Below are 72089 nucleotides of genomic sequence, written 5' to 3' on the forward strand. Positions count from 1 at the left end.
GATGACAAATAATAGTCTACGTCTCAGATCTGTAGAAAAAGAAGGAATTTATGGCCAAAGAAGAAGTAGAGAACAATATGAAATGCAAAATGAATAATTTTGATTATATTAAATTTAAAAGTTTTTGAATAAGCAAAACCAACACATCCAACATTAGAAGGGAAGCAGAAAACTGGGGAAAATTTTTACATCCAAAGTTTCTGCTAAAGACATCATGTCTAAAATATATAGAAAATTTACTCATTTTTATAAGAACATAAGCCATTCTCCAATTGATAAATGGTCAAAAGAAACGAACAGTTTTCAGATGAAAAAAGTAAATACATTTCTAGTCATAAGAAAAATGCTCTAAATCACTATTGATTAGAGAAATGCAAATTAAGAAAACCCTGATGTATTACCTCATACCTTTCAGATTGGCTAAAATGACAGGGAAAGATAATTATAAATACTGAAGGAGATATGGGAAAACTGAAACACTATTACATTGTTGGTAGAGTTGTGAATTGATCCAACTAGTCTGAAGAACAACTCGGAACTATGCCTAAAAATCTATCAAAGTGTGTATACCTTTCCATCCAGCAGTGTCTCTCCTGCATCTGTATTCCAAAGAGATCATAAAAGAGCGAAAAGGATCCATATGTGCAAAAATGTTTATAGCAGCCATTTTTGTCATGGCAAGGAACTGGAAACTGAGTGGATACCCATCAATTGGAGAATGGTTAAATAAATTATGGCATATGAATGTAATGGAATATTATTTTTCTATAAGAAACGATCACCAGATGATTTCAGAAAGTCCTGGAGAGACGTATGTGAACTGATGGTAAGTGAAGTAAGTAAAACAAAAAGAACTTTGTACACAACAACAACAAGATTATGTGATGATCAATTTTGATGGACTTGGCTCTTTTCAACAATAAGGTGAATCAGGTCAGTGCCAACAGAAGTGATGGAGAGAGCCATCTGCATTCAGAGAGAGTATTGGGAGACTGAATGTAGATCATAAATCTTTGATCCAGGAATATCACTACTGGGTCTGTAGCCTAAAAAGATTATAAAAGAGGGAAAAGAACTCGTGTACAAAACTGTTTGTAGCAGCTCTATTTGTAATGGCAAGGAATTGGAAATTGAGTGGATGCCCATCAGCTGGGAAATGCTGAATTAGTTATGGTATATTAATGTAAGAGAATATTGTTTGTCTATAAGAAATTAAGGGCAGGTTGATTTTCAAAAAGCATGGAAAGACTTACATGAACTGACGCCAAGTGAAGTGAGCATAATCAGGAGAATACTGTACATAGTCACAGCAAGATTATGTGATGATCAAATAGGATAAACTATGATAGACTAAACTCTTCTTAGCAATACTTTAATCCAAGACAATTCCAATATATTTGGAATGGAAAAATGCCATCTGCATCCAAAGAAAGAACTATGGGGACTTACTGAGGATTGAAGCATACTATTTTCTTTTTTTAAAAATGTATTTATTTTAATACATAAATTTAATACATAAATACATAAAACAATCTTTTTTTGTTTTTTTTTTCATTTTCTAATTATTTTTTTATTATATATATTTTTATAACATTATCCCTTGTATTCATTTTTCCAAATTATCCCCCCCCCTACTCCCTCCCCCCGATGACAGGCAATCCCATACATTTTACATGTGTTACAATATAACCTAGATACAATATATGTGTGTAAATACCATTTTCTTGTTGCACAATAAGCATTAGATTCCGAAGGTACATGTAACCTGGGCAGACAGACAGTAGTGCTAACAATTTACATTCACTTCCCAGTGTTCCTTCTCTGGGTGTAGTTATTTCTGTCCATCATTGATCAACTGGAAGTGAGTTGGATCTTCTTTATGTTGAAGATTTCCACTTCTCTCAGAATACATCCTCATACAGTATTGTTGTTGAAGTGTATAGTGATCTTCTGGTTCTGCTCATTTCACTCAGCATCAGTCAATGTAAGTCTCTCCAAGCCTCTCTGTATTCCTCCTGCTGGTCATTTCTTACAGAGCAATAATATTCCATAACCTGCATATACCATAATTTACCCAACTATTTTCCAATTGGTGGACATCTATTCATCCTCCAGTTCCTAGCCACAACAAAAAGAGCTGCCACAAACATTTTGGCACATACAGGTCTCTTTCCACTCTTTAGTATTTCTTTGGGATATAAGCCCAGTAGTAGTACTGCTGGGTCAAAGGGTATGCACAGTTTGATAACTTCATAAAGCAATCTTTATGAGGACCATACTATTTTTTACTTCTTGTGGTTTTCCTTTTTGTTCTGATTTTTCTTTCACAAAATGACTAATATGGAAATATGTTTAAAGCGATTGTACATATTTAACTTATATCAGATTGCTTGCTGTCTTGGAGAAAGGGAAGGAGGGAAAAAATTGGAGCTCAATATATTACAGAAATGAACATTGAAAACTATCTTTACATATAATTGGAAAAATAAAATACTATTTGATTTCTAAAAATGGAAAAAAAATCACAGATCCCAAGCTAAATATCATTCAATTAGGTGGCCTCCAAGGTTCCTATCTATTCTCAGATTGCAAGAGTCTTTGATTTGTCATGGACTCTCACCCTGATCTCATACCAAAATTCACAGTTTCTATATATGAACCAGTTTTATTTTCACCACCTTACAGCATATGCCAACAGTATACTTCACTTCCTGATGCTCTCAAATAATCTTGAAAAAAGGTAAAATTAGTTGCTTCTCTCCTTAGTTGCATCATAGCAGTGCACAGTTACACAAACAACTTTCAGAGAGAATGACACCACTTGTACCTCTTTATACCCCAATCCTCCCTGCAGCATCCTAATCTCCTGATACTGTACCTTTAAGAGATTCCAGATGAGCTCTCTCCATCCAAGACCCAATCTGTGTCAACAATGATCATGGCTCTTCATTCTGATATGTGCCCACTTGTGGATTGATTAGCTTAGTTGATTACAGCATGGCACTAATGAGTCCAAGGGCATGGATTCAATTTTCACATTGGCCAGTTAGCAGCCCTTTCTGTAAACAGTGCCAGGCACAGACTACCTTGCCATTAAGTAGCTTCCTAGTTCAATGCCATGGTGAGGGAACATGCCTTTACCTTTAATTGTCTTTCAAATCCATTCTGTTTAAAATCTGGTGCCTGTTGAGTTCTAGGTACGGGATACAAATGAAATAAGATAGTGTCTATCTCCAATGATTATAAAAATGGTTTGGTTCTAAGGAATTCCAGAAACCTTTTAGAAGATGTCCATCAAAAATATCCCATCAGAAAGATGCAAAGGGAAGAGAAAAAATAAGTCAACGGGAGGATCATTTTATGAAGGATAGAGGCAGACCTGTGTTAACATTTAGGGATGTCCTTTTAAAATTTTCCCAATTTCCTGTATTGCTTATCTTCTCAATGGGTAGGGAAGGGTTAGAGGAAAGGAATTTGGAATTATTTTTGAAATGATTGTTAAATATTCTTTTCTCATTTCTCTGTTTTTCCTAGTATTCTATTAGCACCAGCCCCATAGTCCTGCAGGACTTATGTGGTAATATATAGAAAAGCTGATGCTTTACAGGAAGTTAATTTAGGGCCTGCAACTTTGCTATAGTTCTTAATTATTTCAACTATTTTTGATTCTCTTTTATTCTCTAAATATACTGTCCTATCGTCTGCAAAGAGTGATAATTTTATTTCCTCATTGTCCATTCAAATTCCTTCAATTTATTTTTCTTCTTTTATTGCTTTAAATAACATTTCTAATACTGTATTAAATAATGGTGGTGAAAATGAGAATCCTGTTTAATCCCTGATCTAATTGGGAAGGTTTCTAGTTTATCCCCATTATAGATAATGCTTACTGGTTATTACTTATCATTTTAAGGAAAATTTTGTTTATTATGTCAAAAGTATTATGCAACTGTTGAGATAATCATATGATTTTTGTGGATTATGTGCCATATATAGGTGAGAAAAAGGCATGATCCTTTTTATTTCTATTCATTTTTCTACAGAGGTTTATAATTTCTCATTTTTCCAAAATTGTATTCATCTCCTTTATTTATTTTATGATTATATCTATCTAGTTCTGAGATATTAAATTTGAGGTTTCTCACTAGTATGATTTTATTCTTTATTTCCTCCTATACCTCATTTACCTTTTCCTTTAAGAATTTGGATCCTATGCTATTTGATAAATATGTGTTTAGTATTGTTATTACTTCATTGTCTATGATGCCTTTTAGCAAAATGTAGCTTTCGTACTCATTTCTTTTAATTAGATCTTTTTTGCTTTTATTTTATTTGAAATAATGATTCCTATCCCTGACTTTTTTTTGGATTTACATTCAGTCCCCTTAGTTCTTCTCTGAATGCAGGTGGCATTTTCTGTCCAAAACCTACCTATTGGGATTGCTTTGGATTGCTGAACTAATGAGAAGAACCAAGCCTTTCACAGTTGATCATCACACATTTTTTGCTGTTATTATGTACAATATATTCCTAGTTCTGCTTCAGCATCAGTTCATGTAAATCATTTCAGGCCTTTCTAAAGTCTACTTGTTCATCATTTTTTTTTGTAGAACAATAATATTCCATTATCTTCATATACCACAACTTATTCAGTTATTCCCCAATTGATGGACATCCACTCTTATTCCAATTCTTTGCTACCACAAAAAGAACTGCCATAAACATTTTTCCTTTTTCCTCCTTTATGAGTTCCTAGGGAGATAGATCCAGTAATGGCACTACTGGGTCAAAGGATATGCATAGTTCCAGATTGGTCTCCAGAATGGTTGGATCTTTTCACAACTCCACCAACAATGTATCAGCATCCCAGTTTTCCCATATCCCCTCCAACATTTATCATTACCTTTTCCTATCATCTTAGCCAATCTGAGAGGTATGAGGTGGTACATCAGAACTGTTTTAATTTGTATTTCTCTAATTAATAGTTATTTAGATCATTTTTTCATGTAACTCTAAATGGCTTTAATTTCACCATCTGAAAATTATCTATTCATATCCTTTGACCATTTATCAATTGGGGAATGAGTTATATCTGACTTTTTTAAACCTCAAATGAAGCATAATAGATTCTGCTCCAATTTCTTGTTTTAATTTTGTGCATGTGTTTTTCTGTTTCAAGTTTGTGTCTTTTAAACAGCATATTGTCAGATTATGGGTTATAATCAATTTTCTGTGTGGATATCCAGGATTCTATGAGTTTGCTGTTAAGGTGACAATATAGGGAAGGAGCAAGGCAGAGCATGGTGGGAAGCAGCTTACTTGAGGGTGCAATTACAGCAGTGTAATCTGAAGTTATCTTACTCTGGTGCAAGACTAATTTCCCCCATCATAGTGGTGGGTTTGAGGAAGTCAGATCTCTCAAAAGGTGCTGGTATCCTAGGAGAAAAGCCCAAATTAGTGGAATATATTAAAGAGAAACTAGGACTGTTTTAGTCAACATGCTAAGCCTAGACAGGCTATAAGTAGATCTCAACTGTGGTCTGAGACTTTCAACTAACTGAAATAGAAAAGGCATTGAACATAGAATCAAGAGAGACATTAGTTCAAATATTGGTTCTGATAGGCATTCATAGTGTGATCCAGGACTGATTGTTTAATCTCTCTGAGTCATCTTCTAGTCTACAAAATGGAGACAATTATATTTGTACTATATTCAGGCTATTGTGAAGAAAGTGCCTTATAAACTTGAAAATGCTATATTGAATGTGAGCTGTCTGTAGTGCTGCTATTACTACTAGTATTACCACCACCAATGTGGCAATTCCCTCTCCCTTCTGGGCTTCCATTTACCCAACTGCAAAATGAGGAGATTCAAGCTATAGATATTTAAATTCCCTTCTGCCTTAGACATTTCTCCATCTCTCTGATTCTAAAACTGGACCTGATGGTTGTTGATATTTCCAAAAATGAATATTCCTTGAAATACCACCTCAAGAAATTCTTTACTGGGTCCCTGTTCTCCTGATTGATGAATGTCTCTAGTTTGACCAGTACACCTTCTCATAGATTACCTTGCTCCTGAATTCACCCCATCTTCTATTATGTTTCCCCCCTTACCCCTTTCAATTCAGTAACTATAAGCATATCAACGTCATTATTGCTATTATAAAGTATGTGTCAATCTATTACCATATGGTCCCATTCATCAAACCAAAATATTTCTTCCTGGCCACCTCTCTATATGTCATCTCTTATTAGGATGTAAACTCTTTGAAAGCAGGAATGCTTTGATTTTTGTCTGAATATCTCTAACATCTTAGAGACTTAGCACTACTTACTATCCATGTGACATGATGAAAGTCATTTCTCCCTTCTAAGTTTCAGTGTACTAGATATTTTGGAAATATCGACAATTATCAGGTCCAGTTTTAGAATCAGAGGGCTTTTCTTGTTCTATAGAAAATCGTCCTAAAACCTTACAATCTGGTAGGAAGAATAAGAGAGGGGCAGCAGCAATAGCAATAGTAGTAGTAGTAGTAGTAGTAGTAGTAGTAGTAGTAGTAGTAGTAGTAGTAGCAGTAGTAGTAGTAGTAGTAGTAGTAGTAGTAGTAGTAGTAGTAGTAGTAGTGGTAGTAGTAGTAGTAGTAGTAGTAGTAGTGGTAGTAGTAGTAGTAGTAGAAGTAGTAGTAGTAGTAGTAGTAGTGACAACTAGCAAATAATAGAGCTTTTTGCTTGCAAAGTACTCTACAAATAATCATTGTCATTTATTTTCTCAACAACTGGGGGAGGTAGGTATTATTCTCACCCCCATTTTATAGATGAGGAAACTGAGACAAAAAGAGTTGTGACTTGACCAAAATCATATACCTAATAAGTGAGTAAAGCCATATTCAAACTTAGGAATTCCTGATTCTAGGTCCAGCATGTATCCACTGTGCTATCCAGATGTTATATGCATAAAAAATAAATATAATGCAGATCAGTATGCCAGTAGCAAAGGGAAGATTCATAAAAATATTCTAAGAAAGTTTGAGATGATTAGATTTACTTTTAGTCAGGAAGATAAAGTGAAGTCTCATGAGAGATGGGGTCTCTGACTAGGCCTTGAATGAACAGAAGGATTGCAATAGTCAAAGACAAGTGTACTGAGTCTCAACAGGGAAGAGCAGATTTGAGAAGTAGCTCCTCATTTATATTGGCTGGAATGAAACATCTATGAAGGTGACTATAATAAAATAAAGCTAGAACATTCAGTTGAATCCAGTTTGTGAAGAGCTTGCCTTAATTACTAAGTTGATGTATTTGCATTTTTCCCTGTAGGCATAGGGGAGCACCAGAAGTCTTCTAAACTAGAAATTGACATTCTATCACAACACTAACAAATGTTATAATTCTCAAGGGTACTAATGAAGAATATGGATAATAACAATAGGAGTAGTTCTATAATGCTTCACAATTTTAAAACGTGCCTTTTGACATATGAAGAAAAATGCATCCAGAGAAAAAACTGATAAATAGAAGTATATAGAGAATATACATGTGCATATACACAATGTATGTCTAATATACCTTTGTGTCATATGTGTATACATATACATGTGTGTATATGTATCTGTGTGTGTGTGTGTGTGTGTGTTGTTCAAATGCCAAATGTATGCTTGCCAAAAAGATTATTTTATGGAGAATGCATACAGGACAAGCACTAACAAGGTTGTCAGAAAAAGCAATACAAGAATCCTCTCAAGGTCTCTCTTAAGAATTTTAGAATTGATTGTATGACATGGGAGTCACTGGCCAGGACTGCCTAGAATGGCATTCTCTCATCAGAGAAAGTGCTGTGCTGTATGAGAAAAGCAGAATTGAATTAGCCGACAAGAATGTCTCTAGATTGATCAGTACACCTTCTCATGGATCCACCTTACTCCTGAGTTCACCCCCTCTTCTACTCTGGTTCCCACTCCTTCCCCTTTTAATTCTGTAAAGATAAGCAGATCAATGTCATTATTGCTACTATAAAGTATGTGTCAATTGTGACATGGGCAAAGTTAGAGAAGCCATCCCAATTCTTATAGAGTCTATATCTATCCAACCTGGGGCAGAGCATTCTGAGATTATGTACGTCTAATCAGCCATAGTCAGATATACTGTAACTCAACCCTAACATAGTGATGTCATTTTGTTCCTCTTTAAGAACCAACCTGCTTTAAGGAGAGCAACCAACTACATATATATATATATATATATATATATATATATATATATATATATATATATATATATAAAAATATATAGTGTTCGTGTGTGTGTATGTGTATAAGTAATGGTGCTAACCAACTCTAGGGTGGGGGAGGAGGAAAAAATTAAAAATTGCATGATAATTTTGTTGTATATTTGAAAAGAATAGCAAGTTGTACATAGTAAATTTGCAATTTCATGTACAATTATCTTTTATTGTGCAATGTCATGAAAATGTTTGATTTATTACATAAATTTTATTAAATTAAAATATAGTTTAAAGAATGTGTCTTTTATTCAAAAAAGAAAGGTAAAAAGGTAGATATTGTTGATTCAATTTTATAAATAAGAAACTGAAGTTCCAAGGGCTAAATTATTTATATAAGGTGACATGGGTAAGTAAGAAGAAGAGCTGGAACCCAAGCCCAAGACTTATGTCTAGCACTCTTTACTATTTCTCAGGGCAGCCACCCTCATTAGTAGAGCTACCACAACCCCAACACATCCCCTCCTCATGGTGGATATAAGGACCTTTTCCTAAAATTTAGAGCCATCTGACAGTGGAGCCAGCTGCCTGGAGAGTTCTGGCCTCCCTGACTCTGGTTGGTGGGGGAATGGAGTGTCTTGAAGCAGAAACTAAATGATCACTTGTCAAGGATTTCATTGAGAAGATTCTTTTGTGGGTGAGAGGTCAAACTAGACGACCTCTAAAATTCAATGCTTCTATGAGTACAAGACACATGCACATATCATTAAATACAGTGTATATTTAGAAAATTATCAGAGTTCATTGAGATGAGAAGATGAGCCAAAAAGTGTCAGGAATTCCCTATGGAATTATTCTGGGATGAGCAGGGAAAAGAACTGGGAGAGACAAATCCAGATCAGCCTAATGCTAGAACTCTGAAGGTCATCTTTCAAAGATGATCCAAAGAGAAACGTTGTCCCTAGGACAACTTCGACTTCACAAGAAGGAAGATAACAGAATATTGCTAGTGGAACTCACCTGCCTCCCAAATTCAAGCTCTCTGTAAAGGCACCTATGGATAGATTTCAGGTAACCATGTATGGAATTGGGAAAATCTTCTATAGAAAGATGGAATTTTAATTGGGACTTTAAAAAAATAAGGGAAGCCAGCAGGCAGAGTTGTGGAGGAAGAACATTCCTAGCATATGAGATAGCTAGAGAAAATAGGTGGACCTGAAAGATGAAGTTTCTTTTTTTTTTCTTTTTTTTTTTTGGGGGAGCAGCAGGAAGCCCAGTGCCATTGAATCAAAGAGAACATGGAAGGTGATGGTAGTAGTAGAAAGTATAAAAAGACTGGAAAGCTGGGGCAGGGAGCTACGTCATGAAGAGTATCGTATATAGTTCAGAAGATTTTGAAATTTGATCCTGAAAATGAAAGTGAGCTCCTGGGATTTAGTGAGAAAGAATGGCGGTTGACCTGGTTGGACTGTACTTTAGGAAAATCACTTTGGTAACTGAATGGTAGATGGATTGATGTGGGGAGAGACTTGAGGCAGGCAGACTCAGCAGCAGATTACTGAAATAGTCCAGGCGTTAGGTGATGAATGCCTGTCCAAAACTAGGGACAGTATCACAAGAGAGAAGGAGGTGGGATCACTTACTGGAGATGAATGGCAAAGATGAGATTGACAGACCCTGGCAACAGATTGAACATGAGGCAACAAACTGAATAAGAGAGAGTGAGGATTCTATAATGACTCATGGGTTGGAAACTGATTGACTGGGAGGATGGTGTTACCCTCAACAGTAATAAGGAAGTTGAAAACAGGGATAGTGTAGTTGGTTTAAAGTAAAAAGTTAATGAGTTCTGCTGGAAATTGAGTAGATGCCCATCAGTTGGGGAATGGTTGAATAAGTTATGAAATGTAAATATAATGGAATATTATTGTTCTATAAGAAATGATGAGCAAGTTGATTTCAGAAAAACCTGAAGAGACTTACATGAAGTAATGTCAAGTGAAGTGAGCAGATCAAGGAAGACATTGTACATAGTAACAATAAATTTATTTGACAATCAAATGACATGGACTTGGCTCTTCTCAATAATGCAGTGATTTAAGGCAATTCCAATAGACTTGGGATGGAATATGTCATCCACTTCTAGAGAGAAAATTATGGAGACTGAATGTGGATTGAAGGATAGCATTTTCATTTTTTTTTGTTGTTTGTTTATTTGATTTTTTTCCCTTTCTTGTGTTTTCCTCCCACTTTGTTCTGATTTTTCTTACACAATATTACAAATATGGAAATATGTTTAAAAGGATTGCACATATTTAATCTATATCTGAGTGTTTATTGTCTTGGAGAGGGATGGAGGTAAAAGAGGGAGGGAGAAAAATTTGGAACACAAAGTGTTATGAATGTTGAAAATTATCTTTACATGTATTTGGAAAAATAAAATACCACTGAGAGAAAAAAAAAAGATATAATGAGTTCTATTTTAGGTATGTCCAGATTAAGACGTCTACTGGACATACAGTTCAAAACTTCTGAATGGCATTTGGAGATGTGAGAGGAGGTGAGAGCAAGGCATAATTAGTGGAAGGAAAGCTGTGTGTTATATTTAGATTTCTGTGAATTCCTTTTTAACCCAGCAGAAGAAAGGCAGCTCTGTACAAATAGGGAAGGTAGCTGGGTGAAAACTTGTGAAAAGATAGACAGGCTCAGCGGTAGTCCTTGAATCCAATCTGAATCACAGTTCATTTTGAGGGAGTTAGTTATAGGCCAGGCCAAGAATAAGGGGAGGCTGGTATCTCTCAATGATGAATGATTGGGTTGTGATGATTTACTTTACACATCAGCTGAGAAGGCTATAGTTGTAGCAGAATTAATGCCATCAATCCACTAGGAAATTGAGATAGTATCTGTGAGCATATCTGGCTGGAAGTTAGGGCTCCATCATTCTGGCTCATCTCAGCATCGTCTGACTCTCCTTTCAAAATCTGTGAAGCCAGCAATGGGAGATAGAGATCACCAGGGTGACTCCTGGAGTGGATGTGCAATCTTTCATTGGGATGGAGGGAGACTGGCTGCAGCCAATGCAAGCTGCAATTGAAGATATCAGGCTGGAACTGCATGGCATTGAATGCTAGGCTAGAAAGAAATGACCTCTATGTAAAACTATCTTAGCCCCAGAACAGATAATGGTCTGGGAAAGCTTATCATTGTATTCAGGAAAGAATACTTTTTCTGAAGATAACAGAACTGTCCCCCTAACCCAGACCAATCACTCCTCTAGTTCAAGACTCTGATTCCAATGAAGACACCAATGCTTCTTTGCAGGAGGGGCAATAGTCTTGTACATGGTGGACAATAACAAAAAAGTCGACAATGGACCCTAAATTTCCTAGCTCCTCTTAGTGTCCCATTATAGGTTTGTCACCCATAAATTTATCTAAGTCCTTCTTCAGAGTATTTATATTTTCATTTGGTGCCAGTCTGGGAATTAATGAGGACCACTGGTGAAAAACAGCAGAATATATTGAAAATAGGACTGATTTGAGAGTCAGAAAACCTGGGCTCTGTTCCAGCTCAGCTGCTAATTCCACTCTGCTCTGCATCAGTTGCTGGTTTCAGCTCTACAGAGCAAGATACCCCTCCCATGATAAGCTCTTCCACTCTAATCTCATCACCATGCTGGGTAATTCAAACTTTAAATGGCATCACCTCCTTCAGACTCTGCTTGCTTTGGTTTAGGGGGACTGGAGAATGGAACACCAAACTCCTCCCAATGCCTTCCTTTTATAGAGGGTAGAAAGTGGACCTTTTGACTCCCTCCATTTTGCAATTGCTACTTTGCCCATTTTCAATGCCACTGAACAAGAGGACGCCACCAATTTTACCCTGTTCTCCCCTCACATTTCTGCGTACTTTTGAATGTTGACACTTCCTCCACATCAGACCATGTGAGGGCAGGGATTGTTTTTCTTTTAATTAATTGTATCTACAATGCTTAGCACAGTGGCTGGTACATAGAAGGCATTTCATATATATTTATTGTAAGTATTAGTTGGATGAGCTTGGGCAAGTTGTATTAAAGTCATATAAGCTTCCTGAGCCTCAGTTTGCTCATTTGTAAAATGGATGAGTTAAGCTTGTTTATGACTTCTTTTAGCTCAAAAGTCCTGTTCTTTCTTTCTGCAAAGTAAGACTTCCTTTATTCTAAAACTATATCACCACTTCCATCCCAAGCTCTTAAGAGACATCCTTTTTTTACAGTTCCAGGATTTGATCAGCAATCCCATCTCTACCTCATTCATCATCTTCATAGTTTTATATAGCTTGATCATATATCTTTCTCAGGCTTTATCCTTTCAGACTGAAGAAGCCTAATCTTGAATTACATTTGCCTAAAGTAGCTCCTCACTCCAAAATCATTTTAGAACCTCTTCTCTAAGGTTTAGCAAATTCCATCCTGTTTTAATTGAAGTATGGCAATTAATCAATATGTTTTTATTAAGTCCCTGTGCTAGGCATTGTTCTAAGTGGGGAAGGGGGAAAGAAACAGGGGAGAGGATACAAAAAGGTTCAAATTAGTTCCCGCCTTCAAGAAACTTATAATCTAATGGAAGAGAGAATATGAAAATAAATATTTGCAAAGGAGCTATATATAGGATATTTTAAAAAAATCAACAGAGGGAAAGCACTAAAATTAAGCAAGACTAGGAAAGACTACCTTTAAAAACAAAGTGTTACACAGAAGAAATACCTTTGAAGTATAGCCAGAGCCAGATTAAAATGTAATTGGGAAATATTTATCAAAATAAATAAAAATTCATTAGCACATAAATAATGCTAATATGTGGTTCTCTAATTTAATATGCAGTCTTCAGGGATGCTTACATAGAGTTTAGTGTTTCCATTTCTAAGTCTGATATCACTGCTCTAGAGGTGAAATGTTGGGACTTGAAGGAAGTAAGGAAAACTGGAAGGTAAAGAGGAGGAAGAGCCAGGGAAAATATGCAATTGAAGAATAAAATCAAATCAATAAACACATTTCCAACAAGGAGAGCAATGAAAAGAATATTGGATTTGAATGAGTATAGTCCAAAAGAGGAGGCAGCTAGATGGCACAGTGCATAGCCAGGTTTGAAGTCAAAAAGTCTTATTTTATGAGTTTAAATTCAGCCTCAGACACTTCCTAGCTGTATGACTTTGGACAAGTCATTTAACCCTATTTGCCTTAGTTTCTTTATTTGAAAAAGAGATGGAAAAGGAAATGGTAAACTAGTCCAGGATCTTTGTCAAGAAAATGCCAAATGGGGTCATGAAGAGTCCGAAATGGCTGAACAAAAGTTCAATGGAAAGAATGGGGGAATTAGAAGACTGGAGGAAGATCTGGATTTTAATCCTTCCTCGCCTGTTTGCTAAGGTTATCACCTTGGCAAAGTATTTTAGCTTTTGGTATTTCAGTCTCTTCATGTATATTATATGAGAGGGTTAGTTAGATTCTGAGACTTTTTCCTGATGGTTGGCAGCATCTATGGTTAACAAATCACTTAAGACCATTTTCCCAACTGTGGGAAGGAAATGTTTAGATGAACTACAAATTTATTAATGGAAAGAACCCGTGATGAATAAATTGCCTTGACCAATCCAGATGAGCACCTTTTCTGAAACAGCATTCCTGACACAGTTGTCTGAGGTGCTGAAAACAGTTGCTCAAAGTCACACAGTAGAAATAAGTGACTTAAATTCTGGTCTTCTTGACTCCAGTGCTGCTCCTCTGTCCACACTTCTGCTCTGACTCTTCAGTCCTATCCAAATTTGCTTAATAATAGTTCCCTCACTCTCCTCTCCCCAGAACACACATGTACATAACCCTCTTCATCTTTTGCCTAGTGCTGGACTAGGAGGCAGAGAACCAGGACTTGAAAATAACTTGACCTCTCTGTATTTCAGTTTCTTCTTCTATAAAAGTGGGGAGAGTGAAAAGAGGGGCTGATCATCTAGATTCCTCTGGCTGCAAAGCAGAGATCAGGTGATAGAATAATAGCATACATGATAATAAGGAAGTTCACATTTATGTATCAACTTAAGGTTTGCAAAATGTTTTATATATATTATCTCATTTCATCTTCATAATGTGGTGAAATAGGCTCTATCACCATCTCTATTTTATAGATGAAGAAGCTAATATTTAGGGAAGTTGGGTCACTAAGCCAGAATCATGCAGCTAGCAAAGGACTGAAGCAAGATTTGAATTCAAGTGTTCCTGGCTGTACATGTGCACATGTGTAAACATGTGCATATACACACATTGCATTGACATATACATGCATGTGTAAGAATACATGTGGGTAGATGTGCATGTACGTAAATGCATGTGTGTATAAGTGTGTGTGTGTGTGTGTGTGTGTGTGTGTGTGTGTGTGTGTTTGTGGTCTACAGCCTCCCACCTCAGATACAGAGACATCCGCCCCTATGGAAACCTAAAAGTGAAAAGGGAGGGCAGCACAGAAACATGGAGCCTACTTTGTAGCTCTCAAGCCATCTGCCCAATTTCCTTTAGGCCCGACCTGATTTCTTTTCAACCCTCACCTAAGAGGCAGACACTTGCTCCCTGCTGTTAGCAACCTTCTGAGCTGGGTTGTGAAGAAACCCTGGCTTCCTCTGCATCTTGGCTCCTCGGCTGAGTGTCAGCTGTGATTTCCAGGGGGAATTGATGCCTCCCTCCCTATCATGCTCTCCTCTTCTCTCCCCTTCCCCCCTCCATCAGTAGCTTCCTCAAAGAGCCCAGATAAATGAAAAAGGCTCCACATTCTCAGCACTGTAATTAATGAAAAACTGCTGGATAGATGTGTGGCAATTACAGCCATCTCAGGGACATGGTATTTAATGAAACAATCCAAAGTACATCCAAGGCATTTAATCCCTTGGAAGCCATATTACATCTGCTTCATTAGGGGAAGGAGAGGGAAAGGTTTGAGCTCCGGTCCTGCTTTCATTGTTCAGGAAATAGAGCTTATAATTATAACCCATAAAATAAGGGAAGGATTTTTAATATTTTTCTTTAGTTACTCCGCTCTTGCCATAGTAGAGCTCCAAACATAAATAATATTCATAGTGAGGAGATATGGAGGGTTTATGAGGGAAAGCCTCTAGATTTGGCAACTGCCCCTAGCTACAGAATGTGCAGTTTAAAAAGTAGACCAAAAAAATGTGCTTTTCCTGTAAGAATGCATAACCCCATTGCCTCCTGTCCCACAGTTTCAGGAAGACCCAAAGTCCTTGCCAGAAGAATAAATCAGATAGGAGGAGGCTGAGAAAGTGTCCTACCTAGGAATGGCATTTCACTTTTTTTTTTAATTTAGAGCAATGATTTCATCCTTATAAGAGTGCTCTGATGAAGAAACTTTTTCTAACAAAGCAGATGGGCAACTGTTCTTCAATTTCTATGTTAGAGAGTTGCTAAGGCTACTGAGAAGTGGTGTCTTATGCATGGGCAATATTGGGGGCAGGACTAAAACCAATAGCATCTTGATGTAGAGACCTCTGACACCTCTCCTGGATATACTGCCATGTTACCTCATCAAGGATAAAAGATCAGGGAGTTCAAATAGTTTGTTCATCCCTCTTGTCCTCCATTATAATAAATACTAAATAATAAATTATTTCATGTCAAAGGGCTTAAATTAAAATACTTGATCTGAATCAGAATAATTGAGTCCAATCAGCAAACAATCTGGCATGATTTCTGAAGAGAAGGTCTTTTGGGAGATAGGAAAGGTGAAGAGAAAGAAGGTTTATTCTTTTGAAGTTCTCTTAGTATACAAAGAAAACAACTAAGTGGCCATAGTGGATAAAATGCTGGCTGTAGAATCAGAAGAACTTGAGTTCAAATCCAGACTTGGTCACTTCACTTAATTCTGTTTGCCTCAGTTTCCTCATCTGTAAAATGAAAGAATTAGAATAGATGAACTCAAAATTTCCTTTTTTTCCTTCCCTATTTTAGAACCTTATTATTATGTAAACTTAAGCAAAAACATTTTCAAGGGATATCTTTATCCTTATTTCCTTTAAACTCCTACAGATCTTGCATATCTTTACTGCTCTAATCATGTCATTTTCCTGCCCTCACATGCTCAGGTTTCTTCCAGCTATAAATTCTGGGACTTGAATCTTTCATATATATAGCCTATGCTGTGATGCTTTCCCTGATTCCCCCCAATCAAAAATGGTCTCTTTGTTCTCAGATCTATACTAGAAAGTTCTCGCTGGTCATTCAGGATCCAATTCAGGATTCATGAGTCTCAGTGGTTGAGAATAAAATTACAAATCAGAAGCCTTGGCCCGGAGCTTTGCTCTTTGAACATCACCCACAATCCTTCAGCAGACTAACAAAAGTCCTTTTCTCCCAGAGAAGGACATTTTTTTTTTCATCAGAAATAAATTAATTCTAAACCATCACAGTGAGAAACAGTTGTTGTATTTGCCGTGACATCTGCCACATGTAACATTCATCTTAGAAACCCATTTTAACACACCCACAATGAAAAAATGTTAGAGGAGAAAAAAAGCACTTGGCGTGCTTTCTTATTGAAGACTCACAAGTAGCCAATGTCCAGAGATAGACAGCTTGATAGCAGGGGTCAGCATCCTGGATCCAGAGCAGAACTCATATAATATAATCCTTATATTTTGCAGAATGAAGGAAGTTAAAGCCTATAGTGGCAGCTAGGTACTTCAACAGATAAAACCTTGGATCTGGAATCAGAAAGACTTGCATTCACTTTGCTTCACACTCTTATTAGCTATGTGACTCTGTTCAAATACTTTCTATTTGCCTCAGTTGTGTTATCTGTAAAATGAGAATACTAATGTCACCTACACCCCCAAGACTATTATGAGGGTTAAAATGAGATGGTATTTATAAAATGTTTTATAAACCTTAAAGGTATTATTGTTAGCTATTAGAGACTTAGTATAAGAAAACACAGGTAGTAAGTAGCAAAGCTTAGATTTGAACCTGTTCAAAAGCCTTTTCCTAATCTTTTGTGATTTCGATTGTACCTTCCTGACTTCATATAAACACTTTTAGAAGAACATAGTGTGTTGACTTAAGTAGAACAATGCCTTCCGGGATAGATGATCTAAATCCTACTTCTCTCTACATCCTTCATCAGGAACTCCTAAAATCAGATAGATAGATATATACTCCTGTGTATCCTATTTGAATGTAAGTTCCTTAAGGGAAGGAACTATTTAATTTCTGTAATTGCTCTAGAGCCTTGTGCAGTCCCTGGAACATAGTAGGTGTTAATAAATGTTATTATTGTTTTTTTTTTTTTTCATTTACTATTTTCACCTTCATCACCACAATAGCTTACATGTCTAGAAGCTATAAATTTGATAAATAAATGTTAGTCACATGACATTTGTCAACTGGTATAATGTCAAAGGAGTGATATGCACAGTAAGGGAAGAATGCTCTTCTTTATTTAAAAAATAGAACAAGATATAGACTGGACAGAGTACTGAAATTGAAGTCAGATTTCTGTTCAACTTCTACCTCAGACCATTCCTATCTCATCTAGCCCCTTGGGGCTTCAGTTTTCTCATATGTCAAATAAGGTGGTTGTATTTGATAGCCACTAACAATTCTCCCAGCTCTAAATCCCTAATCTCATGATTCAAAGTTATAATAGTATAGTAATGAGTGAAATTCAGGAAAGAAATTTTAGAATGGGAAATGTAGCATGGTCACTAAGTTATCATAATTACCATTTATATAGCACCTATTATATGGTAAGCATTTTACAACAATCTCATTTTTTTCTTCACAACAAACCTATGTAGTAGGTGCTAAAATTATCCTTATTGTACAATTGAGGAAACTGTAAGAAAGAAGATAATATCTTGCCTCAGGATCACAAAGTTAGATTAAAGGGCTGAGATTGAGCTTGAATTAAAGTTTTCCTGATTCAGGGTTCTGAGGTCTATCCATTGAGCCACCTAGCCATTACACAATCATTATCATCATTTCCGACTATATCTAGATGGTCCTGGAGCTTGCTTCATATTTCATCCAACTATAAAACCAGGAACTAACCGGGCATCTTGCCATCTGTCTCTCTCAAAACAATGAGTGACTCTCCCCATCGGGCTTTCAACACTTCCTCTCAATAGGAGAGTTCATGTACTCAGATTTCCAGGCTACTCTGGGGCTGAGACATTCTGAGCAGTGGGTGGATGGGTGATTGGAGTAATGTAAGTGCACCTAACCCCCTAGAGCTAGCTGACCTTGGGCCACGCCTCATATTATAAAAGCAACTATTCCCAGGGAAATAGGGCCTTACCATCTGCCCTGCAATGTCCCTTCTCCCAAACCTATCACCCACTTCTTGCTCTCATTGGTGTTCACTAATGGCTGACTCGACATGACATCATTCCTGGATTTTCCTGGGCTAAGATACTGGAGGGTTGTGCCTTTTGCCTTTTTTGCAGAGGAAGAACTGAGACAAATGGGGCTTAAGTGACTCACCCAGAGTCAAAGAGTTACCAAGTGTTTGAGGCTGGATTTGAACTCAAATATTCCTGACTCTAAGCCTGGTATTCTCTCCACATCACCAGCTAGGTGCTCCTTCATCTTGGGACAGAAACCAAATAATTACACACACATACACATGCATACGTACACAAATGCATGCACACACACAAGTTATGTGTGTACATACACGTATGCATATACACACTCACAACATACACACAGACATGCACACACATGTATGCATACACATATACACATGCATACAATAGATATTATACACTTACATATGTGTACACATATACAGACACACATATATGCATGCATATACAATACACATGCATACATACCTATATATACTTACACCATACATAATATATACATACATATGCAATACAGCTATACACACATATATACACAGACACATAATATATGCACACATATTTACATATGTGCACATATATACACATATGTGCACACATACAGATCACACTATATATATACATATACATTGATGTATATGGAATATTGCATATATACATACATGCAAACATGAACATATACACAAAACACACACATATAGACATACACATTCACACATACAATCTAGATAGATAGAGCTGGGTAGTGCAGTAGATAGAGCACCAGATCTGAGTTCAAATCTAGCCTCAGCTTATTAGCTGTGTGAGCCTGGGCAAGTCACTTAACCCTGTTTGTCTCAGTTTCCTCAACTGCAAAACAAACTGGAGAAGGAAATGGCAAACCATTCCAGTATTTCTGCCAAGAAAACCCCAAATAGAGTTATGAGGTATAAGATATAACTGAACAACAAAAAGAAAATTCCTCTTTTAGAATATAAATTCCCCAAGATATGGGACTATCATATTTTTGTATTTGTTCAGTATAATTTCTGGCATGTAATGGGTGCTTTTTTCATTTTTCTGTGTTTTCATTGCTATAACTCACATGAATATAGAGCTGTAAATTTTATATATAAATGTTAGGCTGATGCAAAATGCTTTCCTTATAAGAGACAGGTAATCTATATTTCTATAATCTTATGAATCATGGATTTGGAATCTAGCCATTTCAATTTGGATAGGTCATTCAGTTTCTTTGGGCCTCAGTTGTTTTTTCTTAGTAGATAAATGAAAAATCTGGATTATATGGCTTTAAGGGCCCTTCCATTTTTTAGATCTATGAATCTTCATTTTACAAATGGAAAAATTGAGGGTAGTAGCAGTAGAGTGACTTGCCAAATAGATTGTCAGATAGATATTGTTAGAAGAACTGGAATTTGAACTCATGTCCTCTGAATCAAAACCAGTGTTTTTTTGTTTTTGTTTTTTTTTCCCTAAGGATGAGGTGACATTTAATTAGCTTTTTAGTCAGGAGTTTGCTGTTGTTTGTCCCTTGTTCTCGAAGAGGACCATGACATCAGGGAGGTAATACCATGACATACAAGTAAACTGGATTTAACTGAGGGAAGGCTGTGCAAAGCCACCTGCCTCACCTTCCCCTCCAGAGCCATCTGGCCAGATACCCATAAGAATGACTGAAGATGGCCCTGGATACAATGGGAGACCTTGACCTTTCTAAGCTAATGAATCAGTAGAAATATAAACTTACTGAAATTCCCAGAATAAGCTTAAAGAAAAAGCACCGAAAGAATTTATAAAGGTCTATAAATGGCAGGTGTTTTCAAAATAAAAAAAAATTCAAGTTAAGAATGTTCTTCACTGTTCTCTACATTTTGTCTTCATTGCCTTTTGCACAATTGATGCATGTCTATAATGATCATGCTCTCTAATTTTTCTGTTAGGAATGTTCAGTTTGTATACACTATTAGGATTAAAAATGAAAGCATTCATTGGAGACCTGAATTGCTCCACCAAACTCTTCTGAATAGTCATATGCATATATACATACAAGAGACATAGGATGATGGATCCCCTTTAAAGATGGTATTAGAATAACTATTTTAACATATATGTACTTAAGCAGAAGACAACCTTAATTTTGTCAGTTTTCCTTATTATTTTGAACTGTGTTTACATAACACTAGAAATACTAGGATGAAAAATGAAAAAATTCGGTAAGATAACTAGATGTTGTCATTGCATAGACACAACTTTCCCACTAGCTAGCACAGAAGAATATGGTCTCAGTTGAGAACAGCTACAGAAGGTGAAAATATTCTTTCATTTCTTATAACCATCATTTTTTTTGCTTGATAGCAAAATTTCTCTATTCACTTAAAGGCTACCCATCCTTATTTATCTCTTATAAAAGTAACCAGAAAAGAGACACATACCAAGAACATTTAGCATGAAGATTTTGACCTCCTTTACATATTTTTCTCCTCCCTTCTATGACTATTCTCTAATACACACAACAGGTCTTTAGCTACTACCATTAATGCATTATTCAATTGTAGTTGTTAAAAAGATATCCATACACCATCACAAAGTTACAAAAGTAACTATTTAGGGAAGACAAGACATTCTTCAGGTGTGACTTCACCACCAAAATAATCACACTAAGGCAAGTTCATTTCAATTATTCTGCCCATCTTATCAACAAAATTCAACATTTATTCAACAAATGTTTATTAAGCACCTACCTGTTTTCATTCATTCATTTATTTTTAATTTATGGAATAAAACAAGCATTTCCACAACTTAGTAGAATAAAAAAAGGTGATTGCATATGAAGTTGAAAATCTATTATGTATAACTTGTTTTTAAAAAATATATATAATAAAATTATCACGTAATTTTTTTTCCTTTCTTATATCCTCCCACATCCTAGCCTTAATGATGGCTACCATTAGATACAAATAGATGTGTGTGTATACATGTGTACCTATGTGTATACATATATATACATATATATATGTGTATATATATATGTATACATATATATTTGAAATTATTCTACACGTACTCTATTACTTTTTTCTCTGGATGCAGACAGCATCTTTCCTTGTATGTCCTTTATAATTAATTTGGGTATTTTTAATAATCAAAATGACTTATTTGCTCAATCTTAAAACAAAAGAGCTAGCTGTGTGATTCTGCTGGTCACATAACTCCAATTTCCTTGTCAAGAAAAATATATTGCTATTACTATATACAATGTTCTATTGGTTTTGCTTTCATGCAAGTCTTTCATTGTTTTTCTAAGATCACTGAGCTCATCTTTTCTTATACCATAATGTTATACTATGACTCGTTTAGCCATTCTCCAATTTATGGGCATCCCTACAATTTCCAATTCTTTGCTACCACAAAGAGAACTAATGTAAACATTTTAGAACATATAGCCCCTTTTTCCTTTTTTCCTAATTATCTTTGTAAATAGATACAGTAGTGTAGAGAGCTCTATGAGGTTACAAGGTTTAGATAAGACACAATCTTAATTAGATCAGTGCATGGTTGAGTCAAGGAATCATAGTACCATTAGTTCAAAATATAGTATTAGATCAATCTGACTATATTCTAGAGGATCATAATGTAGATATGTTTGTATAATGCCAGAAATAGAGATCATCCAGGCCAGTGGATTATGTCAACAGCTAGAATAAATGATTTTCATTACAATGTGATTGCCTATCATACTTTTATATCAAACTAGAAGATAGTATGGCAAAGGAGGAGTCAGTCAAAAAACATTTATTAAGCTCCAATTGTGTGCTGGGAGTTGTGGTAAGGGCTGAAAATACAAAGAAAAGCAAAATCAAGTTTCTTCCTTCAAAGAGCTCCCAGGCTTAATGAGGAGAAACATGCAAATAACTGTGTGCAAAAATGCTGCATACAAAATAAATTGGAGATTATCAACATAGGAAAGGTACTCTCATTAAGGGCATTGGGAAATGATTCTTGCAGAGGATGGGAAATCAGCTGGCATTGGAAAGACTGGAGAATCTATAGTATAAAGATCTAATTTCAAATCCTAGTTCTGCTTCTTATTCTATTTGAAAAGAGATCTTGAACAAGTTTCAACCTCTTTGGGCCTCAGGTTTCTTCAATCTAAAAATGGAGATATTAGACTAAATGTTTTCTACTGTTTCTATCAATTCTAAATCCTTAAATTCCATCTCACCTTCAAATGAAATGAATAATGAGTGACACAGCCCCTGTTTCAGTGAGATCCATAAGTTGAGTAGGTAAAACAAACATGCTCCCTGGAATTTTGGGTCTATTGTTGAACTCTTTCTAATCCTATCTTTATCTCCTTTATTCCTCTCATATTATTCCATTTGTTAGAAAGTTCTTTTGATTTAGAGTCAGAAGAAGTGGCTTTGAATTCCAACCCTGTATAAATAACTTTACATGTCCTCTCTGGGGCTCTGTATCCTCTTCTAGAAATTGAGAGCATTAAATTAGATGGATTCCAAGGCCTCTTCCCATTTCAAACTTATGATCTTATGATCATAGAAACCTGACTTTTAGCTAAAGGCCATCTTCTCCAACATCAAATGCTCCTTTTATACTTCCTGACACAGAGAATAAGAGGAAAATTTGGGGCGGAGCCAAGATGGTGGAGAAGATATAGTGAATCTGTAAGCTCCCTTTTTCTCTCATTACCAATTAGTTAAATTAGCCTCAAAAATAATGCTGGACTGATAGAAACTACAAGGATTGGAAGCACAACATACCAGCTGAAGAGAATCTGGAGTTTCAACATCAAAGGTCAGTTCCAAAGGGAGGAAGAAAAAAGGCCAGCACAGACGGTTGGGTGCTAGCACACTGTGCTGATCGGGCTGGGGAGTACTCTGGGATCAGAGAAGCCACTGAGATAGAGGAATCTGGCACAGGCTGTTAGCTCTTCTCTGCTTATAAAACAGCAGTTCAGAAGAGAAATCAAGGCACTTTAAAATATAAAGCCAGATACTAGAACCACCCCAATCTGGAAGTGACCTAAAAGATTTCGGCATGGCTGTGCAGCCACTTTCTGCTGTCTGGGCTTCACCTTGGGGTAATTAAGAGCCTGAACAGCAGGGACCATGGTTTCCGGGCAGACACTTCCAGTTTGAGCACAGGGGCTTTTCACATCAGCTGCTGATATCCATGCCCCACGGGACAGATTGGCTGGGCTTTGTGTTGCCTTTACTGTTCAGTCTTAAACCTCAGGGAAGTCGCTAGGAAACACAGTGGGGTCCTTCACTGGGCAACCCTCACAGCGCAGTCCTACTAATCACCTCTGAGGCACTTCCAGGGAGCGGGAGGGGAATTCTCTCTCCCAGAGCTATCTCTTAGCTCAGACACAGGAGCCTCTGCATCCATCCAGTCTGGGAGGAATCTGGTAAAGAAATAAATAAATAAACTTCTTACACCAATGACAGACCCAAAAATATTTTTAACCATGAGTAAAAAGCTGAAGAGAACCATTGATTCCTTCTACACAGAGAAAGAGCGGGTTTCCAACCCAGAGGAAGTTAATAGCAGAGAGTCAGCAGTTAACAGCCTAAAGGGGAACGATACCTGCCCCCCATTATATAACTCTCTCCTAGAAGAGACTATTAAAAAATTAAGAGAGTTTGAAGAAAAATGGGGAAAGGAAAGAGAAGCTATGATAGAGAATAACAACATTCTGAAATTTGAGTTGGAAAAAATAAAGAATTCACAGAAGATGCAGGGAAAAAAAATTTGTGAATTAGAAAAAGGTTAAAAAAAATCACAGGAAAGTAGGATTTCTGAATTGGAAAAGATAAAAAATTTTCAAGAAAGTAGGATTTCTGAATTGGAAAAAGAAAATAACTCTCTAAAAAATTATGGAAATGGAAAAAAATTCAATCGAGCAAAATAATTCATTTAAAAACTCAATTGGGCATATACAAAAAAGAACTAAAAATGTGAATGAAGAAAATAATTCATTAAAAATCAGGACGGAACAAATAGAAATGAATGATTCATTGAGAACCCAAAAATCATGCAAACAAAACAAACAAACAAACAAAAAATGAAAAGCTGGAGAATAACATCAAATACTTACTGGGAAAATCTATAGACCTGGAAAATATTTCTAGGAGAGATAATCTGAGGATCATTGGAGTTCCTGAAAACTATGACCAAAAAAATAGCCTAGATTTTATTTTACAGGAAATCAACAAAGAGAATTGTACAGAGATAATAGAAACAGAAGGGAAAATAGGCGGTGAAAGAATTCATCAAACACCTTCTGAAAAAGACCCTAAAAAAAGAATTCCACGGAATATTGTGGCTAAGCTGCAGAACTACCAAACAAAGGAAAAAATATTGCAAGCAGCTAGAAAAAAGCAATTCAAATATCAAGGTGCCACAATAAGGGTCACTCAAGATCTGGCTGCCTCCACATTAAAAGATCACAGGGCCTGGAATCTGATATTCCGAAAGGCAAAAGATCAAGAATTGCAACCAACAATAAACTATCCAGGTAAGTTTAGCATTTTCTTCTATGGAAGAAGATGATCATTTAATGAAACAGAGGAATTCCATTTGTTTCTAAGAAAAAAACCAGACTTAAACAAAAAATTTGATCTACATCCACAAAACTGAAGAGAAACAGAAAAAAGTAAAAAGAACTCTTGAGAAATGTATCTCTGTTGTGGATATATAGAAAGTCCGCATGGATAATTTTATTTTACTGATTAAAAAAAAGGGGGAGTAGTAAAGGGAAGGGGGTAGTATCAGAAAAAGGGGAAAGAGTGATAAAAAGAGGGAAACTACATGCCAGGAAGAGGCATAGAAAAATATACCACATCTGAGGGAATTTAGACAGGGGGTGAAACATTGTGTGAATCTTACTCTCATCAGAGTAGGCTAAAAGAGTAAATAACTGACATATTTGTTTTTCAGAGAATTCTCTCTCACCTCATTAAAAGGGGGGAGAGGAAAAAGAAAAAAAGTTAAAGGGGAATAAGGGAAAGGATTGGGAAGGAGGGGGGAGGGATACTAAAAAGGGAGGGCTGCATGTAACAAGTGGGGTCTATAAATTAAATATTGGGGAAAGAGTTCAGGGGGGTCAAGGTAAAAAACATAATCTGGGGATAATATGATGGCAGGAAATACAGAATTAGTAATTTTAACTGTAAATGTGAATAGGATGAATGCTCCCAACAAACGGAGATGAATAGCAGACTGGATCAAATGTCAGAACCCTACAATATGTTGTTTACAGGAAACACACTTAAAGCAGGGAGATACATACAGGTAAAGGTAAAAGGTTGGAGCAGAATCTATTATGCTTCAGGTAAAGCCAAAAAAGCAGGGGTAGCCATTCTTGTCTCAGATCAAGCAAAAGCAGAAGTTGATCTAATTAAAATAGATAAGGAAGGAAAATATATCATTCTAAAAGGTAGCATTAACAATGAAGCCATATCAATACTAAACATATATGCACCAAGAGGTATAGCATCTAACTTTCTAAAGGAAAAGTTAAGAGAGTTACAAGAAGAAATAGACAGTAAAACTATAATAGTGGGAGATCTCAACCTTGCACTGTCAGATTTAGACAAATCAAACCACAAAACAAATAAGAAAGAAATTAAAAAAGTAAATAGAACATTAGAAAAACTAGGTATTATAGACCTTTGGAGAAAACTGAATGGTTATATAAAGGAATATACTTTCTTCGCAGCAGTTCATGGAACCTATACAAAAATTGACCATATATTAGGACATAAAGATCTCAAAATTAAATGCAGGAAGGAAGAAATAATAAATTCTTTCTTCTCATATCACAATGCAATAAAAACTACATTCAATAAGAAGTTAGGGGTAATAGACCAACAAGTAATTGGAAACTGAATAATCTCATCTTAAAGAATGACTGGGTGAAACAGAAAATTATAGAAACAATTAATAATTTCACCCAAGATAATGACAATGATGAGACATCATACCAAAATCTGTGGGATGCAGCTAAAGCAGTAATAAGGGGAAATTTTATATCTTTAGAGGCTTATTTGAACAAAATAGAGAAAGAGAAGATTAATGAATTGGGCCTGCAACTTAAAAAGCTAGAAAAAGACCAAATTAAAAACTCCCAACCCAAAATCAAAGTTGAAATACAAAAATTAAAAGGAGAAATCAATTATATTGAAAGTAAAAAAAAACTATTGAATTAACAAATAAAACCAAGAGTTGGTTTTATGAAAAAGCCAATAAAATACATAAACCTTTGGTAAATCTTATCAGAAAAAAGGAAAGAGGAAAATCAAATTGTTAGTCTCACAAATGAAAAGGGGGATCTTTCCATCAATAAAGAGGAAATTAGAGAAATAATAAGGAATTACTTTGCCCAACTTTATGCCAATAAATTTGATAACTTAAGTGAAATGGATGACTTCCTCCAAAAATATAGGCTTCCTAGATTAACAGAGGAGGAGATAAATTGTTTAAATAGTCCCATTTCAGAAAAAGAAATAGAACAAGCTATTAATCAATTCCCCAGGAAAAAATCCCCAGGAGCAGATGGATTTACATGTGAATTCTACCAAACATTTAAAGAACAATTAGCCCCAATGTTATATAAACTATTTGAAAAAATAGGGGATGCGGGAGTCCTACCCAACAACTTTTATGACACAGACATGGTACTGATAGCTAAACCAAGTAGACTGAAAACTGAGAAAGAAAAATATAGACCAATTTCCTTAATAAATATTGATGCTAAAATCTTAAATAAGATATTAGCAAAAAGACTTCAGAAAATCATCCCCAGGATAATACACTATGATCAAGTAGGATTTATACCAGGAATGCAGGGCTGGTTTAATATTAGGAAAACTATTAGTATAATTGACCATATTAATAATCAAATTAATAAAAACCATATGATCATCTCAATAGAGGCAGAAAAAGCATTTGATAAAGTCCAACATCCATTCCTACTAAAAACGCTTGAGAGTATAGGAATAAATGGACTATTCCTTAGAATAATCAGGAGCATATATTTAAGATAGTCAGTAAGCATAATATTCAATGGAGATAAACTGGAACCTTTCCCAGTAAGATCAGGAATGAAACAAGGTTGCCTACTATCACCATTACTATTCAATATATTACTAGAAACGCTAGCCTCGGAAATAAGAGCCGAGAAAGAGATTCAAGGAATTAGAGTAGGAAATGAGGAAATCAAACTATCACTCTTTGCAGATGACATGATGGTATACTTAGAGAACCCCAAAAACTCTGCTAAAAAGCTATTAGAAATAATTCAGAATTTGCAAAGTTGCAGGATACAAAATAAATCCACATAAATCCTCAGCATTTTTATATATCACCAACAAAATGCAACAGCAAGAGATACAAAGAGAAATTCCATTCCAAACAAATGTTGCGAGTATAAAATATTTGGGAATCCATCTACCAAAGAATAGTCAGGAATTATATGAGCAAAATTATGAAACACTTGCCACAAAAATAAAGTCAGATTTAAATAATTGGAAAGACATTCAGTGCTCTTGGATAGGCCAAGCGAATATAATAAAGATGACAATATTCTCCAAACTAATGTATTTATTTAGTGCTATACCAATCAGACTTCCAAGAAACTATTTTAATGACCTAGAAAAAATAACAACAAAATTCATATGGAAGAATAAAAGGTCGAGAATTGCAAGGGAACTAATGAAAAAAAAAAGTCAGATGAAGGTGGTCTAGGTGTACCTGATCTAAAGCTATATTATATAGCAGGAGTCACCAAAACCATTTGGTATGGGCTAAGAAATAGACCAGTCGATCAGTGGAACAGATTAGGTACAAAGGACAAAAAAAAGGGTACATCTATAGCAATCCAGTCTTTGACAAACCCAAAGATACCAAAATTAGGGATAAAAATTCATTATTTGAAAAAAAAACTGTTGGGAAAACTGGAAATTAGTATGGCAGAAATTAGATATGGATCCACACTTAACACCATATACCAAGATAAGATCAAAATGGGTCCATGATTTAGGCATAAAGAATGAGATCATAAATAGATTAGAGGAACAGAGAATAGTCTACCTCTCAGACCTGTGGAGGAGGAAGGAATTTATTACCAGAGGAGAACTAGAGATTATTATTGATCATAAAATAGAAGATTTTGATTACATCAAACTAAAAAGTTTCTGTACAAACAATACTAATGCAAACAAGATTAGAAGGGAAGTAACAAATTGGGAAAATATTTTTACAGTTAAAGGTTCTGATAAAGGTCTCATTTCCAAAATGTATAGAGAACTGACCCTAATTTATAAGAAATCAAACAATTCTCCAATTGATAAATGGTCAAAGGATATGTACAGACAATTCTCACATGATGTAATTAAAATTATATCCACTCATGTGAAAGAGTGTTCCAAATAACTACAGATCAAAGAAATGCAAATTAAGACAACTCTGAGATAACACTACACACCTGTCAGATTGGCTAAGATGACAGGAACAAATAATCATGAATGTTGAAGGGGATGTGGAAAAACTGGTACACTAATATATTCTTGGTGGAGTTGTGAAAGAATCCAACCATTCTGGAGAGCAATTTGGAACTATGCCCAAAAAGTTATCAAACTGTGCATACCCTTTGACCCAGTCATACTACTACTGGGCTTATATCCCAAGGAAATACTAAAGAAGGGAAAGGGACCTGTATGTGCCAAAATGTTTGTGGCAGCTCTTTTTGTAGTAGCTAGAAACTGGAAGATGAATGGATGTCCATCAGTCGGAGAATGGTTGGGTAAATTATGGTATATGAAGGTTATGGAATATTATTGCTCTGTAAGAAATGACCAGCAGGAGGAATACAGAGAGGTTTGGAAAGACTTACATCAACTGATGCTGAGTGAAATGAATAGAACCAGAAGATCGCTGTATACTTCAATGCTGTATGAAGATGTATTCTGATGGAAGTGGATATCTTCAACATAAAGAAGATCCAACTCACTTCCAGTTGATCAATGATGGACAGAAACAACTACACCCAGAGAAGGAACACTTGGAAGTGAATGTAAATTGTTAGCACTACTGTCTATCTACCCAGGTCACTTATACCTTTGGAATCTAATAGTTAATGTGCAACAAGAAAATTGGATTTACACACATATATTGTATCTAGGTTATACTGTAATACATGTAAAATGTATGGGATTGCCTGTCATCAAGGGGAGAGAGTAGAGGGAGGGAGGGGATAATTTGGAAAAATGAATACAAGGGATAATGTTATAAAAAATTACTCATGCATATATACTGTCAAAAATTTTTATAATTATAAAATAAAAAAATAAGAGGAAAATTCAGTAACATTGACATTTCATACTTCTAGTTCAAACTTCTTCTAAAATAATCATTAAGCAAACTCCTCTTTTTAAATTCACCCCATCTGTTTATTTTAGACTAGGCCCTCCTTAAGAATAGGAACTGTCTTCTTTGAATTCCTGACAGTTTTCTGCTTGATATACCATAGGAACTTCATAAATGCTTTGTGATTTATTAACTACATCACTCTGTACAAATCTTTGTGGTATCCTTTATTAATCTTCAGAGAATTCCCTTATTTCTAAAGGACTTCAGTATGGTTTACAATCTTCTTTTTCATTCCAAGTTCTACCCACATCTTTAGAAATTTTAAATTTCACATAGCTACATTTTATTTAAATAATATATCTTTAGTGACATATTTTTCTCTCTGTCTCTCTGTCTTTCTGTCTGTCCCTATTTCTCTGTCTGTCTCTGTCTCTCTGTCTCTCTCTTTCTCTCTCACAGGTCAATCTTTCCTCTGCCCTAGAAGCAGACCCCAACCTTTAAAAATGGCCAAAAAAGCAGAAAGAAAACTCCTATGGAGATAGGGAAGATAAAAAACAAACCCAGAAGAGGACAGCAAAGACAAAAATGTGTTCAAGTGAAATCTCAAAGGGGGATATAAATTGGTCCAGCTGAAAGAATACTCTTGAAAGAGTTCAAAAAAATATCTTAAAAGAGATATAGAAGAAAAATGGGGGAAAGAAAAGCTATGATATTTTGAAGAAAAAAGGCAACAGTTTAATTGAAGAAAACAACTCCTTAAAAATAAACTTGGTGAAATAGAAAAAGTATAGAGAAGAAAACAATTTACTAAAAATAAATTTGGCAAAATGGAAAAAGAAAACAACTCCGTAAAAATAGAACTGGAAAGAGGGGGGAGAGTCCACTGAACAATTGGCCAAATGGAAAAAGAAGGTAAAAAAGCTAACTGAAGAAAACAATTCATTAAGAATTAGAATTGGACAGATGGAATGAATGACTTAATGAGACATCATGAATCAGACAAAGAAATTAAAACTATTTTTAGTCATATGAAAAGTTGTTCCAAATCACTATTGATCAGAGAAATGCGAATTAAGATAACTCTGAGATACCATTACACACCTGTCAGATTGGCTAAGATGACAGGAAAAGATAATGACAAATATTGTAGGAGAAGTGAGAAAACTAGGACACTGATACATTGTTGGTGAAATTTTGAATGATCAAACCATTCTGGAGAACAATTTGGAACTATGCTCAAAAAGTTATCAAACTGTGCATATCCTTTGATCCAGCAGTGTTACTACTGGGCTTATATTCCAAAGACATCTTAAAGGCGTGAAAGGGATCTACATGTACAAAAATGTTTGTGGCAGCCCCTTCTGTAGTGCCTAGAAAATGGAAACTCAATGAATGCCCATCAATTGGAAAAGGGCTGAATATGTTATGGTATATGAGTGTTATGGAATATTATTGTTCTGTAAGAAATGATCATCAGGATGTTTTAAGAGAGGCCTGGAGAGACTTAAATGAATTGATGCTAAGTGAAATGACCAGAACCAGGAGATTGTTATGCATGGCAACAAGACTATACAATAATCAATTTTGATGGATGTGGCTCTCTTCAACAATGAGATGATTCAAATTAGTTCCAATTGTCCAGTAATGAAGAGATCCATCTACACCCAGAGAGAGAACTTTGGGAACTGAGTGTGGACCACAATATAGTATTTTCACTCTTTATGTTTGCTTGCATATTTGTTTTCCTTCTCAGATTTTTTTTCTTTCTAGATATGATTTTTCTTGTGCAGCAAGGTAACTGTATAGATATGTATACATATATTGGATTTAACATATAATTTAACATATTTAACATGTATTGGATTACCTGCCATCTAGGGAGGGATGGGGGAAGGAGGGGAAAATTTGAAACAGAAGGTTTTGCAAGGGTCAATTTTGAAAAAATTACCCATGCATATATTTTGTAAATAAAAAGATATAATAATAAAAAAATTTAAAAGAATCAGTTGAACAAAATGTAAAAATAGAAGAAAATGTAAAATACATTTCTGGAAAAACAACTGACTTGGAAAACAGATACAGGAGAAAAAATCTCAGAGTTATTGGATTACCTGAAAACCGTGATGAAAAAAAAGATCCTTAGCCTCACATTTCAAAAAATCATTAAGGTAAAGTGCCCTGATATCCTACAATCAGAGGATAAAATAGTCATTGAAAGTATCCATTGATCACCTCCTAAAGAAGATCCCAAAATGAAAGCTCCAAGAAAAGTAATAGCTAAATTCCAGAATTATCAGATCTAAGAGAAAACACTGCAACAGCCAGAAGGAAACAATTCAAATATTGAAAAATCACAATCAGAATTACCCAAGATCTAGAAGATTCCACATTAAAAGACCAGAAAGCCTGAAATAAGATATTTTGGAAGGCAAGAGAGCTTTTCTACAACTAAGAATGAAATATTAGGAAAGAGAATATAGCAACTTATCACTAGAACAATAAACCATGACTAAGTGGGATTTATGCCAGGAATGCAGGGTTGATTCAATATCAGAAACACTATCAGCATAATTGACCATATCAATAATGAAATTAACAGAAATTATATGATTATCTCAATAGATGCAGAAAAAGCATTTGACAAAATACAGTATCCATTCCTATTAAAAATATTATGAAGTATAGGAACAAATGGAGTTTTCTTTAAAATGATAAGTAGCATCTATTTAAAACCATTAGCAAGCATTATGTGTAATGGATATAAGCTAGAAACATGCCCAATAAAATTGAGGGTGAAACAAGGTTGCCTGTTATTACCACTATTAGTCAATATTGTATGAAAAATATTAGCTTTAGCAATTAAGAAAAAAAGAAATTAAAGAAATTAGAATAGGCAATGAGAAAATACAACTAGCATTCTTTGTAAATGAAATAGTATCCTAGAGAATCAACTGAAAAACTGCCAGAAACAATTAACAGCTTTAGCAAATTTGCAAGATATAAAATAAACTATCAGCATTTGTATATGTTACTACCAAAGCCCAGTAGCAGGAGATAAATGAGAAATCCCTTTTAAAATAACTATATGTAATTAAAAAATATTTGGGTGTCTTCCTATGTATAGACACCTACATATCTAAATGAACACAATTACAAACACTTCATACAATAAAGTTAGATCTAAACAGTTGGAAGAATATTAAATGCTCATGGGTAGGCTGAGCTAATATGCTAAGAATGACAATTCTATGCAAATTAATCTACATATTCAGTGCCATACCAATCAAACTGCTAAGAAATTACTTTATATATCTAGAAAATATAGTAACAAAATTCATCTGAAAGAACAAAGGGTCAAGAATTTCAAGGGAATTTATAAAAAATGCAGACAAAGGTGTATAGTTATGCCAGATCTAAAACTATATTATAAGGCAACAGTCATCAAAATCATTTGGTACTGGCTAAGAAACAGTGGTGGATAAATGGAATAGGTTAGGTTCACAATTCACAATAGTCAATGACTGTAGTAATTTAGTACTTGATAAACTCAGTGACCCCTACTTCTGCGTTAAGAACTCACTACTGACAAAAATTTCTGGGAAAATTGGAAAATAGTATGGCACAAGCTAGGCACTGACCAACACCAAACATCTTAAACCAAGATAAGACCAAAATGAGCTCATGATTTAAATGTAAAGGATAATATTATAAGCAAATTAGGAGAACAGAGGATTTACCTCTCAGATCTGTATATAATGGAGGAAGTTATGGCCAAAGAAGAACTAGAGAACATTATGAAATGCAAAAAGGATAATTTTGATTATGTTAAATTAAAAAGGTTTTGTATAAGCAAAACCAAAATCATCAAGATTAGAAGAGAAGTAGAAAGATGTGGGAAAAAAAATTTAGTTAGTATTTCTGATAAAGACCTTATTTCTAAAATGTATAGAGAATTGACTCAGATTTATAAGAATACACATTATCTTGTATTCTTGCATGTTGTACAACATTCCCCAGTTGATAAATGATCAAAAAATATAAACAGACTATTTTCAGATGAAGAAATTAAAGCCATTTCTAGTCATAAGAAAACATATTCTAAATCACTATTGATTAGAGAAATACAAATTAAGACAACTCTAAGACAGCACTTCATTCACAGATTGATTAAGATGACAGGAAAAGATAATAATAAATTTTGAAGGGGATATGGGAAAACTGGAACACTAATACATTATTGGTGGAGTTATGGAATGATCCAACCATTCTGGAGAGCAATTGGGACAAAGGGCTATTAAAATGTGCATACTCTTTGATCCAGCAATGTCTCTACTGAGCCTGTATCCCAAAGAGATCATAAAAGAGAAAAAAGGATCCACATCTGCAAAAATGTTTGCAACAGCCCTTTTTCCTTTACAAGGAACTGTAAACTGGATACCAGTGGCTGGATAAGTTATTGTAAATGAATGTAATGAAATATTATTATTCTTTAAGAAATGAAAATCAAGCTGATTCAGAAAGGTCTGGAAAGACTTACATGAACTCATGCTGAGTGAAGTGAGCAGAAGCAAAAGAACAATGTACAAGGTAACAAGACTATGTGATGATCAACTTTGTTGGGCTTGGTTCTTTTCAACAATGAAGTTATTCAAGTCAATTCTAATAGACTTGTGTTAGAAAGTGCCATCCACATCCAGATTCAGAACTATGGAGACTGAATGTGGATCAAAACATAGTATTTTCATCTTTTGTTGTGGTAGTGGTTTGTTTGCTCGTTTTTTCCTTTCCCGGGTTTCTTCTTCTTTTTTTTTTTTTTTCTGAGGCAATTGGGGTTAAGTGACTTGCCCAGAGTCACACAGCTAGGACAAGTTAAGTGGCTGAGGCCAGATTTGAACTCAGGTCTTCCTGACTTTAGGGTTGGTGCTCTACTCACTGCACCACTTAGCTGCCCCCTTTACCCTGTTTTTTCCCCTTTTGATCTGATTTTTTTTTACACAGCATAACAAATATGAAAATATGTGTCAAAGAATTGCACTTTAACATATATTCAGAAACACAAGGTTTTGCAAAGACGAATATTGCATATGTTTGGAATGTATTTGTATGTTGTGTGTTTTTGGAAAGATTAAATACTGTTTTAAAAAAAAGTTGTACTTGAGGACATTGCAGTTAATGCATAAGTTGTTTGGATTCTAATCACTTACTTTGTATCAGTTTATACAAGTCTTACAAATTCCTCTCAGTTCATCACCATATATACCTAAATTTTTTGAGTATATCAAATTTATTATTTCACATGTAATTTTCTTTTTTATACACCATTTATTAGAAATAAAAATTTCATCTCCTTTATCCTTCTTTATATACTAGCATATTCCTTTTAACTTCCCTTTTTACCCTTCTTCAAATATTCAAAATGCAATCTATCTAAACTTGTTATTCTCTTTTTTCTTATTTAACTGCCTCAAGACCATTTGAACACAGTGACATTCAAAGTAAGGTTTCTTTTACAATCTTTTCTTTTGCCTAGATTTAGTCTTAGAATTATACCTTTCTATTTTCTCCCTCATCTTTATATTTAATCAGCTGCCACATCTCATCATTTCTATCATCACAACATATCTTAAATCTGCCCTCTTTTTTCCATTTAACTTTCTAATTCAACCTTTCATCATCTCTTGAATTGTAATAGCCTCCTAATTGGTTTCCCTGAGTCCAGTCTTTTCCTTCTCTATTCTATCCTTCACATAGCTATCAAAAGAATCTTCTTAAGGCAAAAGTCTGACTTTATCATCTCTCTTAGACCATTACTGTCTCCCTACAGTTTTTTTAGAATAAGATGAAGAAAGCTCTGTTTGGCATTTAATGATTCTTACCATTTAGCTCCAACTTACATTTCTAGATCTATTTTGTGCCACTTCACTCAATCTTATATTCCAGCTAACTGGACTACTTACTTCTCCTTGAACTTGAATACATAAATGCTGAGTTTGTTGAACTATCTAATACTTAAAATATTGACTTTACTGGAATATTGTCAGAAAAAAAATTGTAAAACTTCAAGTAATACAGAATTGTGAGGTGATGATAGTGATGAGGATGAAGAACAAAAACAAGAAGAAAAAGGAAGAGGAGAAAAAGAAGAAATGGGAGGAGGAGAAGAAAGAGGAGAAGGAGGAAAAGAAGTAGGAGGAGTCCTTGGAGTCACAGAGGCCTGAATTCAAGCGCTAGCGCTCTCTCTCTCTCTCTCTCTCTCTCTCTCTCTCTCTCTCTCTCTCTCTCTCTCTCTCTCTCTCTCTCTTTCTCTGAAACATACTGGACATATTATCAGAGGCAAATCACAACTTTTTAATTTCCTTGGCAAAAATAATCTTAGTATTCTTCCTTATTTTTTGTTATCTGATGGTAATTTGCATTGATAAGTAGAGTTTCCTCATCAGATGTCCCTTATATAAATGAAATAATGGATCTGGTTCAAAAATTATTTAAAAATTGAAGCCCCTGTGGAAATTATTATTAATAAGAGGCCAGGTTTCATGTCAATACATGCTTAAAGTTTACATGCATGTGGGTAATTTATAACCCAAATCACCCTCCTGGAAATGAGATACAAAAAAGAAAGGATGCTTAAAAAAGGCACACAGCTCAGTTTCCACCTATTCCAACAACAACAATAAAAAAAACTCTGAAAAGAACCAAAAACCAATAAATAAGAAACCCAGTGATATAGTATAATAAGTGACTTCTACTCCAGAATTGCATAAAACATCATCCAAAAGTCCATAGGAAGGGAGGACAGCAACAAAACTTAGTGCTTAACAAAATCACTGCTTCCTAGAGAGAAGCCAGAGAAATGTGTAGACTTCTAGATTCTGTGTCAGGAAGTAAGAATGGAGAGCATCAAGCAGAAAATCCAGTGGGAGTTAGGAACCCTCATAAAAGATGTTGGAAATACCAGAAACAGCAGAGATCAGTGCAAACAGTACAGTACCCTGTAGCTGTAGCATCCTGAGCACTCTATTTCAAAATTCCGTAAAGGATAGATCCAGAATTCTAAATATCAAAATTCCAGATGGGGATAGCACTGAGAGATAGAAATCAGCACAGGAACTGGAACTCAAACAAGCAGGGCCAATCATTCCTTTCCCCCAACTTCCAAAAAAATAAAAATCACAACAGGAGGCAGAATCTAAGACTGACAATAAACTTCAGTTCAGGAATTAAAGCTAGAAAGATGCAAAAAAGAAAAAATAAATAAATAATTATTGCAAATCCAGATCTTCCCAGTAATTAACATAGGATTAAAAAAGTAACAGTGAAAAATGATAAGATGCCCAAAAGACAAGTGGATTTTTCACCAGAAATAGAATAACAACGAGAAGACATTATAAAAATATATGGTTTTTATATGCTCTTTTTTTTATTATAGCTTTTTATTGACAGAACATATGCATGGATAATTTTTCTTTTTTTCTTTTTTTTTTTTAATTTGGCTTTTTATTTACCAGATATATGCATGGGTAATTTTGCAGCATTGACAATTGCCAAACCTTTTGTTCCAATTTTTCCCCTCCTTTCCTCCACTCCCTCCCTCAGATGGCAGGTTGACCAATACATGTTAAATATGTTAAAGCATAAATTAAGTACAATATTGTATAGAGTACAAAAAGAATCAGACTTTGAAATAGTGTACAATTAGCCTGTGAAGGAAATAAAAAATGCAGGCAGACAAAATTAGAGGGATTGGGAATTCTATGTAATGGTTCATAGTTGTCTCCCAGAGTTCTTTTGCTGGATGTAGCTGGTTCAGTTCATTACTGCTCTATTGGAACTGATTTGGTTCATCTCATTGTTGAAGATGGCCATGTTCGTCAGAATTGATCATCATATAGTATTGTTGTTGAAGTATATAATGATCTCCTGATTCTGTTCATTTCACTCAACATCAGTTCATATAAGTCTCTCCAGGCCTTTCTGAAATCATCCTGCTGGTCATTTCTTACAGAACAATAATTCTACAATACTATTGATGTCTACAAGACAAAAATGTTTGTCCTGAAAAAATGGACCTTTGCTATTATGATTAATTTAGGACAAGTAAAAGTTTGTGTATATACATGTGTGTGTACATATAATGTGTACAATACATACTAATACTATTGGACAAACTTTATAATATGTTTATCCTGTATGTATTGAAATAAAATATTCAACAAATAATCCATGTTTCAAAAACACTTTAAGGCTTACAAAAACACTTTTCTTACAATAATTCTGAATGACAACATAATTTATAGATAATATTGATGATGATAGAATTCATATTATGCTTTAAGGTTTGCAAAGCTTGATACAAATATTATTGCATTTTACCTTCACAACACATCCTTTTTAAGTTCTGCCTGTATAGGTAAAAGTTTTTTCATTTTTTTTTATTTGTTTGTTTTGCGGTTTAACTTTAGAAATTTTTTTTCACTGCTAGTTCAATTCACTCCAGACTGCTCCACCTCCTCACCAGCTGTCTTGGCCATTTCAGGATGACTCTGCCCTGAGGCCTGCTCTACTGATTTGTGAATCACTGCCCAGGATTGCCATTTCTTGTGGGATTCTAGTCATGTTGCTCACTTCACTCCCAGATCAACACTGTCTCTGGACTGCTCCACTTTCCCAAGCTGCCTTGCTCAGCTCACGATGACCATCTCTCCTTCCCACTTCCCTTTTATGTTTTGTCTTACCTATTAGAAAATAAGCTTCTTGTACATAGAATCTGTTTGTATTCTTATTATATTTGTGTCCTCAACTTTACCACATGACAAGCATTTAAAAGAGGTTTTCTTTATCTATCTAAAAAGAAAAAAGGAAATCAGCATCCTTTTTTCTTGCTCAAAATACATTATTTCTCCACCATGATGGCTATGCCAGCAGAGATGTTCACAGATATTTGGGAAGGATACAAAAGTAGTTGTTAGGATGTGAAACTCTGTGTGAAAGATGGTCATTTCTTAGCCAAAACAGATGTTTGACAGAAAAGATTTATCTAACTTCATTATCCCTAACAAGATAAGAACTCAGATCCAAATCTTAAAAATTACCATAGAAAAGGACAGCTTAGATTTTACTACTTTCAGAAAAAAGTATCAACTTAAGCCAAGGCAACTATAGCAAACAGACATTAATTATTGATACATGGACTTGAACTGCATTCTTGTAATTAGAAAAAAGGGCTCTAAACTGCCAAGTTCTTTTAGGGATATCATCTGCTCGATTTTACAGGGACTTGGTAATAATTTCTAGCTTTGGGAGTTTATTATGGTTGTGAAAACAAGTATGGGATTCTGAGTATAGCACTAAAAGAAATAGCAGAATTTTATAATCATAGAATGTAAGAGCTGGAAGGGACTTTGGAAAACATCTGGTCAAAGAGTTCCTAATCTTTTTTATGTCATAGATCCCTTAGGCAGTTTGGTGAAACCTAGGGCCAATTCTCAGAATAATGTTCTTAAAAGCATAAAATAAAATACAAAAAAAATTCCAAAGGAAGCCAAAGGATAGTGCAAATAAAGATAATAAATTTCCCATTCAATTTCACTTACTCCCTGAAACCTATCCATAAACTCCTTAGGAGTTTATGGACCCCAGATGATCTAGTGCAACCCATACATTTTACAGAATAAAAAATAAAAAAACTGAGACAATAAATAACTTGGCTGGTATCATAAGCTAGTAACTGAAAGATGTGATACTTGTATTCAGGAACCCTAACTCCCAGTAAGATATTCATTCAGGTAGCTGGCTTCACAAGAAATTTGGTAGATTCTGCCTCTTCAAAATATTAACTTTTAATTTTAGTATTCATGGAGCTCTATGTGGAACTCTATTCATATCTCAAAAGTACACTTTGTATTCTTAGCCTAACATTATAAAAAAAAAGAATGAAATGTCAAATGTTTGCTTTTCTGTAGTGTTTTTCTTTTTTAAGCCTTGGTTTGTTTTTTTTTAAGTTTTATTGATATTATGTTTTTAAAAGTAACACAGTTATATAAAATTCATAATACAATGACCTTATCTGAAATTACATGCAGCTACAGGAATGTTCTATCTTTCTTCCCTCTCTTTTTTAATTAACAAAAATCTATTTTCTTTCTCTTCTAGCCCTTACTCCATTGTGAAAAAAGAAAAACAACAAATATGTAAAGTCAAGTAAAATAAATTCCATTAATGGTTATATATAATCATAAAAAAGGTCTGGTTTGTTCCCTAAATCTATCACCTCTATAAAGAATAGCATGTTTCATCATCAGTCATCTGGGTTTATGGATAATCATTTATAGATAATTTTATAGCCTTTGAAGTATTTTGTTGTTTTAAAAAAAAAACAACACTGCTACACGTTACTGTAAAATTTGTTTTTACTCATTTCATCTTTTAAAAAGTGTTCAAAACTTTTCATCTTCATAATATTGATATCATAGTATAGATTGCTTACTTCACTCTGTATTGGTTCATATAAGTTTTTCTATGTCTTTTAAAACACGTATTTCCTTATTTCTTATAATGAATATAATAATCACAGTAAACATAGATCTGTTGACATCAATAGTAGTAGTAAAATATAAGCTCCTTAAAGGCAGATGTTACCTTTTTTGGGGGAGAAGGTGAAATTCTTTTTTTTTCTTTTTAATAGTATTTTGTTTCAGATTTATTCCTTTCCTCTCCCCTCTCTTCCCCAAGACAGTAAACAATCCTATGTAGATTAAACATGTCATTCTTTTAAACATATTTCCATATTCATTACACTGCACAAGAAAAATCATATCAAAAGGGAAAAACACAAGAAACCAAACAAAAAACAACAAAATGAAAATACTATGCCTTGATGCATATTAAGTCTCCATAATTCTCTCTCTGTATGCATATGACACTTTCTATTACAAGTTTATTGGAATAGGCAGATATTATCTTGCTAATGTATTTATATTCCTAGCATTTAGCTGTAAGAACATATAGTAGGCACTTAAATACTTGTTGACTGATTGATGCTTGATTATTATTTTGATCAAAAGCCTTCAATAGCTCCTTATTGCCTTCATGAATATATTATAAACTTTCTATTCAAGTTCTCAAGGCCAACATAATATGACTCCAACCTACTTATTTGACTTTAGTTCACATTACTCTCTTTTAGGTAATCTTAATTTCACACAAATTGGACTATTCACTACTCACTGCTTTCTTCCTTTTCTCTCCTGTCTCTATTTGTTTGCCACTCTTTCTCCCATACCTAGACCACATGCTCCTCACCTTCTCTTCTTGCAAGGCTCAGCTTAGGGGACATTTCTGCCATGAAGCTTTCCCTGATTACAATCTAATAGAAAGGATCACTCCTCCCTGAAGATTGTCATGCTTCTCTGACTTTTCCACTGTCACTAATCACATCATGATTTGTGCATACTATGAATTGTATATTTACTTCATTTATCTATTAGATGTTAAGTGCATGGAAAAGAAGATAAAGAAAAAAGTAGAACAGGAGACAAGAGATGTTGTAGAAATAAGATTAGCTGCATGCATATCATCTGTTTTCCTGTCTGTCACATAAATTATACTAAAAAGTTTTCAGTGAACTTAGTGAAGATAAGCCAAGTTCATATCCTACAAATTTCATTCAACTACAAAAATCACTTATTTTATCCATACAATAACCCAAAAAACATTAAATATAAAAGAATAATATCAGAATGGAAGTTTGCCCCATGATCATTTGTACCTAAGCCTCAATGAAAATGTGAGAATAAGATAATAATAATAATAACTGAAATATAGGGCTTTATAATTCACAAAGTACTTTATATGCATTACCTCATTTGTGATGATGACAGAGAAGTTAGAATTTTTCTCATCTTTATCTCTGTAGGACCTAGCACAATTCTGACATATTCTATGTGTTTGGTGAATGTTTGCTTCAATGTGTCAGGGCTTTGTGATTCTATCAGTGTGGACAACTTCTCCATTAAATCAGGTTATAACTCATATTACTGAAGAGTCTTCAAGGGTTACCAAGACAAAAGAGAAAATCATTGGTTTTTGATTGATCTGGCAATGAACCTCTCCAAATGTAGGTGCTTTTTTCTTGACTGATAGACATGCAGGTTGTCAGTCAGCCCATACAGGAAATGTTTCATTCAGATAAGATCTATCAGGATTGTGTCCCTTGGCCTAATTTCAAGAACCAAGGCTAATGTATGTGTTTATTCAAGTCAATTAAATGTCAGGCTCTGGGAGGATTAAAATTTTATTAAAGAAGAGATCAATGTGTCCACTAAGAAACCCTGACTCATTAGGAAGCTCCAAATCAGTAAGGAAGACAGGATTCAGTCTACTAAATTATCTACTGTCATTTATATTAAAGGCTCTTTGGGGAATAAAAATTATTCTGAACCCTAGAAAAAGGAGGGAGAGAAGAAAAGGGAGAAAAGGCCTCAGAAATTCAGCAGAAGCAGCTGAACAATAAAGTTAAGAACTTTGTTATTTAAGACTGCAACATGCAACCAAGTATTTCATGGATTTGTTATTAAGACTGCAACATGCAACAAGTCCTTCCAAAATAATCATCCTAAGAGGATCACCAAAACATGCTAGAGGCTTTTCTCATGCTCTTTTGGGTGGAGCATTGGGTGGAGCTAAGATGGAGGAGAGCAGACAGATCTTGATCTGAAGTCACTGTGGCATCCCCTCCAATCAACAATAGATCAAGCCTCTGAACTGGTTTTGGAGAGACAGAACCCACAAATATTTGGAGTGTAATTAATTTCCAGCAGAAGACATTTTAGAAGAATTTCTGAAAAGGTCTGTTTCAATCAGGCACAGGGTTAGGAAAGGGTGGATAAGGGCAGGCACAGTGCAGAGACCCAGGGCTGTATGGCCTGGAAACTCTGGGGAATCTACAGGAAGGCTCTTATCGAAAATACAGTAGCACCAGATGCTCTGTCCTGATCAGCGTATTAGCTGTGAAACATCCAACACAAACACATAAGGCAAATAGTGAGCCTTTGAACCATAGAATAATACCAGACTCAGCTATGTGCACATTGCACAGGAAGGAAATCAGCAGCACTGGCCTAGGACAGTGAAAAGCTGCTGTTGCCTATAGAGGAAGTTTGGGACAATCTCCCCTTTGTTTTAAGAGCAGACTTCAATCTTTAAAAAATGAACAAAAAAGCAAAAAGAATCCTGACTATAGATAGCTTTTATGGAGAAAGAGAACAGATTTCAAACTCTGAGGACATAAAAAAGTAAATCATCTCCAGATGAAGCTCCAAAGGTGATATGAGTCGGTTACCATCTCACAAGGCTCCATTGGAAGAATTCATAAAGGATCTTAAAAGAGAGTTAGAAGAAAAATGGGGAAAGGAAATAAGAACATTGCAAGAAATTTTGGAAAAAGAAACACAGAAATAGATATAGAGTAAAAGTAAAGGCTAGAGCAGAATTTATTATGCTTCAGCTGAAGTAAAAAAAAAAAAAAAAAAAAAAAACAGGGATAGTGATCCCGATCACAAAAGTAGATCTAATTAAAAGAGATAAGAAAGGAAATTACATCTTGACAAAGGGTACCATAGATAATAAAGTAATATAAATGCCAAACATATATACACCAAATGGTATAGCATCTAAATTCCTAGAGGAAAAGTTAAGAGAGCTACAAGAAGAAATAAATAGCAAGACCATACTACTGGAGATCTCAACCTTGCTCTCTCAGCACTAGATAAATTGAATCACAAAATAAATAAGAAAGAATTTAAGGAGGTAAATGGGATTTTAGAAAAGTTAGGTATGATAGGCCTTTGGAGAAAATTAAATGGAGACAAAACGGAGTACACTTTTTTTTCTGGCAGTTCATGAAATCTTCACAAAAATTGACCATGTATTAGGGCATAAACCCCACAAAATCAAATGCAGAAAAGCAGAAATAGTGAACACATTTTTTAGATCATGATGCACTAAAAACTACATGTAATAAAGGGTCAGGGAAAAAACAAATCAAAAATCAATTGGAAACTAAATAATCCCATCCTAAAGAATGAATGGGTGAAACAGCAAATCATAGATACAATTAATAATTTCATCTAAGAGAATGACAATAATGAGATAATATACCAAAATTTGTGGGATGCAGCCAAAGTGGTAATAAAGGAAAACTTTACACCTCTAGATGCTTACTTGCATAAAATAGAGAAAGAGAAAATCAATGAATTAGTCTTGCAATGAAAAAATCTTGAAAAGAACAAATTAAAAACCCCCAATCAAATATCAAACTTGAAATTCTAAAAATAAAAAGAGAAATTAATAAAATTAAAAGTAAAAAATCTATTGAATCAATAAATAAAACTAAAAGTTGGTTTTGTTAAAAAAAATGGATAAACCTTTAGTTAATTTGATTAGAAAAAAAGAAAGAAGAAAATCAAATTGCTAGTATCAAAAATGAAAAGGGTGAACTTTCTACCAATGACAAGGAAATTAGTGCAAAAATAAGGACCTATTTTGTCCAACTGTATACCAATAAATCCAATAATCTAAGTGAAATGGATGAATACTTACAAAATATAGATTACCCAGATTAACAGAAGAGGAAATAAATTATTCAAATAGTCCCATTTTAGAAAATGAAATAGAACAAGCTATTAATCACTTCCCTAAGAAAAAATCTTCAAGGCCAGATGGACTTACATGTGAATCTTACCTAACATTTAAAGAACAATTAATTCAAATACTATGCAAATTATGTGGAAAAATAGAAAAAGAAGGAATCCTACCAAATTCTTTTTATGACACAGACATGGTGCTAATGCCTAAACCAGATAGGGTCAAAATAGAGAAAGAAAATTATAGAAAGAAAATTATAGACTAATTTTCTTAATGAATATTGATGCAATAATCTTAAATAAAATATTACCAAAGAGATTACAGCAAATTATCCAGAGGATAATAATCATGATCAAATTGGATTTCTACCAGGATTACAGAGCTGTTTCAATATTAGGAAAATTGTTAGTTTAATTGACTATATCAATAACTAAACTAACAAAAATCATATGATTATTTCAATATATGTAGAAAAGGAATTTGACAAAATCTAAAACTCATTCCTATTAAAACTTCTAGAGAGTATGAATAAGTGGAGTTTTCTTTAAAATAATCATTAAAGCCATCAGAAAGCATCATATGTATTGGGGATGATCTAGAATAATTCCCAATAACATCAGGGATGGAACAAGGTTGCCCATTATCACCATTATTATTCAATATTGTATTAGACTTTAGCCTTAGCAATAAGAGAAGAAAAAGAAATTAAAAGAATTAGACTAGATAATGAGGAAACCAAATCATTGCAATTTGCAGATGATATGATGGCATACATAGAGAATCCTAGTAAGTTAATTAAAAAACTATTAGAAAAATTCACAACTTTAGTAAACTTTCAGGATACAAAATAAATCCATATAAATTATCAGCATTTCTATACATTACCAAAAAATTTCAGCAGCAAGAATGCAAAGAGAAATTCCATTTAAAATAACTGTAGATAATATAAAACATTTTGCAGTCTACCTGGCAAGGCAAAGTCAGAAACTATATAGACTCAATTACATAATACTTTCCACACAAATAAAGTCAGGTCTAATCAATTAGAAAAACATCAAGTGCTCATGGATGGGCTGAACTAATATAATAAAATTGGCAATATCATATAAATTAATCTACTTATTCAGTGTCATAGCAATTATACTCCAAAGAAATTATTTTACAAAGCTAGAAAAAATAATAACAAAGTTAATCTGGAAGAAAAAAAAAGGTCAAGGATTTAAAGAAAATTAATGAAAAATGATGCAAATGAAGGTGGCCTAACTATAGCACAACTAAAACTATATTATAATGTAGTGGTCATCAAAACCATTTAGTACTGACTAAGAAATAGAGAAATTGATCAATGAAATAGGTTTGCTTCACAAGACACAATAGTCAATGACTATAGTAATCTAGTGTTTGATAAAGCCAAGGATCCCAGCTTCTGGGTAAGAACTCAGTATCTGACAAAAATTGCTGGGAAAATTGGAAAATTGTATGGCAGAAACTAGGTATAGACTCATATATAACACCATATACCAAGATAAGATTAAAATGAGTTTATGATTTAGACATAAAGAATGGTATTATAAGTAACTTAAAAGAACAAAGAATAGCCTGCCTCTCAGATCTATGAAGAAGGAAGGAATTTGTGGCCAAAGAAAAACTAGAGTACCAAATGGAATGCAAAATGGATAATTTTCATTTTATTAACTTGAAAAGGTTTTGTACAAACAAACCCAATGCAGACAAGATTAGAAGGGAAGCAATAAACTGGGGGGGAGGCGATTTTACATTCAAAGGTTCTGATAGACCTCATTTCTAAAACATATAGAGAATTGGCTCAAATTTATAAGCATTTAAGCCATTCTCCAACTGATAAATTGTTAAAGAATATGAAGCTAGTTTTCAGATGAAGAAATTGAAGATATAGTATATGAATGTTATAAAATATTTTTGCGCTCTAAGAAATAATCAGCAGGATAATTTCAGAGAGGCCTGAAGAAACTTACATGAACTGATAGAAGAAATGGATGAAATGAGTAAAACCAGGAGATCATTGTATGTGGCAACAAGATTATATGATGATCAATTCTGATGGACATGGCTCTTTTCAACAATGAGATGATTCAGGCCAATTCCAGTAGATTTGTGATGGAGATAGCCATCTGCATCCAGAGAGAGGACTGTGGGAACTGAGTGTGGATCACAGTATAGTATTTTCATTCTTTTTGTTGCTTGCATTTTGTTTTCTTTCTCATTTTCTTCTTTTTGATCTGATTTTTTTTGTGAAGCATGGTAATTGTAGAAATATGTATAGAAAAATTGGACATGTTTTAACATATATTGGGGAAGGGTTGGGGAGAAGAGAAGGAAAAATTTGGAGCACAAGGTTTTTCTTTTTTTTTTCTTTTTTTAGATCCTCTTTTCTTCACAGTATAATTATTTTTTTTAATTTTTAAAATTAATTTTATAATTATAACATTTTTGACAGTACATATGCATAGGTATTTTTTTACAAAATTATCCCTTGTATTCCCTTCTGTTCCGAATTTTTCCCCTCCTTCCCTCCACCCTCTCCCCTAGATGGCAGGCATTCCCATACATATTAAATATGTTATAGTATATCCTAGGCACAATATATATGTGCAGAACCGAATTTTGTTGTTGTTGTTGTTGCAAAGGAAGAAATGGATTCGGAAGGTAAAAATAACCTGAGGAGAAAAACAAAAAATGCTCACAGTTTACACTCATTTCCCAGTGTTCCTTTTCTGGGTGTAGCTAATTCTATCCATCATTGATCGATTGGAATTGGATTAGCTTTTCTCTATGTTGAAGATATCCACTTCTATCAGAATACATCCTCATACAGTATCATTGTTGAGGTGTATAATGATCTCCTAGTTCTGCTCATTTCACGAAGCATCAGTTGATATAAGTCTCTCCAAGCCTCTCTGTATTCATACTGTTGGTCATTTCTTACAGAACAATAATATTCCATAGCATTCATATACGATAATTTACCCAACCATTCTCCAATTGATGGGCATCCGTTCATTTTCCAGTTTCTAGCCACTATAAAAAGGGCTACCACAAACATTTTGGCACATACAGGTCCCTTTCCCTTCTTTAGTATTTCCTTGGGATATAAGCCCAGCAGTAGCACTGCTGGATCAAAAGATATGCCCAGTTTGATAACTTTTGGGGTATAATTCCAGATTGCTCTCCAGAATGGTTGGCTTCTTTCACAACTCCACCAACAATGCATCAGGAGCACAAGGTTTTTCAAGGGTGAATGTTGAAAATTATGTATATATATGTTTGGAAAATAAAAAAGTTTTAATAAAAAAGAGAATACTTATCACTCTGGATATTCATGTATCATTCCTTACCCTTGCATGATGATCAACCATCTTACACAGGTAACTAAGTGGCATGGTAGATAGAGTCCTAAGCCTGGAGTCAGAAAGACCTAAATTCAAAAATTGTCTCAGAACTTGTTATTTGCTATGTAATCTTGGATAAGAGACTTATTCTCTGTCTGCCATAATTTTCCTAAATTATAAAGTGGGAATAATAATAGCAAGGTTTTGTGAGGATCAAATTAGATAATATTTGTATAGTGATTGACATATAATAAGTGCTTATTTCCCCTTCCTCCTTCTCTTTCGGTAATAAGAAAAATTTATGATAATGGTTACCTCTGTCCTTCTTTGGCTTTCCTCCCCTGCTCACATCTCTCATATGACTTTCTGATTTTTGAGTGGTGTTTATCTTTAATTCTTCAAGAGAAGCATAAAAAGGTAAAAAGGAAAGAACTCTTGAGAACTATATTTCTGTTATGGGTATATTTAGAGAATATGGATATAATTTGATTTTATTATGATAATATGAAAAAAGAAAGTAGAAGTAGAAAGGGGATCATACTGGAAGAAGAGAAAAAAGAGGTAAAATAAGGGAAATTACATCTCATGAAGAGGCAAAGAAAACCTATTATTGTTAAGGGGCAGGTCAATTCTCCCAGAGTCTCTATAGCTGTGGTTCATAGCATCTGAAGGAGTTGCATGGCAGCCTTTTCTGACACAGGTGTTGTGGACTGGGAATGAAATAAATTGGAGGCAGGGGGAAGAGAGGTCTGAAAGCAATGGCCTCTCAGTCAGAGAGGTCAGAAAACAGTAAATGCCTCTCAGTCTCCTTGTATCATTCTCTCACATTTGGAGATCCATTCTGCAGGTCTGGGTTGGATCTCCAGCAGCCATTGTCAGGTGGCTCTTGCATTACAACAGCAGAATACAAAATAAATCCACATAAATCATCAGCATTTTTATACATCATTAACAAAATCTAACAGCAAGATATACAAAGGGAAATTCCATTTAAAATAACTATCAATAGTATACAATATTTGGGAATCTATATGTCAAAGGAAAGTCAGGAAAGATATAAGCAAAACTACAAAACACTTTCCATACAAATAAATTCAAATCTAAACAATGGGAAAAACATCAAGTGCACTTGAGTAGGTTGAATGAATATAATACAGATGACAATAGTACCTAAACTAATCTATTTATTTAGTGCTATACTAATAAGATTCCAAAGAAACTATTTTAATGACCTAGAAAAAATAATAACAAAAGATGAACAAAAGGTTAAGAATTTCAAGGGAATTAATGGAAAAAAAATCAAATGAAGGTGTCCTAGCTGTACCTGATCTAAAACTATGTTATAAAGCAGTGATCCCCAAAACCATTTGGTACTAGCTAAGAAGGAGAGTAGTTGATCTGTGGAATAGAATGGATTAACAAGACAAAATAGTAAATGACGTTAATAATCTAGTGTTTGACAAACCCAAAGAACCCAGCTTTTGGGATAAGAACTCACTATTTGACCAAACTGGAAAAGAAAGCTGGGAAAATAGGAAAGTAGTTTGGCAGAAACTAGGCATTGGCCCACACCTAACACCATATACCAAGATAAGGTCAAAATGGGTTTAGAATCTAGACATAAAGCATGATATCATAAACAAATTAGAAAAACATAGGATAGTTTACCTCTCAGATCTGTGGGGGAGGAAGGAATTTGTGACCAAAGAAGAACTAGAGATTATTATTGATCACAAAATAGATAAATTGAAACTATTTCTATTCATATGAACAGGTAGTCCAAATCATTACTGATCAGAGAAATGCAAATTAAGACAACTCTGAGATACCACTACACACCTGTCAGATTGGCTAAGATGACAGGAACAAATAATGATGAATGTTGGAGGGGATGCGGGAAAACTGGGACACTAATGCATTGTTGGTGGAGTTGTGAAAGAATCCAACCATTCTGGAGAAAAATTTAGAACTATGCTCAAAAAGGTATCAAACCTTTTGATCCAGCTGTGTTACTACTGTGCTTATATCCCCAAGGAGTTATTAAAGAAGGGAAAGGGACCTGTATGTGCAAGAATGTTTGTGGCAGCCCTCTTTGTAGTGGCCAGAAACTGGAAACTGAACGGATGCCCATCAATTGGAGAAGAACTAAATAAACTGTGGTATATAAATATTATGGAATATTATTGCTCTGTAAGAAATGACCAGCAGGATGATTTCAGAGAGGCTTGGAGAGACTTACATGGACTGATGCTGAGTGAATGAGCAGAACCAGGAGATCTTTATACACAGTAACTGTAAAGTGCTGTTGTTTCCAGAAACTGTTGATTGTTCTCTGGGAGGAGATCTGCTGTGTCAACTCAAATCTCTCGGACAGATTCTTCTTCCTGTAGAGAACCGTTGTCTCCAGACAGTTGCCGTCAACTCTGGTGCAGAGTAGTGATTTCCCTTCCTGCAGAGAGCCGCCTCAAATCTGGTCCAGACAAGACTCTATCTCTCAAGTGCTGCCCTTTTTTATCCTCCCAGAGAATGGTCATGGGATAACACAAGGGCTTCTGGGGAAAATTACTTCAACCAATGAACTTCCTCCTCCTAAGCATGCAAGCTCCTCCCCAGGAGGTCACAGAAGTAAAACTCCCAGTAAAGGCGGGAACTAGAGAATTGTCAGGTACCGACTAAGCACTTAGTAAGAACCTAATATCTCATTATCTCATTGGCACTTAGTAAGAACCTAACAAGTAACAACAAGGCTATATGATGATCAGTTCTGATCGACATGCCTCTCTTCAACAATGAGAAGTTTCAAACCAGATCCAATTATTCACTGATGAAAAAAGCCATCTATACCCAGAGAGAGGACTGTGGGAACTAAATGTAGACCACAACACAGCATTTTCACACTTTCTGTTGATGTTTGCTTGCATTTTGTTTTCCTTCTCAGGTATTTTTTCTAGATCCAATTTTTCTTGTGCAACAAAATAACTGTGTAAATATGCATATATGCATATATATATTGGATTTAACATATATTTTAGCATATTTAACATTATTGGACTACCTGCTATCTAGAGGAGGGAGTGGGGGAAAGGAGGGAAAATTTTGGAACAAAAGGTTTTGCAAGGGTCAATGTAGAAAAATTACCCATTTATGTGTTTTGTAAATAAAAAACTTTAATAAAACAAATAAATAAATGATAAAAAAAAGTCTTTGAAGACATTAGGGTATGAAGTAGACAATTGTTTCTTTCCCCTTATTATAATGTTAAACTATAACATTACACAGAACCTTCCAAATGTTCAAATAAAATTCTTGACTCTTAGATTTGCTCTACAAACATCCTACTCAGCTATCATATTTTCATCATAAATTCCAGAAACCCTCTAATCCATTAAAGATACATTCATCCCCACTCTTCCCCTACTACACTTGACAATAGTCAGCTTTGAAGGATAAGTTATTATTTTATGTAAGTCTGTTTTTTTGGGGAAATCATATTCTAAGGTTCCTTCCCATTTAAATTAGAAATTGCTGGGTCTTATGTGATTATCATACTCAAACTACCTCTTCCTGGATACTTGCAGAATTTTCTTTTTTTTCCCCTGGGACTTTTCCTTTTGGAGTACTTTCAGGAAGTGATTCAAAATATTCTATTTTTCACCTTATTCACAGTTTGTAATAATATGGATAGTTTTCATCAATGATTTCTTAAAAGTTAATGTTTAAGTTTATTAAAAATTATGGCTTATATTGTAAAGGATAGGAATTCTGGAGAAAGTGCTTGTTGTAGGATGGGTTTGCTGACAGTATTCCAATTTCCAATGGGTGGTTTTTGATGATGTTTGGTGATAGAAAAAGTTACTTGGTATAGTTTCTCTTTTTATTTACTGATCATTATTTGGTCTTGAATAAATTTCAGAATTTTGCTGGAGGAGATGTGTAGAAACTGAGTGATCTGACTCCATTTAGGCAGTTACCTTCACTGGAATTCTTTTCCATTATTATTGATTTCTTTAAATTAATTTACCTATTATCTGTAAAATGAAGATACTCTTAGCATCCTTATCTTAAGATTAGCAGTAAATAAAATGCTTTGTAAAATATCAGGTACTCTTAATTTTTTAATTGTTTAATATGATGAGCCACCAGATATAGACACCAATATTTAAAATAAGTAGCAGAATAGATCTAGTATCAGAACATTACCAGTATCATTATTAGTAAGGACATTATTAGTACCCATCATATGAATAGTGGTAGGATTAAACGGCTAGGACCCAAAATTTTGAACAGACCCAGAAGAACAGGAATAGTGAACTAAGAGAAAATCAACTTTCATATTAGGAGCAAATATCGACAAGAAAATGGATTGCTATGGAGTTCAACCACAAGTAAGCCTTAACAATGTAGACTACAGAACCAAGTTTAGAAGCCTGACTGCTTTGCCATCCTTAGCAAAATATTTACTTACTCTTGTGTTTTTTCTCATTGTTTGACATTGGTGGGAAAGGTTTAGGCACAATATCTTGCCCTTTTCTCACTTAAATATAACCAGAATAATAATAGAACTGGAAAAGAGGGATCACTGGTGATTCATGTGCTTTGATTGAGGAAGACAATTCTATTCTTAATAGGGTTGAATTTCCTTTTTTAAAGCTGACTTGTCTCTTGAAAAATGGGCTAGAAATGAGATTTAGAGAGATTAAAAGGAAGCAAGGACAATACCACTAGTGTCCCTCAGGTTTTATATGAAACAGGTAATATATTGTATATAGCCCTCAGGAGATACTGAGAAGCAGAATATAGGGACTCTAGCAAACTAAAAAAAGGTTTATATAAGACCTGATAAGACTGAAAGGAATAGTCAGGGAAAAAAAGACACAAGTCTTCTGAGGACTCTTTTCTTCTGTTCTACTCTAATAAGCAAAGTGCACAACAACAGCCCTATTCTACTTTTCTGGTGTTTATGATTGAGAATTACCTGTGCCCAAGAAAGTCACTGACAAGTGATCTAGTTTCTTCTCTTTTTTTCAGGATTGTTTGTGTTTTTATGGTTACTATTTAGTTTTGTAACTTGTTTACAAAATTAACTTTTGATGTTTTTATATCTTTTTTGCTGACCTAGAAATCTCTCCTGAAGTTCATATCATTGCAAGTTCTTTAAGTGTCTCTCTTTCTCTTACATGAAATTCTCTGTGATTATTTAATTACATCCAAGGATGTAATTGCCTTTAGTATAAAAGATCCAACATTACTGGAAGTCATTGGCAGTAGTTGGCTTCCCAAATAGATGACTTTGATGTAGTAAAACATTGGGCTTTAGTGAGTGTCCCAGTATTACAGCAGATTATGGCATCAGAACAGTGTGGTGTGATAGATCTCATGTATGTAACCAAAGATTCAATTATCAGGGTATGACTAGCCTACCATGAAGCACAGGAATAAAGTATATATCCCCATCTCTTGAAAAACCATCAAACGAATATACATACATATATATACATATATATTTGTGTATGTATGAATATATATTTATATATGTTATATATTCTCTAAATATATATACACATATGCATGTATCATTCACTTAAGAATCTTTGTCCATTCTTTGAGATCAGATTATCAATTTTACATCCTCAAGATATATCATTTCATGCATGCATTTGATGTATAAAGACATCCCTAAACACCTTAGGTGAGCTCAGTTTCATTACATTCACTTTGGGAAAATGCTAAGTGCTAAGTCAGTACTTAACAATTCACATATGCACAGTAAATACAGCTATTCCTAGAGCCATAGATACAGGTAGGCATGTCCACAGGTCCTTGGGGAGATCTGTTGTTAGATCAACATAAAATAATGCAAGCACCATCTTAGAGAAACAATATGAGCAGGAGATGGCAGAAACACGCTAAAGTAGTGGAAGAACAGAATTGAGGATATCTTGGGGTAGGAAAAAAAAATTCAAAATCAGACCTTTTGAAAATAAGAGTTCCAGAGAAAACTCTGATGGATGTGCTTAAGCACCGAATTTGGATCACTTAATTCAACAAGATTAATGAGTTTCAAATCTGACCAGGTATTTAATTAAACTTCAGAAACCATTTCTTCTACTAGCAAGTCTCTATTCATCTTAATGTATCTTCATATAAGCCTAATCTTTCAGGATGATCTTGTATTATAAAAATATAACAGACTTCTCCAAAGTTCAGGTTTCAGGCTATGTGAATGTTTGCCTTAGGCTAGCAGGACTATTTTTAAGCTGACACCCTGCCAGGGTTCTTATCTGTCAAGGACCTAGAGAATGTAACCTGAGTGATAATTCACAGTACAATTTTTATATAGATGATCAGTGGACAAATCTGCCACAAAGATCCAGACAATGTCATGTTACATGGAGTAAGCTAGGGATTATTTTATTGGGTTCAGTTTTTGCCATATCTCTACTTTCCATTCTTCCCTTATTAAAATGATTGTTTGCATTAACATTTGTTCCAGCTTGGTTTGTTAAGTCATGCATTACCAATGTCTCCCCTATGTTCAATTATATTTCAGAGAAATAACTTTTCCTGCATTTTTAAAGGCACTGCACATTAATGAAATGGCTTTCCATATTTCATGAGCAAATAACTACCCTTTTCTTTTGAATAAGCATGGTTTCACTACAGATGAATATGGTCAAACAAATTCATTTTGAGATGACCAACTTTTTAACTGAACATAAAAGTTGATATTTATTAGTAGTGATCCAAAAATAGTGTCGCAAACATGATTATGATCAATTATGACTGGAAATGAAGGGCTTGCCTTCAATAAGAGATGATTTCGGTTCTGTGGGTTTAGCCAGACACAAAAAAATTGCTGCTAGTGGTATACCTTTCTACATGGGAAGTCCCCTTTTCAATTTCCAGAGTAAAAATTATCTTCTATCCAGAGAGTATACTAAGTCAAAGATATACTGAATATGAATGTAATATCAGTTCAAGTACTCTCCCCTTCCCTCTCCTGTATCTCTTGCCCTCTATTCCTTCATCTTCCATCTCCCTATTAGTCCTTTTCTCAAGTGTCTCCCTTCTTTTATAGCTCCCTTTTTCTTTTCTTCCATTTTGAAACTACAAAATAACAGAAGCAACCAATATTGAGAAAGGCATAGCATCACTTCTACATGTCTTCACCTCAAGGTTTTGACTATTTAGAATAAGAAAGGGAAACAAGCCAAAGATAAAGAATGGGGTGGAAGCAAGGAGAGAAACTTCAGACCAGACATTATCTATGGAACCTATGTACAAAATGGGAAGTCCCTACAAACTGAGGAGAAGCCAGAGAAATGCAAGTAACATGGGAAAGAGCACCTAAAATCCTCAACTAGATTTGATAAACCCAAAGACCTCAGTTTCTGGGATAAGGACTCTGACAAAAATTGCTGGGAAAATTGAAAATTAGCATGGCAGAAACTAGGCGTTGACCCATAGCTAACATTCTTCAGGAAGATAAAGTTGAAATAGGTTCATGTTTTAGACATAAAGAGTGATACTATAAGCAAATGAATGAACAAAGGATACTCTACCTTTCAGATCTGTGGAGAAGGAAGGAATTTGTACCAAAGAAGAATTGGAGTACATTACAAAATGCAAAATGGATAATTTTGATTATATTCAGTTAAAAAGTTTTTGTATAAACAAAACCAATGCAGACAAGATTATAATGGAAGCAGAATACTGGGGGAAATGTTTACATCCAAGAGTTCTGATAAAGGCCTCATTTCTAAAACATATAGATAATTGACTCAAATGTATAAGAATACAAGTCATTATCTAATTAATAAATAGTCAAAAGATATGAACTGACAATTTTCAGATGAAATTAAAACCATTTCTAGTCATATGAAAAAATGCTCTAAATCATATTGGTCAGAGAAATGCAAATTAGGACAACTCTGAGGTACTACTAATACCTCTCTGATTGGCTATGATGGCAGGAACAGATAATAATAAATATTGGAGGGGATTGTTGATGGAGTTGTGAACTGATCCAATCATTCTGGAAAGCAATGTGGAATCATGCCTAAACCATGCATTCCCTTTGATCCAACAATGTCTCTATTGGACCTGTGTCACAAAGAGATCTTAAAAAAGGAAAAGGACCCACATATGGGAAAATATTTGTGGCAATCTTTTTTGTAGTGGCAAGAAACTTGAAATTAAGTAGATGCCCATCAGTTGGGGAATGGCTGAATAAATTATGGTGTGTGTATGAATGCTATGGAATATTATTGTTCTATAAGAAATGATCAGCAGGATGATTTCAGAGAGACCTAGAAAAATTTGCATAAACTGATGCTAAGTGAAATGAGCAGAACCAGGAGATCATTATACACGGCAACAAGATTATGTGATGATCAATTCTGATGGACATGGGTCTTTTCAAAAGTGAAGTGATTTTGGCCAATTCCAATAGACTTGTGATGAAGAGAGCCACACCAAGAGAGAGGATGGGAACTGAATGTAGACCACAACATAGTATTTTCATCTTTTTTGTTATTGTTTGATTATTTTTTCTTTCTCATTTTTTTAACTTTTTGATTTTATTTTTCTTGTGCAGCATAATTGTGGAAATAAGCATAGAAGAATTGCACATGTTTAATATATATTGTACTACTTGATGTCTAAGGAAAGAGATGGGAGAAGGGGGGAAGAAAAAAATTTGGAACACAAGGTCTTGCAAGATTAAATGTTGAAAACTATGCATGTATTTTGAAAATTAAAAAGTTTAAAAATTAAAAAAAAATTTAAAATGTCAACTAGTTTGAGATCCCAGGGAGGAAGGGATAAAAAGAAAGATAACAGGTCTTTGGAGCTTAATTGAAGGTGGGAAGGAAATCCAGATAATGAAGGAGTTAGAAGAAAGAAAGGAGAGGAAGAGAAAAATGCTTTTGGGACCCCCAACCTTAGCTGCTGACTAATAGTTTTTAAATCTTCTTCATCTACCCTAAAGAAATAGAGAAAAGTTAGTGAATTCAAAAGGTATGAATCAGACTTAAAACTTTTGCTGATCATAGGCTCCTCTCTAATCTGTCCAAAATTTCCCAATTATTTAAATACTCTCAATATGTTTTGTTGCCTGTTATGATCACATAAGATATAACAATAGGAGATCTGGCTTCTGGATATTTTCAATAGTATGTTAAAAGCATGGAATTGTTTTTTCTTTAATAGTATTTTATTTTTCCAAATACATGCAAGGATAGTTTTCAACATCTGCCTTTGCAAAACCTTGAATTCCATATTGTTCTCCTCTCCCTTCCCCTCTCCCCAAGACATAAATCAATTTGACATAGGTTAAACATGTACAATTCTTTTAACTATATTTTCATAATCATCATGTTGTGCAAGAAAAATCAGATCAAAAGGGAAAAAAAGATGAGAAACAAAAAAGTAAGCAAATAAGAACAACAAAAAAGTGAAAATACTATACTGTGATTCACCTTCAGTCTCCAAAGTCCTCTCTCTATATGCAGATGACTCTTTCCATCATGTCTACTGTAATTGCCCTGAATTATCTCATTGCTGAAAAGACTGAATCCATTGCAGTTTATCGTCCCATAATCCCTTTGTTGCTGTGTACAATGTTCTCTTGATTCAAGCATGAAATTATTTATGAAGAGAAGAAAGTATCAATTAGAGAGATAGAAAGTATAGTACTTATTAGGCTGATTAAATGAATCTTGGTGAGAGAAGCTATACTCAAGAGAGGGGCCAGAACAGATGCTTTAAGGGTAAGAAAAAGAGTGAATGTATGTCCTTGGAGAGAGTCCTAGTAGTTCACAAATGCACCTTGATTTGAGGGATGTTATAGAAAGTGCCTATTAGAAAAAATAAAGGTTACTATGGACCATCTCTACTTCAAGCCCTAAAGCAGCTCTAGCCTAGTATATACCTCCACAGTGATTCTTGTATCTAAAAAACAATCAGGAAATAGTCCCACAGATGGCATAGATCTGAATTACACAGGTCAGAATTCCCAAAAGTTTCTACACAATGAAAGTGCTTGTGAAAAGGAATAGGGGGGTAAGGGTGTGAACAATGCAAACTGAAAGCTTGAAGAGTCATTGATAGAAGTCTAAGCTAATGAATCTTTAACAATCTATGTTTTGGGCAGCTCAGGAGCTTAGCATGGCACATAAAACCCCACAAGAAATATTAATTGAAGAAGAAAATATTACTGATAATCATAAAAAGAAAGAGAACATGGGAAATTCAACTCTCCCTCTCAAGGTATTCCAGGGCAAGGAGTTCCTACGTGCATCCTTTCCTTTCTCTCCACTATTAGGAAGCTATGCAAAGATACAGCTCAGCTGTACTACCTACTTTATGGTAGTAATAGAATGGAGGGACAGTGAAGGTTACAATAAAGTATCCCTTGACCAAAACAAGGACAAACAGGAGTCTTATCGCCTACATTGTTTTTGTACATAGTTAGTCTGCACACTAGCATTTCATTATAAATACAATATTATATTTTGCTTATTCCAGGTTTGTTTAATTTATTGCTGTATGCAATTCTACTTAGAACAGGAATTGACTATTCATTTTGTGATAGACTCCTTTGGCAATCTGATAAAAGCAATGGACTGCAACAGAATAATGTTTTTAAATGCATAAAATAAAATACATAAGATTAAAAAGATATTAAAATATTTTAATGAGGTCACTCAGGTTAAGAATCCTTGACTTAGAAGGACTCTTCTCTGGAAACTTGGGTGATATGAGACCAAATGCCTCTTTTAGTGATGGATAAAAACTTAATCTGAATTTTAATGTTACTGTGATAATCACTACGCCATAGGAATAGTAGATAATGCAAAACTAATGAGAAGCAAGAAGTCAGTTTAATGAGAAGTTTAATATAGATCTACCTTGCCAATGTAATAGAAGAAAATCTGGATTTAACCACCCCTCCCCAAAATGAAGGACTTTGTGCATCATAAACTGTACAAAATGGAATTTCTTAAAAAAGCAAGGTCTTCCCATAAATTTCAAATGACTCCTTTTCCAAAAGTTGTATTAAGATATTTCCATCAAAATCCTTTTCTGATCCCTTAATGTGGTACAGAACTAACCATGAACTCTGAAAGGTTTTTACTAGTAGAACTCTAGTTTGACAGGTCCCCCTGAGCTAAAGAAAGGGTTCGATTTAGACAACAATTGGGAAGTTACATAATTGCTGTAAGGCTTTAGTAACCTAGAGTAATTAAGTTCCATGTATCAATTCATTGCTTTTTTAAGGCCTTAACTTAGCCTATTTCAGGGACTTTTATCAGTCTCAGATTTTTTGGCTATCACAACACGCAAGATGATTTTGTACAAAGAGCACTGAAAAGGAATAATTAGATGGGTGAGTAGAGAATCAAGAGAGGAAAAGAAGGTTCTTGAAAAAATAATAGAGAAGAGTAATGTCAAATGCTTCAAACATTTAAAAAAGGATGTAGACCAAAAGTCCATTGGATTGAGATTAGACATACTATTCTTGCCCTTATGGTACTCACATCCTAGAAGGTATATAACAAACACATTACACTTTAGATGATCAGTGCATTAAACAGGTACCAAAAACTATTGCATCATGCTTAACAGGAATAGCAACAGCTGGTATTTTTGTAGTTCTTTGATGTTTGTGAAGCATTGTATACTACATATTATCTCACTTAGTCTTCACCCTAACCTTTTTAGTTGGATACTAGTATTAGTGGATAGAGTGTTGGATATAGAGACAAGAAGATCTGAATTCAAATCCACTCTTAGATTCTCAATAGCTGTGTAACCCTAGTTCAGTCATTTATATTCTGTTTTCCTCAGTTCATTTATTTATAAAATAATAAATAATATAAAATAATAATAACACCCATGACCCAGAGTTGCTATAAGAATCAAAAAAGATAATAAAGGGTTTAACAGAATAGCTGACCCATAGTAAGTGCTGCATAAATGTAATCATTATTATTATCATTCATCTCATTTTGTAAATGAGAAGTCATATGGCTTGAATAGAATCACAAAGTCAGTTGGTATATGAGTCAGGATTTGAACTCAAATCTTCTCAATTCCAAGTCTACTTGATCTCTCTATTATACCTCCAATCAGGGACCAGCAAATTATTCCTAAAGTAAGTGTTATTTGAGTTGGATTATAAATGACAGGTAATGAGCAAAAAAGCCCAAAGAGTAGCCAGGTATAACCTAGAGTATACAGACTGGAATAATATGAAACGTGATTGAAAAGTTAAAGTAACATCAGACCGTGGAAGACCGTCAGTGCCAGGCAAAGGAGTTTAAACTTTACTTGTTGAGCAACAGAGAGACAATGAAGCAGTTTGGCAGCAGGGAGTTTGATGGGATTGAGGACCAGGGAAGTCTCTTCTGGAAAAGTGATGAAATATGGGCTGGACTAGAATAGAGAGCCTCCTCTTGGCGGTGGTCCAGACAGGTGGTAGAAGGGTTGGAGTAGAGGTTTGTCACTCTGGGAACAGAAAGGAAGACATCTATTAGAGATAGAACTCCCTGGGCTGCTCCTTTGAAGTCTGGCTGACTATGTGACAGGGACTTCCCCGTCTCAGAAAGCAGCCAACATATGGGATGGGATGGCAGAGACTGAAGGGAGAGGATCCAATAATGAGGCACCATCTGTTAAATGGTAAGTGAAAGCCGCCATTACACCAACAGTGATTGGAGAATCATCTGTCACATTTTAAATTAAAATACAGTAAAGTAGTTGCTCATTACTTTCCGGTCATGCACATCACTGCACACACTGTATCATCCCCTCTACTATATTATCTAGGCTAGACATATTGGATTGAAATGACAACAATTCACCTGAAAATGCTTCATCATACAATGTGCCATATGATAACAACACTGATCTCGTCCAATAGTAACACTGGCCTGTGTTTACATAATATATTTTCAAATCTCTTTTATGTACCTGACAATATTTGGTAGTTCATATTTCTACAAAAGCTCCAGTTTTACAAAACCCTCCTTCATGAGCGCTGATCAGGAAGGTAAAAGATGGTCTTTAATTCCTTAAGTCTGACAAGATGTGTCCTTGCAATATCCTTCTGAAAGGTGAAAAGCAGATGTTTATCACTCACTCCCATTTTCCAGATCAGGAATGTAATAATTCTGATGGCAGTGACTATGACTTCTAATTTTTTTTACATCACCCACAAAAGTCAAACAATAGTGAATTCATAAATGGAGTCTCAGTTGGCTTCCAATCTCTCTCTCCACCCTTCCCTATACTATATGTATTAATTAGTATGTACTATATTTTCCTCTTTAAAGTTCCTTTAATCTTGCTTTAAAAACTTTAAAAACTAGTATTCAGCATACACATTACTTTTCTCACCTTCCTGAATTAACTTATGTTGTTCCCAATGCCAGGAGTGACTTTCTCTTCCTCTCCTCAACTATGTTCATTTACTTAAATCCTGTTCATCCTTCAACACCCAATTCTAGTAGAACTTCTTCAATTTAGTCTTCTAAGTAGAAGTGTGCGAAGGTCTGGTCTAGCTCCTCTTGTCAGGATAAGCAAAAGTCCTTGCCCCACGTTGGGCGCCAATTGTAGCGAGCTGTCGTCTCCAGAAGCAGCTGGATTGCTCTCTGGGAAGAGATCTGCTGGGTCTTCTACTCAAATCTCTCCGACAGATTCTTCTTCCTGTAACGAACCGTTGTCTCCAGGCAGTAGCTGTTAACTCTTGTCCTTAGAAGTGACTTCCCTTCCTGCAGAGAGCCCCGTCAAGCCTGATGCAATGCAGAGTCTTTCTCTTGAATCCTGGCTCTGAATCTCCTCCAGCTCTTATCCTTCTCCAGGCCGATCTGCTCTCTGCGCCCAGTGCTGTCTCTTTTATCCTCCCAGAGAATGGGTGTGGGATAATGCAAGGGCTTCTGGGAAGAACCACCCCAGCCAATGAGCTTGCCCCCTCTATCAAGTCAACCTGAGTTCTCACCTTGTAATTGTCCAGAAAACCTGAATTCTCACCTTGTCACTGTCCAGACAACCTGAGTTCTCACTTAGTAATCCTAACATCTCCCCCTTTCTTTTGATTTAGAACATAGGACAGTCATGACCTTGAAACATAAATCCATCAATATGGGAAGTATTACAGATAATTACATAAATTACATAAGCACATAGTAACATAGTAACATAACACATGCTAGAAGTATATAACATAATCATAATCAAATAATCATAAATTGAAAATTTATAAATGTCCATAAGTCCATTGTCCATTAGTCTCATCTTGTATGAGGAAGTCCAATGATTCCTGCTGGTTTTAAAGTTCTTTAACAGTCTTCTTATTATCCATGCTCTTTCAGTGTCAGATGTTTCTTAGATCTTCTCCTTTATTTTGAGGTCTTTCTCTTTTTCTATCTCTCTCTGATGGATAAGGCGAATATGACTCGTTGGCACCCATCTGATTCCTTCTCCTGCTGAAGAAATACAAGCAAACCCTCTCTCCCAGGCAGTTAACCTATCTAATTTCCTTCTATTTACCACTTTCTAAATCTCTTCTCATCATCTGACAATTACATTGGAGTTGTTTGCACTGGGCACAGCCCTGTTGGTTTAAAAGGCCTGTATTCTCCCCAAGTGTAATCCATTTTTGCAATCTGATTGCCTTTTGACTGACTTATCAGGTAATCCCTTTCTGCCATGTGATTGCTTTTCTGCTGGTTGATCAAATCAGAGTCCTGGCCTTCTAAAGGTTCTTTGGGTGTAACATCAGCTGCCATCATGCCCCAAGTCTTTTTTGCCTGGGGCCCTGGATCTGGGCCCCTCATCCTATTTCCCTGAATTAGTTTACACTCTGATGCCCAATGGAGTCCTCTGTTGCATTTTGGACATGGGGTTTTAGGTCTTCTCTCACCCTGTCTTCTCACTGTATCTCCATACCTACACTGAGCTCTTAGATGTCCAATTTTTCCACATTGAAAACATCGCCGAGTTTCTCTAGAAGTCCCTTGCCAGGAGGGACCCTGTCTTTCCACATTCATCATTGTCCGGGTGTAAAAAGCATTTGTTCCCACTGTAGCACAGCGTCTTATGATCTCCTCTAAAGGAGCATCTTTGTCTAATCCCCATATAATTCTTTTGCAAATCTCATTGGCATTTTCCTTAGCCAGATGTCTGGTCATTATTTCTGTAGCTGAATTTTCTCCAATAGTTCTTTTGACAGCAGTTTGCAAACGTCCCACAAAATCTGCAAAAGGTTCATTGGGACCTTGCTGTATTTTAGTGAAAGCCTCTCCACGATCTTTCTGTCCAGGAAGGACACCCCAAGCTTTTATTGCAGCCTTAGCAATTTGTTCATATATTGTCATGGTATAATTAATCTGTTCCGAATTCTCTCCATATTGACCTTCACCAGCTAAGTGCTCAAAAGTGAATTGTGTGTTAACTCCTATTTCCAAATTGCATCTGACTTGAATTTTACATAATTCATGAAATTCCGCAAGCCATAATAAATATTCTCCAGGTTCCAGACATGTCCTTGCTATGGATTTCCAATCATTCGGGGTTAGGACTTCATAAGACAAACCATCTAGTAACATTTTGACATAAGCTGATGTAGCCCCATAAAGGGTACAACCTTTTTTCAAATCCTTAATTTTATTCAAATCTAAAGGTGCATATCTTCTCCTTTTTTTACCTACAGAGTCAGTATTTTCAATCACAGGATACGCATGTATAAAATCACTTATATCCTGTCCTTCTCTCTTAGCTTTAACCAATGCTTTTTCTAATCTTGTCATAGGCTTAGGCTTCTTCACAGGCAATTCTGTTTGTGTTTCTGCCTCTTCCCCTCTTTCTTCCTCCATCTCTGAAGGAGGGGTTGATGTGGGCCTGTCAATAATCTGTTCTCTAGGCAGGGTTGAAGCTTCTTCAAGAGAATCATACCATAATTCCTCAATTAAATCCTCTTGCTCTAGGGAAAGATCTTGATCTTTCCTTTTTTCCTCACACTTCCTCCTCTGTTCATTTTTAGAACTTTTCCTTCTCCTACAACTTGCTTGATAGTTTAAGGCTAATTGAACTATGTTGTAGATATAAAATACTTCTGCAGAAATTGAACGAGGCCCATTTTTTGCATGAAATTCTTTCATTTCATATCCCACTAGCTTCCATTTATCTACATCTATATTTTCTTCCTCTAAGAACCAAGGGGATGTGCGTCTTAATGCAGCCAAGAGTTTGGCAATCTGTACCCAGGTTACAAGTAAACTCTGCTCCTCAATTATCTTGATTATACTCTCTATAGTACCACTCCTGAATGGGGGTGGAGCTGAGGTTGCTTCTGGGGCTGGGGTTGAGTCGGCTGAGGTCCAGGGATTGAATATAGCTAACATCTGCCCAATTTCAGCTATAAGAGATTCCTGGTTTAGCCCTTAACAAGTTAAGTTCCTTATTTATCTATTAGCACGCTCACTTAATCTTTAACAAAGTTTCCTTATTACTCATGGTTCTGGGTCAGAGAGACTGAGATCTAGATCGGAAGCTTTTCCACTGGAATCAGGACCGTGTCTGTCTCTGTTCGGGCGCCAAATTGTGAAGGTCTGGTCTAGCTCCTCTTGTCAGGATAAGCAAAAGTCCTTGCCCCACGTGTGGACGCCAATTGTAGCGAGCTGTCGTCTCTAGAAGCTGCCAGATCACTCTCTGGGAAGAGATCTGCTGGGTCTTCTACTCAAATCTCTCCGACAGATTCTTCTTCCTGTAACGAACCGTTGTCTCCAGGCAGTAGCTGTTAACTCTTGTCCTTAGAAGTGACTTCCCTTCCTGCAGAGAGCCCCGTCAAGCCTGATGCAATGCAGAGTCTTTCTCTTGAATCCTGGCTCTGAATCTCCTCCAGCTCTTATCCTTCTCCAGGCCGATCTGCTCTCTGCGCCCAGTGCTGTCTCTTTTATCCTCCCAGAGAATGGGCGTGGGATAATGCAAGGGCTTCTGGGAAGAACCACCCCAGCCAATGAGCTTGCCCCCTCTATCAAGTCAACCTGAGTTCTCACCTTGTAATTGTCCAGAAAACCTGAATTCTCACCTTGTCACTGTCCAGACAACCTGAGTTCTCACTTAGTAATCCTAACAGAAGTGATTTTTTCTTTCCATTTTATTCCTCATAAGAAAAAAATAAAGAAAAATGAAATCCTGATAATAAATACATATAATCAATCAAAACAAATTCTTTACTTGACTATCTTAAACATATATATATATATGTTAATATAATATATATCCTGAAAGTTTGCATGCTCATAGCTCCTTTCCCTTTCCCTTAACTCATCTGAGAAAGTTGCTTCATATTTTACTAAAAAAGAATTGAGGCAATTCATGTAAACTCCCTCTTTCCTCCTCTTTCTCCTCTCACATTGCTTAGTTACCAGTGCCCAAGAAACATCAAGCAGCTATACTCTCACACACACACACACACACACACACACACTCTCTCTCTCTCTCTCTCTCTCTCTCTCTCTCTCTCTGTGTGTGTGTGTGTGTGTGTATGTGTGTGTGTGTGTGTGTGTGTGTCTCTCTCTCTGTCTCTGTCTCTCTGTATATATAGTGGATCATTTGGTTTGACTGGGGATTGGAGGGAAGTATCTGAGCTGCAGTAGCATTAAGAGAGAAGCAAATTTCTACACTAGATCTGGCACCAATATTGTGAGGTCTGGGGTATAAGGTTAGAGTAGGGACCAATCTGCCTAAGGAAGGATGAATCAGGCAAGATCAGAAGTGGAGCAGGAAAAAGCTTCTGATCAGCAGGGGGACCAGTCCATGAGTGACCTCTACATTTCTAACCCAGGCAAGATAGGAAGTCACACAAACTGTGCATATCCTTTGACCCAGCAGTGTTACTACTGGGCTTATATCCCAAAGAGATCTTAAAGGAAGGAAAGGGAACCACATGTGCAAAAAAATGTTTGTGGCAACCCTTTTTGTAGCGGCAAAGAACTGGAAATTTAATGGGTGCCCATCAATTGGAGAATGGCTGAATAGGTTGTGGTATATGCATGTTATAGAATATTATTGTTCTGTAAGAAATGACCAGCAGGGTGATTTCAGAGAGGCCTGGAGAGACTTACATGAACTAATGTTGAGTGAAATGAGCAGAACCAGGAGGTCACTGTACATGGCAACAAGAAGATTATATAATGATCAATTCTGATGGACGTGTTTCTTTTTTTGAAAGCAAGATGATTCAGGCCAGCTCCAATGATCTTGTGATGAAGAGAGCCATCTACACTGTGGGAGGACTGTGGGAATTGAGTGTGGATCACAGCATATCATTTTTACTTATTTTGTTGTTGTTTGGTTGAATTTTATTTTCTTTCTCATTTTTTCCTTTTTGATCTGATTTTTCTTGGGCAGCATGATCATTGTATAAATGCATATGCCTATATTAGATTTACATATATTTTACCATATTTAACATATACTGAATTACTTGTCATCTAGGGGAGGGGATGAGAGGAAGGGGGAGAATTGGAACACAAGGTTTTACAAGGATCAGTGGTGAAAAATTATCCTTGCATATGTTTTGAAAATAAAAAGCTTCAATAAGAAAAAATGTAAAAATAAATAATTTTGCAAATCTTTATGTATACTATATTATTTAGTGTACAACTTGGACAGGGTATGTATACCTCTTTTTAGCAGAATATAAACATTCTGACAGTGTAAAACATCATTTTGTCTTTGTATATCCCCACACTTGGCCCACTGCCTTACACAGAATAGGCACTTTTAAAACTATTAAATTGAATAAACAGTGTAAGTAGCATAAGTTTATAGTTTCATGTAAAATCTGTATTTAATTTTTCATCTTATTCTTCTTTTTCCTTTGTTCTGTTTATATATCTCGAAACTTGCATTTATCAATATAAATTAAAATAAATATAATTTAAGGGAAAAATTAAAATAAAATTCTATGACAGACTTGAAAAAAAGATAAGAAGACAGTGTCAAGGAACTAAAAATCGAGTTGATGTCCATCAATTGGGGAATGACTAAATAGCTTATAGTATATGAAGGTAATGGAATATTATTTCTTATACTTAAGAAATGATGAGCAGGATGATTTCAGAAAATCCTATAAAGACTTATATGAATCGATGCTGAGTGAAGAGAGCAGAAACAAGAGAACATTGTACACAGTAACAATAAATCTGTGATGATCAACTCTAATGAACTTGGCTCTTTTCAACAATGGGGTGATTCAAATGGGAATGGAACATACCAGTCATATCCAGTGAGTGAGCTATGAAGAAGGAATATGGATCAAAGCACTATTTCCACCTTTTTGTTTGTTTGTTTCTTCTCTTGTGTTTTTCCCCTTTGGTCTAATTTTTCTTGCACAACATGACAAATAATGAAATATGTTTAAGAGGATTACACATATTTAACCTATATAAATTGCTTGCTATCTTGGGGAGGAAGGAGATGAGGGAGGAAAGGAGAAAATTTTAGAATGCAAAGTTTTACAAAAATGAGTGTTGAAAACTACCTTTGTTAGCAGGAAACCAATAAATTGGGAAAACATTTTTACAATCAAAGGTTCTGATAAAGACCTCATATCCAAAATATATGAGAATTGACTCTAATTTATAGGAAATCAAGCCATTCTCCAATTGATAAATGGTCAAAGGATATGAACAGACAGATGAAGAAATTGAACTATTTCTATTTCATATGAAACGGTGCTCCAAATCACTATTGATCAGAGAAATGCAAATTAAGACAACTCTGAGATACCACTAGACACCCATCAGATTAGCTAGAATGACGGAAAAGGTAATACGGAATGTTGGAGGGGATTTGGGTAAACAGGGACACTGATACATTGTTGGTGGAGTTCTCCATTCTGGAGAACAATTTGGAACTATGCTCACAAACTGTGCATACCTTTTGATCCAGCAGTGATCAGTCCTAATGGATGTGGTTCTCTTCAATAATGAGATGATTCAAACCAGTTCCAATTGTTCAGTGATAAAGAGAACCAGCTACACCCAGAAAGAGAACTATGGGAAATGATTGTGAACCACAACATAGCATTTCCATTCTTTCTGTTATTGTTTGTTTACATTTTTGTTTTCCTTCTCAGATTTTTTTTCTTTCTTATTAGATCCATTTTTTCTTGTGCAACAAGATAACTGTGTAAATATGTATACATATATTGGATTTAACATATATTTTAACGTTGTTGGGACTACCTGCCATCTAGAGGAGGGGATGGAGGGAAGGAGGGGAAAAGTTGGAACAGAAGGTTTTGCAAGGGTCAATGTTGAAAAATTACTCATGAATATGTTTTGTAAATAAAAAGCTATAATAATAAAAAAGAAAAATATTTTACATATGTGTGGGAAAATAAAATATTATTTTAAAAAAAGACAGGGAGACCAAGGCAAGGAAGAGAAAAAGAAGAAAGAGAGTAGCTAAAGTAGAAAAAGAGGTGAAGAAAGAGGGGAAGTGGTTAAAGTTAGTGCAAATTTGATTATTCCAAAAATCTTGTGGTCAAATAGTCTGTATAAATTATTTAGATCTATATTCTATGATTTGGCCTCATTGGGATATAGAGAACCAACAGTTCCCTGTTCTTTTATCACAAAACAGCCCTAGAAATACATCATTAAGTGGATCATCATAAAACATATCACTTTCTCAAAGAAACAATATTTATTATAGTGGCTATATCATTTCTAAAATATTTTATAACATCAACAATGTTATAAAAAACAAAACTACTTCCAGATAAAACTCAATAATTATTTAAAATAGTAAAATTATTCTCTAAACCTGCTCTACAAAGCATATAAAATGTTCTAGGTAATCCACAGACTTTAAAGAATCAGAATGCTATGGTGAAATGATGAATATAGAGTCATAACACTTTGGGGCAAATTCTGCTTTTGCCAGTTCTTTGCTGTGTTCTTTGGAATTAACAACTCTAGGTCCAAAACTGGGTATTTGTTTTCTTATCTTTAATATAAGTGATTTGGACCAGATGACTTCTAAGTCTGTTCCAACACTACTAGCATTATAATCCTGTGAAACTGACCATAATTGAACAATAGGCATTGATTAAATATGGGAATCTCATTTACTATAAAATAAATCTAATTGCTTGAATACTTCAAGGATCTTGGATTTACTTGGTTTGGGGGCCCCCACAGGTGCTACAGTTGGGGAGAGCTCAAAGATGAATAAATGGAGACTGGGCCAGAATTTTGGAAATTGTTCAACACTTACAAGAGTCTCAAGTTTCTTCCCACCACATTTTTAAGATCAAAAGGCTCCCAATGTGCTATAATGGAAATGGACTTAAGATTAGGAAGCCCTGGGTTCAAGTCCTGCATTTGACACTGCCTATGGGACACATGGCAAGTAATTTAGTCTCTCCATGTTCTAGGCAATTTCTAAGAGAAGGTGCTGACCTGTATCAATAAAGGAAGTTTTTTACCAAGAGCTCTCAATACCAATGAAACAGTCAATTTAAAGGCATTTATTAAATGCTTGGCATGTACATAGCAAGACAATGTAAAATCAGAACTATGTGCAAAAGAGAGAAATTTCAGCTATTCTCATGGTGTAAGATATAAAGAACACTGAGATAATTTTTCAATGAACTAATAAGAGCAAAGGCTAGTCCTGAAGTACTCACTCAATACCCTCTCCCCCATGCTCATACTTCAGCAACAAGACTGCACCAGATGACACATAGTTTTGTCATAGAACTGCTTTTTCCCTGTGTCACAGAAAGCTAAAAGGTAGAAACTGTTTAACCTGGGACAGCAGTATGGCAGCACTCTGTTGTAACACACAGCTCAGCCAGAAAACTGAGGAACTGGGGCAGGATATAGTCTTGTGGCTGTGTGACACTCTAATGGGCCTGAAGGAAATTGCCCAATATCCAAGTGACACCAGGTCTGTCCTCAAAATTAACTTGCAGTTGATACTAAATGTGAATTTTCCAGTAACAAGGATAAGACAGATTTGAAGTACAATCCCCAGGGAGATTGACATCAAAGGGGAAAGAACCAAAAACTGAGCAATAGAGAAATATAAGGGGGAAAACTATGGAATTACAAAATTATCTCAGAAAGAAGAAAATTCTGGTAAGGATTTTGAACATAAAAAGATAAATCAACAGTAAAAATAATAATAACAGAAGTCAACAAAATCTTCAGATCAACTAAAATAGTCTAGATACACACGAATGTTGCAAGACAAAGGAAAATTAATCAACATGGAATAAGGTAGAAAACCCTGAATATTCCCAAGAGAACATGGAATCATAGCAGGATGCTACTGAATTGCTTGAGAAATAAATAAGAATTGTGAAAACAGAACTTTTGATCTACATAAAAGAAATAATTGGCATAAAAAACCCTGAATCTTTAATGGTAAGTCTTACCAAAGAAACAAAAAAGAGGAGAACTGATTGGGGATGAAAATACACAAAAGTAAAGAATGTAATCTGAAATAAGAGAAGCTAAAAGAACACATGATCTCTATAAAAGCAAAATTTATTGATCTCAAAGATGGGATATATAAAGACAGTGATTTCATTGGTATTATGAATTTCCGGGGAGCAGCTAGTTGATGCAGTGGATAGAGCACCAATTCTGAAGTCAGGAGGACCTGAGTTCAAATCTAGCCTCCTAGCTGTGTGACCCTAAGCAAGTCACTTAACTCCAATTGTCTCAGGGGAAAAAAAAAAAAAAAGAATTTCCAGGTGAGGAAACTTCTTCTAGCAATTCAGTTTTGCACACCAGCACTTTTTAGTCATAAGGTTTTCTAAAACACTGGAGGTTAAGCAACTTGCCTGGCGTCACATATTACTGTGTGTCAGAAACATGACTTCAGTACAAGGTCTTCCTGTAATCAAGACTGGTACTCTATTCATAGTACCAAAGTGACTCACATCAGGGGTGTAAAACACACGGCTTACAGACTACAATACTCCCAAATGTGGAAAAAAAATAAAATATAATATAACCTATATTATTACTATGTGAGAGATTTTTGTATATATTTTAATAGCCCTAGTTCTATTTCAGTTTGATACCACTGACTCTCATCAAATATTTGAAGACTGTCACTTTTCCTGTAGCATTCAAAAGCATTCTCAAATCATTCCTGCAATTCTAAATAATGAGTTCACAGTACATAAAAAATAGTCAGTACTGTTGATAATGTACATAGGATATAATAATAATGTAATATAATAATAATGAACATAAAATATCAGCTCTAGAAAGAGTTGTCTGGCTTGTAGCACTATTGGGGCAGCCAAATGATATCATTCATGAGGTAATATTCAAGTTTTTAATCTAAAATACTTTCCACCATACCATGATCAAACTTGCAGCAAGAAATTAATGTACAATTAACTTCACAGATCTGATATTTTATTAGAGCCTGACTATTTGACCCTACTTTCAAAAAATCAGAGAAAAGAAACATTTAATACTTCTTGTATTCCTAATTTTTTTCCTATTTTATCTAAGTCATCCTGATTTGAAGTAAAAAAAAATATTAAGGGAAAAATAATGGGTAGAGTCACAAAAAATCCTAAAGGAGAGACAAAGAATTCCACAAAGCAGAGACTGGAGCAGTCCCTAGATTTACCAATCTAGTTGATTGAGAATAAATCTGCTCATTATAACCAAATGTCTTACTCCTAATATGACCAGTCTAAGAAGTTAATTTACTCCAGAAGACATTATCTAGTTTTGAAACTGGACTTAGCCAGACCTTTTGGACCATCTTAATTCATCAAAACTAAAATCCCAAATGAAACTTCAGTTAGCCAGAAAGTCTCCTAGAGACTGACAAGATTTTGAAATTTTACCACAAAGACCCCATAGTTTTCACAGATTTACAATTGCAAATGTCTCTCAAGATCATTTTGTTCCCCTAGTCCATTTCTTTAGGAAACTGAGGCTGAGATGGAGAAGTGACTTCCCCAGTACTACACAAGTAGTTAGTGTGTAGTAGACTTAGATTTTGAA

Source organism: Sminthopsis crassicaudata, chromosome 2 (genome assembly GCF_048593235.1).
Source record: "Sminthopsis crassicaudata isolate SCR6 chromosome 2, ASM4859323v1, whole genome shotgun sequence".
Classification (NCBI taxonomy): Eukaryota; Metazoa; Chordata; class Mammalia; order Dasyuromorphia; family Dasyuridae; genus Sminthopsis; species Sminthopsis crassicaudata.